The sequence below is a fragment of the Tasmannia lanceolata genome, unplaced genomic scaffold (assembly GCF_043159265.1).
Source record: "Tasmannia lanceolata isolate RefF3 unplaced genomic scaffold, GAP_Taslan_0.1 ptg000015l, whole genome shotgun sequence".
Lineage (NCBI taxonomy): Eukaryota > Viridiplantae > Streptophyta > Magnoliopsida > Canellales > Winteraceae > Tasmannia > Tasmannia lanceolata.
In genome coordinates this window covers 22,471,765-22,523,450 of record NW_027518692.1, presented here as the reverse complement: position 1 = coordinate 22,523,450, position 51,686 = coordinate 22,471,765, and the positions used below count along the sequence as shown (strand labels likewise).

The 51,686-nt window shown below is 41.4% G+C and overlaps 2 protein-coding genes across 3 annotated transcripts; one reads left to right on the top strand and one right to left on the bottom strand.

Annotated features, from left to right (window-relative positions):
- Positions 1-12,193: 12,193 nt before the first annotated feature.
- Positions 12,194-21,850, top strand: LOC143845425 (NADP-dependent malic enzyme). 2 transcript variants are annotated; one of them, XM_077353757.1, is made up of 20 exons: positions 12,194-12,410; positions 12,721-12,992; positions 15,635-15,755; positions 15,845-15,919; positions 16,012-16,163; positions 16,277-16,382; positions 16,506-16,571; positions 16,759-16,854; positions 16,954-17,025; positions 17,209-17,292; positions 17,444-17,542; positions 18,641-18,688; positions 18,789-18,842; positions 18,963-19,061; positions 19,557-19,646; positions 19,730-19,807; positions 19,976-20,050; positions 20,168-20,258; positions 21,181-21,309; positions 21,481-21,850. In XM_077353757.1, the coding sequence occupies exons 1-20, from the start codon at positions 12,381-12,383 to the stop codon at positions 21,567-21,569; spliced, it is 1,926 nt and encodes a 641-aa protein (XP_077209872.1). In that variant the 5' UTR covers positions 12,194-12,380; the 3' UTR covers positions 21,570-21,850. The 2 variants fall into 2 exon arrangements, with proteins under 2 accessions (XP_077209872.1, XP_077209873.1); XM_077353758.1 differs by having other exon boundaries at positions 12,195-12,410; positions 12,724-12,992.
- An 8,371-nt stretch (positions 21,851-30,221) lies between these two features.
- Positions 30,222-34,134, bottom strand: LOC143846635 (uncharacterized). The gene is made up of 3 exons (XM_077355128.1): positions 31,649-34,134; positions 31,021-31,562; positions 30,222-30,944 (listed from the first exon to the last, which is right to left on the bottom strand). The coding sequence occupies exons 2-3, from the start codon at positions 31,558-31,560 to the stop codon at positions 30,783-30,785; spliced, it is 702 nt and encodes a 233-aa protein (XP_077211243.1). The 5' UTR covers positions 31,561-31,562; positions 31,649-34,134; the 3' UTR covers positions 30,222-30,782.
- Between the last annotated feature and the right edge of the window lie 17,552 nt (positions 34,135-51,686).

The window sequence follows — 51,686 nt, the reverse complement described above, 5'->3', positions numbered from 1 at the left end:
CTTCAAAACTATGTATGTTTTATTTTTGTTTTTTTATGGAAACAAATCATTGAAACAAATCATTGCTGTCTCTGTGGACAGAACTTCAAAATTTGAAAAAAAAAATCCCTTATTTATTCTTTCAAAAAACTTTCGAAAAATAAACTTCAAAACATATGGGTATCTCTTCTCTCAGGATTTGATTTCTTCCTCTTTCGTTTGGTTGCAAGTAAAAAAAAATCCATTGAATTTTTGTGGAAAAAAGGAGGAGACAAGGGAGGGGACAAGCATTTATTAGACAATAGTGTCATTATGAGTGGAGAGAGAGAAGTGAGAGAAAGAGAGAGCATCATTCCCTAGAAAATTACATAGGAGACTACCAAGGTAATGCTAATGTCACCTCCATTTTTATCAACCAAACGACGTGCTCGAATGGGTGATAAAGTTGCCACTTTTTTCCACAATAAAGAAAATACATCGCAAAATTTGAAGAAAGATCACCCTTTCGATCTGTATTATCACAAATATATCCTTTTCTTTTGGCGATATATGTGATATGAGATATTGAAGTACATCTTCACTGGGAAACATTATCATTCCCCATACATAGGACTGTCAATCGGACCGAGCTTGGGTGGGCCTGAGGTGCTCAAGCTCAGCCCATGTCTATACAACGGGCTTCGGGCTGAGTTCGGGCCTGACTAAATTAGAAAATTTGCTTGCTCAAACTCAGCCCAAACTCTACAACGAGCTTCGGGCCGAGTTCGAGCTTGCCCATCACCTCTTATTTTCTGCACGAGAAAAGCCATTAAACTTGTTAGCTTTGGCATGTGAGAAAAGCCGCACCGATTGATTTTTTGCCAGATTTTGTCTTATTCATTTAATAAATCTAAAGTCGAACTATAGCCTATAGGACATGATGATCCAAACCGTTCATATGGAGTGGGCTGGAGAGAGGCCCAATTTGTATACTTCAACGGTTTGGATCATCGTATTAAGTGGGCTGAAGAGGGGCAAAATAAAGAAGAAAAAAAACCTATTTAATGTCGAACTATAGCCTGTAGAATATTAATGTTTAAGTAACCTATTTAATTAATATCTACTGATTTTTAAGGGCATAAAAATCTTGAAAAATTATATAGTAAATATATTATCGGGTCCGGGCCTATAACAGGTTGGACAACCCCTGATCAAGCTCAGCCCAAATTAGAGATCGGGCTTCAACTTTTGACCAAGCTTGGTTTAGCTTATTCTCATTTTAATTATGGGCGGGCTTTTAGCAAGCCGAACGGGCGGGCTTCGAGCTTGCCCATCCCGATCGACAGTCCTACCCATACATTCTCATCTCCAACTGAGAAATAGGGAAGTGGGAAATAAAATATCCGATTGTCATCCCCAAAAGTTGTCCCCCATATCCAAAGCATACCCCTTAGGTGATATCTAAAATGTGTTAAACATTTTATTAGCTATAATAGAGTGGTGAATATTTTACTAACTATAATAAAGTGTTGATTATATGGACCACTTATGCTCATATACAGAGATAATATCGAAGGCCCATCACGTCCACCAACATGGACTCAAAAAAGTGAGTCTCAAGAAGTTATAGCTGGGGAAGAACCTAAAGCCATGTGTCTGCATTGGATTTTGAGAATCAATTGGGTCTAAAACTGATTATTGGACTCAAAATCAAGACTCTAGATTTTGACAACTGACTCTCAGTCCAAATCCGATAATTGGACTCTCGGACTCAATCGCCTGTCTAAATCTGAAACCAAACTGATTATTGGACCTAAATTTACGCTTAATTTTAAGTTCAATAACCAGTTTTGGACTCAAATCGAAAGTCCATTTCAAAAGCGTTACACGTGTGTCGGTTCTTTAATGGCAACCGATCAGATAGTGACATCCGGTAAAATAACCGGCACGTCAGCAACAGCTCAGAATGCCAGCTTGGGCCCCACAAAACAGGCTGCAGTGGTGAAGGTGATATGCGGAACATTCAGAGCCACGCATCCGTACCAGATGACGTCATTTACAGTATAATTGTTAAGAAGTCACGTGCCGTATACCTTTTACCAAACCTTCTAGGCACGTGTTTATAAAAAAAGAAAAAAGAAAGGAATCTCCTCTTTCTTTTTTTTTTAAAATTAAATGTCACTTTTTTTTATTTTTGGGAGGTGATATTTTCACCCCCTCTGGAGCACGCATTCACCCCACTGATATCATGAACAGTAGTGCAACTTTAACGCTTTCTGACGTCAAATCACAATAACAGGGGGGCGAATGCATACTGCATTGGGGGTGATATGATATTTTAATTTTTATGCTTCCCACTTTTCCCTGTTTTCTCCTATTTTTTATACTGTTTCGAGTCTCCGCAGGGTTGGCGGTCGTGCTTATGATTTATGACACGACCGATGTGAAAACAGGACTCTTTGTTTTTTAGTCTACTTCTCGCCATAACCTATGTGCTAGGGACCATCACAGAAGGCATTTCGCAGACCACCTCAGATGAATTAATAAGTGAATAAGACAAAATATGTTGAAAAGTGACCTATGTGGCTGCTCTCTAATGCAACAGCTGGTATGTGAAATGCCTTCTGTGATGGTCCCTAGAAAATCCCTTATAAAAAATTATTAACTAAATAATTAGGGTTGAACCTCTTGCTCAATTAGTTAAGACTTTGCTTTGCAAACCTTGAGCTCAGAGGTTCAATCCCAACTTACCTACCAAAAGATATATGAGAAAACGGTTCCTACACATATGTGTAGAGAGTTCTCTACACGCTAGCTTAAAATACAGTGGGGGCCCACATTGTTTGGGTGATCCAAGCCATCCATTTTAAAGGCCCTAATATAGATAGGGTGTTTACAAAAAATCAGATCCATAGGATCATCCCAACCCTACGATTTGTAGAGGTAAAATGGATGTCTTTAAACCTTCACAAATTAGTTCATTTTTTGTCTCCAAAGTTCGAATGGTTAGGATGATCCTATGGATCTGATTTTTTGTGGACACCCTATCTATGAGAGGGCCTTAAAATGAATGGTTTGGATCACCCAAATAATGTGGCCCCCACTGTATTTTAAGCTAGTGTGTAGATAACTTATCTACACGTGTGTAGGAACCGTTTTCTCAAGATATATATGTTAGTAAAGAATAACTAATAAATTAACAAGCAATTTTGTCTAAACTATCGAGTTGGTAAACTTTGAAAAAATTACCTATACACACAGTTTTGATGGTAAAAGTCTAAGATTACCCATTTTTTTGAGGAAAATGATATGACAACTTAGAGTAAGACCGATGGGAGAAACAAACAATTAGAGTATGTCATGTGTACAAATAATTAACCAGTTTTTGTGAGTTTCCTAAACCAAAGGAACATTTTACGTCACTTGTAATGTGGTGGCGATCATGGATTTGTTCCCTTTTTTTCTGCCATACAACCATTTTTTTTTCTAACATTGCTCTTTTTCTAATAAACCTACATATAACTCGGTTCCTCATCCTCCTAGGTATCTTTCTTTCATATGTCCATCTCCCCCACCTGTTCTCTTCTTTGTCTTTCATGTCTGCATCTCTCCCCTCGTTCCTCTCCCTCTCTTTTTTTAAATTTGGTGGTTTATGTTCCTAGGTCAGAACGAAGGAAGCACAACGACCGTTGGGTGTACTAATTTTTTTCTTGAATGGCCACACAGTATTCCTTATGGTTTTCTTTGTTGGACAAGCATTACACTAGCTCTATTTGGTTGCAGGTAACTGCCTTGTAGATTAGTGGTATAGGTAGTGAATAGGGAGGAGACAAACATTTGATTTACCTAGAATTTACCTCGTAGAATAGTGATAAGTAGTGATTGGTCGCCAACCTCATAGACTAGTGGGAGGGGGTATCATTACAAATATAGAAAAAGAAGAGAGAAAGATAGAGAGATAGAGAGAAAGCATCATTGCCCGGGCCAAATTCTACCGTTGTTTCTGAGAAATTTGGCTCGGAAGGTATAAAAAGGAGGCATGGATGCCACGTTACCAGACATGCCATAATTACTTATGAAACTTGTCAGGTTGATTCCAAGGATTTCGATACTATATTTGCAACCAAACAAGAAATTATGCCGAGGTGGCTCCTAAATGCAAAGTAAAACCTCTTAACTTTCCTGGCTTTTGAGCAGCAAACAGACCTATGTTCGGCAACCATGAAAACAAATCATGGAGTATTTGTTTACCAGGTATGAGTCAAATATAAGGGAGAGAATGAGAGATTTAACGGGTTGGGAGCTAGGAGAGCAAAGGCTAGGGTTGAAAAATCGAGAAAACGAAAGTCCTATTATAAAAAATAGGGAAGTTTTTCTTTTTTGTTTACCAACCCCAGTGCATCCTCTCCTCAGTCACGTTATTTGTTTTTTCATAGTTGCCAAACAAGGCCAAACACCCACTGCCCAATACCAAATCTTAAACTTACAATGATTCTCAAGAATATGTCACACTGAAAGAACATAACTTTTGTCGTCGGATGAAAAACATCATCATAAGGCTTTTTGAGACTCAATACCTTATTAATTGACAACAAGTAACCTAATATTTTAAAGAAAGGAAAACACTCTGGAAACAGGGTACCGTTTTGGGGAAAAAAACGAGCTTATGTGACCGTTGATTTGACTTTTACAAGATGCGTTTATTGCTTTATGGGGATTTGAGCTCCTTCCATTGTCACTTAGTGGACGTGGCCCTAATAAATGATGCCCGTTTATTTTCCCCAAAACGGGATCCCGTTTTCCTAGCAGTGCTATTAAAGAAAATACCTTATAAATTTGTAGAAGATACTTTAATATTTCAAAAAATTTCGTCCCGCTCTGTTTACTTGCATTCCCGGAGAAGCAAATCCTTGGAAAACAGCCTCTTTTTTACTTGACGAGATAGAATTCTTATGTTCACTTACTTTCCTGAGAGAGTAACAAGCCTAGGTGGAAAATGTCAAATAATGACATGGAAATTGCCAAAAATGATGTGGAAATGTCTCTGTGGGAAGCCAAATCCCACTATTTTGGTCGGATTTGCTTTTCCGGGAAAACTAACGAAAAAGGTGGGCAAGCAGTTTCTCGGGAAACCTTTTCCTCCACAGTTCCTACGCACATGAACAGGCACGTGAAACCTTTTCCTACACAGTTTCCCTGGATTTCTTTTCCTAATGCCATGTTAGATTCCCGGGAAACCTTTTCTTTTCCTTTCCTGGAAAAACAAGTGAACAGAACCTCTCGGAAATTTGATAATACTATAATGTCCCAAAGATAAACTCACACCGGATGGGGAAAGGTTCCAGGGCATTAAGATATTCTGTGTAGATAATACCCTCTTAATCTTATGTCAATGCCCTATGTAACAAAAGTGGTACAAAAAGACAAACAAAATACTTTAAGGGCATGTCTAGCAAACAAGAAAAAAAATTCAAGGAATTCCTATTTATCGAGTATTTACCCAATGCGAGAGAGAGGTGGCATGTCTGGCAACCCTGTAAAAACCTTCTAAGGAATTCCTATTTATCTAGTATTTAACTAGTGTGTGTGTGTGTGTGAGAGAGAGAGATGGCCTGGAACGCTAGGGGGGGAAAATCCCTCTTTATAATGCGTTTTTCCTTTTCCCTTTTTTTTCATTCCCATCTCACGCTCTCCTAACCATGAACGGATTTCGGTGGAGACCGACACCGAAATCACTAATACCCGAAATCATATTTTATTTTGTTCGAAATTTTGTTTTTCCCTGAAATTTCACCAAAAAATGTGTTTTTTTAATTAATTTAATATTTTACCAAAATTTCGACCGAAATTTGGTATCAAATAAATAGTGCTTTTATTGTTTCGTCGGATTTTGGCCGAAATTTCGACTGAAATTTCGATTTCGGTGGGTTCCGAAACCGGTACCGAAACCGAAATTTTAAACCATGCTCCTAACTCACTACCAAGGTTTACAATTTCAGTTTCGGTACCTATTTCGCACCCCACCGAAATCCGAAATTTGGTATTAAGCTTCCAAATTTGGGTTCAAAATTTCGGACCGTAATTTCGAACCCAAATTTTGTAACAATTTTTTTTTAATAAAAAAAACGCCATTAAAACCAAATTTCGGCAGAAATTTGGTAATTGGCAAAATTTAGAATTTCGGCGAATTTTAGTTTCGGTCCCCACCGAAATCCAAAATTTCAAAATTTCGGATTTCGGTCGAAATTTAAAACCATGCTCACTACCCCTTCAAATCTCTCTTTCTCTTGCCTGCCCTTTTCCTCACTAGGTCATCAGGGGATTTCATGAATTTTTTTCATAGCTGCCAAGCAAGCCCTAAAAAATTAAACTTTCCATCTGAAAATCCTTTTAAGTCCTAAGATTATTAAAAAATTATCACACTGTATGAAATAATATTGCTGTTGAATGGTAGATTTCACCCTAAGACAACTTGTTAGAACCTACTCATATGCAATAGCCAATGTAAAACAACCAATTACTCCAAAAGCTTAAGCCATTAGAGTTGGTGTTATTTAATCATTTGTACTTCATCACTTCCCCTCAGTTGTAGCCTTTTTTTTTGGGTTGGCATTACACATGGATTTTGAATATCAAGATTTTGTTGGGTTTTGAACCAGAATCTCCCGGCAATAGCTTTGATACCATGTGAAACAACCAAGTACTCCAAAAATTTATCATGTTACTTGAGAGTTAATGTTATTTCATCATTAAGGGTTGCTAGCAAAGGGAACCCCGTTTGGAGAAAAAGGCCATACCGTAAGTCGTGACAGGTGCACAAGAAACAGAAAAGAAAGCCCACATCCCCAAAAATGAGAAAAAATCATTTGAAGATGACCAAATCAGTGGTCATTTTCACTCCAGTCTTTATCTCCAGCACGAGATCCTGTTTTAGAATTGTTTTCCTTAATCAATTGTACTGCAACAGCCTATACTCTATTATTAAAAACATTATAATATGTAATGGGATTCGCTAGCCATTTTGCACCTTACATTTGCAGGAGAGAACAAGAACACAGGTCCACTTTCTAGCAGACTTTATTCATTCATTCAATCAATTCAACTAAGGTGGCTGTTCTCTCTAGCAAATTGAGACAGGGGAATGGCTTTCCACGAAATTGCCTAGCAAATCCCACATGTAATTTTCGAAATAGTCTCCTACATTCGTTTTTAAAGTAAATAAAGAAGGGATTTTAGGTGTACTTATTAAAAAAATGCTATTTTAATCCTTCAACGTGCAAAGCTGATTGCATTAGGGAAGTAATATATTCTCCCCTCGGCCACCCCCTCTAGTGTATTTATGAATCTCTTTCTGGGGAAGAAAATGGGGCGGATACATAATTTCCATGCTTGGCGACTTATATTGTAAGGTCCAAAGAAGGTTGGAACCGAGCTTTGGAAGCTCCAACGGTAGGTTGGAAAATGAGATTAGTTTTTTGGTTTTTTTATCCTTCATGCTGGCTTAAGCTTCTCTTGTTTTGGCTGAGCGAGCCGAGTAAAAAGCAGGAAAAGGCCATTAAGGCATTAACCTTTCTAGACCCCGAAATACCCTTTACAAATTTTAAATATCCAAAACAAGATATTCGGATTCATTTCAGCGGGTCCCATGTGGTCCTAACTCCCTGCTATCCGAATGGATAGGTATTAATAAATGTTTATCGGGCCACATTGAGGACTCTGATTGAATGAATGGCTAGGATTTAAGAATGTCCAATGAGAGCGACTGTCACCAATATTGTGGACCCTTAGATGAAGGATCGATATCATATTGGTGCACCAAATGGTAAATAAAAATTTCAGCATTTGGTTATCTGATTTTCAATGGAAATTTGTTTCCCAAAGGCCATGTTTCGCAACCATGGAAAATGAATTTATCAAGCGATGAGAAATGGATAGGGAGAGTGGGTAGAGGGACTTGTGTCACAAGACGTTTGGTGGGCACTTTTGCATAAGCGGGATGTCTCCACTCCTTTAAGGGATTGGCTTCCTATGACGTACTAACCCTCTAGTCCCAGTACGTTGTGGGCTGGAACCTTGGTGTTTTGTTGAAGAGTTGTGCGAGGACTTGCTTGTGTGTGTGAAGCACAATGAGAAATCGTGTTGTAACTTGTACACGTGCCTTAAGAGAGCTTTGGCTGCGGACCGTGAGTTTTCTAAGGGGATATTCCAATTTCTTTGGTCGATGATGGGAGCCAAAGACAATGCATATTGGGTTGGGTTCGCATTGTGTATGGATTGGTGTTGAGGTTTAAATATAAGTACACCTCAGCACTGCCGTACATCTTGTGGGCAGGCCAATCTCTAGGCTTAATTTCTATGAGTTTGTGGCCTGGTGGCTTTGACTGCCCTCACGAGAAGTCTTGCAGAAAAGTTCATGGTGCATGCTTGCTCCTTAGATGACCAAGCCTTCAGGTTTGGCAAATCCGAACATGAACTCAATGCCTCGTTCTGCTATTCGAGTGGGAGAGTAGCCTAGTGCCATGTACATGCTTTCCATCAATTGTATAATTCAAAGGATATTTTAGGAACTACGTTAGTGGTAACCCTATTTAAGATGGACATTGCAGTCCTTTAAGGCGTCGCTCCATAGAGATAATAGGAGAGTTGAGTTTCGAAGCATACTCGTCACAATATCACCACGAATTAGAGGATGCTTTGATGTCAACTATTAGATATTTAATCAAACCTTATACGAAAAATATCTTACCTGTATCCACAATTTTCAGATTTACAGTTCTTCACAATCATCGCAATTCGGCCGTTGAAAATGCTCATATTTGCAAATATCATTGATCGTTGGAAGGATCTTCAAATCTAACCAAAGTCCTTATGCTGGAATCAATCGAAACCTAGGCCTTGCATTAGTATATCGGGGACCATCAAGATGAAATCCTGAGATTTGAAATTCTGAGATCTGAATGTCACTTGTGTAGGGAAATTAATCGGGTAGAACTCACCCCTAAAAGCTAGCCGTTAGAGGGAGGGTGCCCATTCCCTTATAAGCAACATGGGACAATCTCGACCATCCATGCGGGTGCAACATGGGAACTACGAGATCTTCCTCGAGGGATTTTTCCCATCCTTGGAGGCATATTGGATTTACCGAGATCTTCTCCGAGGGATATTTCCATCCTCAGAGGCTAAACCGGGGTTACCAAGCCTAGCTTTGATACTATTTGTAGGGAATTTAACCAGGTAGAACTCACCCCTAAAAGCTAGCCATTAGAGGGAGGGTGCCCATTCCCTTATAAGCCCATCCACATCCACTTACCTATCCGATGTGGGATCTTTGCTTTCACACTGAACCCCAACAATCTCCCTCTCCATGTGGAAGCAACTTGGACAATCTAGACCATCCATGCGGGTGCAACGTGGGAACTACGAGATCTTCCCCGAGAATTTTCTCCATCCTCAGAGGCATACTGGATTTACCGAGATCTTCCCCAGGGATATTTCCATCCTCGGAGGCTAAACCGGAGTTACCAAGCCCGGCTTTGATACCATTTGTAGGGAATTTAACCAGGTAGAACTCACCCCATAAAAGCTAGCCGTTAGAGGGAGGGTGCCCATTCCCTTATAAGCCCATCCACATCCACTTTCCTATCCGATGTGGAATCTTTGCTTTCACACGGAACCCCAACAACTTGCTTCTATAAAAGCAAAAAACTAATGGGATATACGTTGTGCGATATTAGGTATACATTTCCCAAAGCAAACACTTTCCTATTTAGTCTTGGATTCCATAATTTAATCCTTAATTATCTAAAACATGGGATTGAGCTTCTAGCAACCTGGAGGTCGGAGGTTCAATCCAAGCATACCAACCATAAAAATTCATTAATTATAAAGTGGCAACGTGAGCCACCATTAATTCTAGAGAGGCTAATCTTTTATTTTCAACATTTTCAATGAAGTTTTCAATACCATCTCTTTTTCTTCCTGTGAGGGATTTCTCGAACAGCTTTTGAGTGTAAAGTTCCTAAGTTCTGTACCAATTTTTTTCATAAAAAATGGCCAAATAGTGTGAAAAGAATATATTTGTTGTCTCATTGGGCTTTCATTGCGATATTCGAAAAAAGCTTGGACAAAATATTCATGTTTTAAGAGGCTACTTGGGATATAGGGAGAAAAGTTTTATGCAAGAAAAAAATCTATGGATTTTTTTTTTCAAATTCCTTTAAACGGGATTTATTTGGAAGAATGGAAAATAAGTTTCTAGTGCTTGGCTTATTTTCTACCATTTTTTTTCACATTTAAAAATGTTACATACATTTTGCTAAAATCTCTACATACTTTAATGGACGAGTTTTTATATGATGTATTCATGTATGCCCTTATTTTCAGAAAGTGCTGTATGACCCACTTCATAGGATGATCCAAACCGTTCATTTGTTGGGCCACAAGGTAAATAGGTTGTGCCCCCAAAAATTATTTCCATACAATGATCCTAACCCTCCGATCTATATATGTTTTTATAATGTAAAGCCTTATCAGAGGGTTAGGAACATCTAGACCTGGCAAAAGCGACCCGCGGTCGCGGGTCGACTCGACCCAACCCACCCGCAAATTTGCGGGCACAGGTCGGAGTTTTAGTGACCCGTTAAAATCGAACCGCGGGTCACCCAACCCGCAAAAACATGGGTCGGGTCGGGTCGGATCAACCTGCGGGTTTTTTGGAATTTTTTTTTTTTAAATTTTAAAAGAGGGCATTAGAATGTCTATTTTTCAAAATGGACCGTACAGCCCATACCACAGGATGATCCAAACTATGCATCTGATGGGCCATGATGTAAATAGGTTGTGCCTAAAAAATCATTACCATAGGATGATTCTAACCCTCCGATCTAAAGAGGGACTCACAATATGGAAACTTCTATAGATCAGACGGTTGGGATCATCCTATGTCAATAATTTTTGGGGCACAATCTATTTACGTTGTGGCCCATCAAATGAGCTGTTTGGATCATCCTATGGTGTAGGTTGTACCGTCCATTTTGAAAATTAGGAGGTGAATTCATACATAGAAGGGGTGAATTTATCACCGCAAAAAAAACATTATTTTGGGAAAAGATGCAGGTTATTACCGTCCATTTTGAAAATTAGGAGGTGAATTCATACATAGAAGGGGTGAATTTATCACCGCCCAAAAAAAAAAACATTGTTTTGGCAAAAAATGTGGGTTACCCGCGGGTCGACCTGACCCAACCAACCACACTGGTATGGGTCACCTGGTTGCTGACCCGTAGGAATGCGGGTCATTTTGACCCGCATGACCCACACCCGTGGGTAACCCAAACCGACCCGACCCGACCCATCCGTTTGCCAGATCTAGGAACATCATATGGAAATAATTTTTTTGGGCACAGCCTATTTGCCTTCTGGCCCAACTAGCTTTTTGGGAACTGTAATAACCTTTTAACAGTTCTTTAAATACTAAAAGACAACATAAGTTAGCCCAAATATCAAAAGAAGGTTGTGCAAATATAATTAGAGGAATGATATATACAAGGGCGCCCTTGTATAAAGAGTCCGAAAAGTTCAACTTATTGGGTCCACGTCATTTTCCCAAAAAAAAAAAACCATGCATGAGAACCTTCGAAGTAACTTCTCATAAGCTTGAAAATCTAACCTCTGATTCTCTTCTTAATTTTTTAACCGCACAAGTGGTGGAAACGGTAGAAAGGGTCTTAAGGATCCAGGTTGTGACAACTCACAATACCTCTTTTAAGTTTCTTCTTTTCTTTTCTCTTTCACTCATTCACTGCACCTGAAAAAGCTGTTGGATAGTAGTTTAATAAATGATGGGTGGCATTATCAAAACAAGAAAGTGCGTATAAAAACCCTCTTACCAGATTTCTCTGTCAATCAAAATCCCGAGTATTTCAGCCGCGTTTCAGACTTTCCGTCCGCATGAAAAACACTGAGAAAAGTGATTCCACGCGGCTCGGCTCACTAAAACCAAAGCCGAATAATAAAAACAAATAGAAAAAAATAGAAAAGCGGTTGGCAATAATTTCTTCACACCACCCTTGTAGGATAATTCGCTCCACTGGTCACATTAAAGAGGAGCGAATTATCCTACAGGGGTGCGAATTTATTAAAGTCCAAAAACCAGAAATCGATGAAAATCGAGTAGATGAAACCAACCCAACTCCTTTCGCATGCGTATAAATGCTTACAACCTAACACCTTCCTATTTTTCCTTATAAATTTCATTTTCTCTTTGCTTTGTAGCTTTCCTGTTTTTTCTCCTCTAAAATTTTGCAGAGGAGGAACTAACGGGAGCTTCCCAAAGAATATCTCTCTCTCTCTCTCTCTCTCTCTTTTAATCGGCGTACAGAGAAAAAAAAGCGAAAGACTCTCTCAAATTCTTCTCTTTCGCCATGATTTCGTTGAATGGAAGCAGCTTTCTGGTAATATATATAAAAAGAAGAGAAACAAAACCCAAAAAAAAAAAAAATCTCTTTTTTTTCTTCGTGAAGTGGGTCGTTGTTTTTGACATTGGAAATCCACAGAATTAGAGAAACAAAACCCCAAAAAAAAATCTCTTTTTTTTTTTCTCATTCGTGAAGTGGGTCGTTGTTTTTGACATTGGAAATCCACAGAATTGAGATTTTTCTTCTGTTAGAATAATTAAGAATGTAATGTGTGAATAGAAATAATAATGTGTATGTATATATTGTTGTGGTATAAAAGAGGGTGTTGGGGTTTTTGTTTTTGAAGCAGAACAAATCAAACATCAGGTTATGTGCTATTACTAGATCCTCTGATTTTCAGAGAAAGAGTGGTTTGGTGGTTTTGAATTGTTTGAGCCGAGGTGGAGAGAGGAAAATTAGGGCTTTGATGGAGAGTACTTTGAAGGAGGTGAGAGATGGGGCTTCTGTTCTTGACGTGGATGGAAAATCTGCTGTTGGTGGAGGTGTACAAGATGTGTACGGTGAAGATCAAGCCACGGAGGATCAGTTTGTCACGCCTTGGGCTGTCACTGTTGCAAGGTGAGCAAAACCCAAATTCCATTTTTGTTTGTTTGTTTGTTTGGTGCTTTTTTTATATTATTATTATTATTATTTTTTTGGAATTTTGGGTTTATTACAATTAAGCTTGTGGGTGGAGGGTTTTTTTTTGTAGGATTTTTTTTAATGTTGGTTTCATGTTTTTATATTTGATGGGGAATAAACCGATTTCTTTTTTTTTTGGTTTGTTTGGTGGTCATTTTCTGTTGTTTTATTTTTATTTTTTATTTCTAATTTTGGGTTTATGACGATTATGCTGGTGGTTGCTTTTTTTATTTATTTATTTTTCTGTTGCTTTTTGATGTTTTTGTAATTGATTAAAATAAACCCTCTTCTTTCCTTTTTGTTCCTTTTCACTTTGTTTGCGTTTGTTTGTGGTTTTGTGTTTATTTAATTGAGTGGATTTTCTTTTCCTGTTCTTTAAGTTATTTTCTTATGGCGATTCAATTGAATGGAAAATAAACCCATTTCTTATATATATATTTTTTATTTTGTTGTCCTTTCTCGTTCAAGATGTGATTTTTATTTTTTAGATTCTGTGTCCCAGATATGCTTTTTATTTCTTTTTTTTTATATAGTTGCAATGATCTGTCAGCTCTTTGATGCCATTGGTCCCTTTTTTCTTTTCTTTTTTAAAATTTATGTTTGATTTTTTTTCCGGATCCTGTGGCGTGTTCTTAGTTTCATTTGGTATCTTTTTGTGGGTTTGAATCCTAAATCATCTAGATTTGAAAATGGTTATAATTTTCTTTAATTTTTATTTATTTTGCCTTTTTTTTTTCAGATGTGTTTTAGTTTCGCTTGATATCTTTTGTGGGTTTGTTTGTCTGTTTATTTTGCTTGAGTTTTTCAGATCCAGTAATGTGTTCTTAGTTTCGATTGATATCTTTTGTGGGCTTGCATTCTTAACTCGTCTGTCTGAAAATGGTGATGAATTTTCTTCAATTTTTTGATATTTTATTTGGTTCTCATGCAATTTATTATCTGCTTGAGTTTGTTTGTCAAGGGAAATGACCAGATGTATAAACTACAGACAATCATCCACCATTATCTCCGGAAGGGGCTGTTTGGATAGATGGATATTACAATTTTGGATTATAAAATCGAGGCTTTAGCTTAAAAGTAGTGTTTGGATAGCTAAAGTCCTGGGTTTGATAATCCAGTAGCTGGATTTAAGTATAGGATCCAAGTTTTGAAATCCTCTCTCCAATCCAAAGATGAAAGGTTTTCAAGATGGGTCGATGACTCGAGATCAATGTACACTGATGTAGGGAGGAATGTTTATCATCTGAGGATCAAATCTTACTGCATAATTATGAAGACAAAAATATAATATGTCTTGATCTTGAACATGCTTGAATTCATGAATAACTGCTGTAAACTTCAATGGAGGATCGAATAAAAACGGATCCATATAAATTGCTGAAAAGTAGATGTAATATTTTTCCATTGCTATCCAATCTCTTGCGCATGTTCTGCATCATGCACTCTCAAGAATCCTTCTATTGATAATCATGTACTGAATTATGGTTTGGTTTTTACATCTATTTATTTGTATTTTCTGGTGGGTAGGTTGGTTTTCTTGTGGTTAGGTTGGAAAAAAAACAGGATGCTAGGGGCTTAACCAAACCATTCGTTTAGATTTCCTTTGCTGCTCACCCACTAAAAAATGCAGATAGTTAAAGTAGGATTACCAGGTGTTGAAACTGTACCACCTGCAGATCCTTTCAAAAATGGGCACTTGATGACTGTATGCCAAATATTGGTTTACAATTTATGCACCTGATTTCTCTCGTGTAAGGTTTATCATGGGTTTTTGATGGATGAAGTAAATACATTGTGAAAACATGTGTCATGTGTTTGACAGTTCTGGATAGTTTATTTATACATTTGTGATTCTCATATTTGTGTTTTTTTATTAACAGAATATCCTTTATGTTCCTTACAACCGAATATATATCTGGGTTTCTACCAAAATGCTGATTTTCCATCTCTACGGGAGTCATGCATCGAAATTCCAATATCTTGGTGGTATTAGACTCTGGCTGATACCAAGCAATTTCCTTTTTTTTATATACATTATTTTGAGAGGAAAATCTGGGCCAATAAATCCAAGAAATCAGTCTATAAATTGGAAATATCAGCTGAGAAACATCATCAATGATCATTTTTATTATCCCCATTGATCATTATTTATTAGTGATTTAAGGGTGATGCCTTTGTAAATTTGAAAAAAAAAAAAATTCTATCAGCCAATATGACCTATCAATTCAACATATATGGGCTGATATCACACGTTTGCAGCATATATCGCCTGAGAAAAGTTTTGGCTGATAAATTGGATTTGTGAGTTGATATAGAGATAAAGCAATATATATCTGGCCAAGATGAAAACTATGATTGGAATACTGCTAACACAGTATTGTCCCTCCAGTTTCCCTTTCCGTTGTATATGTGATGACTATGCTATTTGTCCTTGCTGATCAAGGTTGTGATTTGCGAAGACACTTTTTGTCCACGGCGTACTGGTTGTCCAATCACTGTAATTTGCTCTGTAAGCTATAAGTTTGATTATTGAGTCTTCACTATTAATCTGATTCATTTAATTTTCTTCCATTCTATAGTGGGTATTTACTATTGAGAGATCCACATCACAACAAAGGGCTTGCCTTCTCTGAAAAAGAAAGAGATGCTCACTACTTACGGGGCCTTTTACCTCCATCAGTTGTCTCTCAGGAGCTTCAGGTACCTTAATGTCTTTAATGCTTTATTTTATCTTCTACATTATCCAAACTGGCTAGATAACTGTTCTACACTCTGCTTTTCCTCTTCAGGAAAAGAAACTCATGCACAATCTCCGCCAATATCAAGTTCCATTACAAAAATACACGGCGTTGATGGATCTTCAAGTAATGGGACAAATTCATTTATTCTCTCTGTTCTTTAGTTGTTGGTTATCAAGGGAGGACTTATTTAGTAATATTAAATTATCCCTTTACAGGAGAGGAATGAAAAGCTATTCTACAAGCTTCTCATTGATCATGTGGAGGAGTTGCTTCCAATTGTATACACCCCCACTGTTGGTGAGGCTTGCCAGAAATATGGGAGCATTCTCAGGCGCCCTCAAGGTCTTTACATTAGTCTGAAAGAGAAGTACGCTCGTTACATAATGTTTTTGTCTCTATTTTGAACTTTTTGATTAGCTTTATTTTCTCATGCTTTTTACATATTATTCATGTAGCCTGAGTATTAGTTGGATTTGGCAGGGGAAAGATTCTTGAGGTACTGAAGAACTGGCCTGAAAAGCGTATTCAAGTTATTGTTGTCACCGATGGTGAACGTATTTTGGGGCTTGGAGATCTTGGTTGCCAGGTAAATATTTTTGAAACAACAGATTTATTTTCAAGTGTAAATTTGTATCAATATGTCAGCTGTCAATTCTTCGTGTTATATTTTTATTTGGTTAATGTTTCAATTTTTTTTCAAATGTTGCAGGGCATGGGAATACCAGTTGGCAAACTTGCTCTATATACAGCACTTGGAGGGCTTCGTCCTTCTGCGGTGAGCACTTAACAACCAATTTTAACTGATGCTCTATTCCATCAGATTGATCGTAGGCTGATTCCTATTTTTTTATGTTCCAATAATATGAAGAATTTCTTCAAGATTTTGGAAAGCTGAAATAGATCCCATCAATTTATTTTTTCTTTGAAGTGGTAGAATTTTACATTTGCATTGCTACTTTCAGTGCTTGCCTGTAACGATTGATGTGGGAACGAACAATGAGAAGTTATTGAAGGATGAGTTCTATATTGGGCTTAGGCAAAGGCGGGCGACTGGCAAGGTCCCATAAATCATAGCACACATAGGTCCTTCTTTGATGTTTTATAGATTCTGTTACTCTTTTTACTAAAGAGTGGTTTTATTTTTTTTTCTCATGTAGGAATATGCCGAGCTTCTTCATGAATTCATGTGTGCTGTTAAGCAGAAATATGGGGAGAAAGTCCTCATACAGGTCAGTCATCCTAACCAATGTGCCCTTATCTTTATTCCCTTTGTGTGGGTTGGAAATTACCCGACAAGGAATTTTGCTACGTTAGGACCGTTATATTACGTCCACCATTCACAAGAGTAGTGAGGCTATTTTATTCATCATTACCCTTGTTCTAATGTTTTAGCTTAATTTCACATGTAACAGTTTGAAGATTTTGCAAACCACAATGCCTTTGAGCTGCTTGCGAAATATGGCACAAGTCATCTTGTGTTCAATGATGATATACAGGTAACATGATTGGTGCTCATTGCTTTTCCAAATCACAGAGAGATTCACAGTTTGTCTATTGAAAACAATTACCAACTTAAAATTTCATTTCAAGGAATATTGCTTTCTTTTGAGAACACTTGTGTAGTTGACGGGTTATTCTGGCTTGCAGGGGACAGCATCTGTGGTCCTTGCAGGGGTTGTTGCTGCCTTGAAGTTAGTTGGCGGAACATTAGCTGAGCACACTTTCCTATTCCTTGGTGCTGGCGAGGTGAATCCCTCACCTGCATCTCTAATGTATTCTCTTTCTTCGCAGTTATTATTTTAATCGCTGTTCTCTAAGTAAAAAATTCACGCTGAAGGGGCTCGTCAAGAGCACAAAAAATGAGGGGAAGTATTGAAGGAGATCATTGCCACTTGATGCGTGTGTATTTCAGGATCTTGTACCAAGCTGCCTTCCTGATCTGAAACTCCTTCCCACCTTAAGCCTTATTGCACACACCACTAACTAACACGCCATGCGTCTATTGAGTCCTTTATTTCTGCAGAGCAAATTGTATTATTTTGGCTGACCATCTTTATATATATATACACGGGCAAAGTGTATCTGGTTGATCGACCAGATAACTTATCTGGTCTGTAGAAAGTGGGTCCCACTTTGTTTGGATGATCCAAACCATTCATTTGATGGGCCCTGACATAGATAGGGTGTGCCCATAGGATCATCCTAACCCTCCACAAATCGAAGGGTTTGGATCACCCAAACAACGTGGGACCCGCTCTGTTCTGGTCTACAGACCAGATAAGTTATCTGGTCGATCGACCAGAAACACAACCCCCCATGCGCCCCCCCCCGCGCTCACGCACACGCACACACTCACACTTATATATTTACCTAGATGCATTTTCCTTTATCTTTTTCTAAATATCAAATAATAGTGTATCCTTCTAGCACAACCAATGCTAGCACAGGTGTTATGAATTATGATCTGTAAAATTGGAAGAGAGACCCGAGTTTGAAACACATGGGTTTATTGATCCACTTAAAGAAAGACCAAACCAGTGGTTCCGGCTGACATCTGTCTTCAAATATTGAGACTTTGTTTAAGTGATGACGACATTAAGTTTAGAGTTTTGTTGTTCAAACTTAAGCTTAATCTGTCAAAAGAGCATTTATCATTCTATTTTATTTATTGCTTGATCGATGGAAAAGAGTATATCTCTATTTATCTAACTGTATTGATGTATCAGAATTTTGGGTTTTCCGAGGAAGTGTCTGACATAGATTCATCTGTGTGTTGATTCTATCATGTTACTTTCTCATTGCATTTTCTATTTAAGCAAAATGCATTTTTTTGCATGCTTTCAGGCCGGGACTGGTATAGCGGAACTCATAGCTCTTGAGATGTCAAGACAGGTATTAAGTCTATTAGCAACTTGGTATATGTTTCTTCATTTTTGGCTCTCCCGTCTTGTATAAGCCATATTGAAGTAAACCATGTTTATTCTTTTTGCAGACGGGAGCTCCATTAGAGGAGACTCGGAAGAAGATTTGGCTTGTGGACTCTAAGGTTGTAGAAAAAATGGGCAGTGAATTCCTTGCTTCTCAGAGCTGACAACCCCCTTTTGCATCGTTTACGTTTTCTTCCAATTTCTATATCAACAATTAACAAGCTATTTTTCTTCTCTAGGGATTGATTGTTAGCTCCCGCAAGGAGTCACTTCAACACTTTAAAAAGCCATGGGCTCATGATCACGAACCCATTAAGAACCTCTTAGATGCTGTCAGGGTATGAACTACACAAACTCTTAAACATGCCATTTGTACATAATTCCTGCATGGATCTGTGTTTGTCTGTTGTGCTCTATGTAGCTTTTCCATTATAAGTGGGACACCCTTTGATCAATTAAATGACCTACACACCACCTTTTTTCAAGCCCATATCGTCCTATACCCATGTCTTAAGGTATTCTGTTCACAATGTTGAGGTCACGACTTTAGGGAATCTTGACCATTGGAGAAGTATCTGTCTTTGATAAATTTGTTGTGATTAGGATGCAGTAAAATGTCAATTTTCAAAAAAAAAAAAAAAGATGCAGAATTTTGATAATGGCAGTGGTGAACTCATCTGTTATGAAACTTTAAGTAATATTATAGTGAGTGAAATATGCTGGTTTGATGGAGAATGTCTGCTATTGTAGTTTATTATGCATGCATGGGTCCAATTTTTCAACGAAATTTACAGTACTGCTGTTTCTTACTTATCATTTGCTTTCATTTCTAGTCGATCAAGCCGACAGTATTGATTGGATCATCAGGAGCAGGAAAAACTTTCACAAAGGAGGTGGTTGAGGCCATGGCCTCCTTTAATGAGGTGTGTTTGCATTTTGCCCTTTCCGACACTCTTAATGTTAGATCTTAGAAGTAGCTAATGGCCTTTTTTACAATGACACACAGAAACCCCTAATTCTTGCACTTTCGAACCCAACTTCGCAATCCGAGTGCACTGCTGAAGAAGCTTACACATGGACTAAGGTAAATATATACACCTTCCAGTGTTCCTGTCTTTCTGTAGAGATATAATAGCAGATATTTGATTATGCAAAGTAAATAATTTCATTAATTTGTTACGTATTTTTTTTCTTCCTCTTCATTTGGAATAAATAGATATATTAACATTTATTTTGTTCCTGCATCCTTCAGGGTCGTGCAATTTTTGCTAGTGGAAGCCCATTCGGTCCTGTCGAATATGATGGCAAGATTTTTGTCTCAGGCCAGGTTTGTAATTCAGTTGTTTTCTTGGGTATTTAGAAAAAGTACGTATGCAAATGAGCAGATATTTTTGTTATTAAGTCATATCTTTATGTATAATATATTTTTCTCATCTGAATTCAGGCAAATAATGCATATATTTTCCCGGGACTCGGTTTGGGTTTGGTGATGTCAGGGGCGATCCGTGTTCATGATGACATGCTTCTGGCGGCCTGTAAGTATACAGATCAAAACGAAGGGAATTCTTAGGATACTTCTAAAAATATATAATCAATCAAAAAATGAAACACAAATTGTCAACCAATGATGCCAATTTTGCAAGTTGGACACCCATTTGCAAGTCTTTGACCGGTCGTTGGCATTTCAATCTGGTGTTTCTCTTGTTGTTTGTTAAGGTTCTAGCATTGCCAATTATAATCCCAAATACTGGGGAGCATAAAAAGTGTTCTACTAGTTTTACAGTGTCGCTGTCTATGGTTGTTGCACAACCTTGTACAAGTTTGAAACATTACTACAGCTTCCTTGCTTGTTTAGAAAATAATCAACATAACCATGTAGTTCTGAAATAGTCATTGAAGGAACTCAAAGATGCACTTAAACTGGGGATGGGTTTTTGTTACTATTTTACTTGCCCAGTTTATTGGATTTGGGCCGTTCTCCCTGGCTAATTGTAGTAGAGAGGATTTTGTAGTTTGAAGGTGGGACCAATTGTGGTTTTGTGCTAAATGTCACAAAAATGAGAATCTGAATATGGTACTCACTGCCCTATGTTAACAGTGGCTATTTTACTAGATATCATACCCTTGATTGAAATGGCATGAATGAGGTTAATTTGTAATTTAATGGGTGGGGCCATTTCTGAAATACACTGTAAAAATATTCAAGTACAAATTTTGTATTTGATGAGATGGGGTGTTTTTACAAAATAAATAGGGTTGCAAACCTTAAGGCCACAGATTGTAGTAGAATGTGCACTAGGATTCAGATATACCAGACTTGTTAAATTTAAGTAACAGTTTAGATATTTATTTGGATGGCAAAGCAAGGAAACTTTTGGCAGTATAAACTATTGTTACACTTTAGATTATACAAAACAATTTCTTAATATTTTCTCTTTGTTTCTTTTCTGGAAATAGCGGAGGCATTGGCCGAACAGGTGACACAGGAGAACTATGATAAAGGGTTGATTTTTCCGCCCTTCACAAATATCAGAAAAATATCAGCCCACATTGCTGCTAAGGTGGCTGCTAAAGCATATGAACTTGGTGAGTTCTTCCTAAAGATTCAAAATAAAAATAAAAATGAAGAATTCTTTCTCAAAAAGGGATTTTGATCTCTCTTTCACATATGCACACACTCAATGCAGTCTTGCTTGAATGGGATAATTGTTCATGACTTTGTTTATTTTTACTTAATTTGCTTTGGGTGAAATATAGGTTTGGCTTCACATCTCCCTCAACCAGAGAATTTGGTGAAATATGCCGAGAGTTGCATGTACAGCCCGCTCTACCGTAGCTACCGATAAGTATACTCAGAAACGTCCTGCAATTTTGTAGCTTTGCAGGTCGTTGTGTTGCAGTTCTTAGTTTTGTGTTCCATTGTTCAAGGATTCATAGGTATATTTGGTTTAAGAAATTGGGATGCTTTTGTCTTAAGATGCATGGAGGGTTAGTGGTGGCTCAAGGTTCATGGGAAAATTATGTTAAATTCTATGTACGTTTCATAGTCATTGGTGGCTCCAGGTTTAGGAGAAATTGTGTCAACTTCTATATATTTTTCATATTCAATAAAGTCTCATTCAATAAAGTCTCTCAAGTGCTTTGATTGTTTGATTTGCCACCAAATCAAATCTGTATCTCACACCATTTGTTCTCTTTCTACCATCAATGTGAGTTGTATGATTCATGTACAAGTGGGGGCCTCTTGTCTATGATTTATGACATTTTTTCTGAGGCCTTGCTCTGGATGGCACACACAAAAGTTATGTTCATTAGCCATTCTCGGCCGAACCTTTGTGCCTTTTTATGTGGAAGGTGAAAAAATGGAAAATAAAAATAAAAATTTGGAGTAAGGCATTCGGCAAACCTAACTCATATCCTCGCAGTTCTTCCAATCCCAAATTTCCTGTGCTACTAAAATGCTGAAACATTATATGATTCTAAGCATACAATTTGTGGACATTGTATGAATTGTTATAGAATAAGAAATAGCTGTCTACATTCATGAAGAAAATCTCCACAATTCAATGCATGTTAGGATAAATTGATGGGTAGCATTTTGGTACACTAGCCATCCTTGGCTAGGCCTAGCACATTGCTCATATTTTCGAGGGAAAATATTGAAAATGCCGCCATGCATCATATATGAACACCTATTGAAGGCGTTTGGATATAGATTTCTATAGCTCTCTGTCCCATCAGGTTGTGAAATGTTTTGCTAGGGACAATTGAGGAAGACATTTCACGGCTGGGCAGTTGCATGCGAGAGCAGCCATCTCAATAAGAAAAAAATCTGAGCCTGTGTGGCTGCTCTCAAATGCAACACCCCAGCCACAAAATGCCTTCTGCGATTGTCCCTATTCCCTAGCAAATCCCTTAGCTTAAAACATATGCCTCGGAGAACAGTAAAACGTCTAGTAATGGAGATTTCTTTGGCGATAATCCAGACCATACATCTATGATCGTCCATCTACAATCACTGAAGAAATCAACTTCTTAAGGGTCACAACTCCCCTTCCAATTAAGGTGCGAATGTACCAATAATCAAGCCGATCATAAGGCGGTCTAGAAATGAAAACGAAGCGGCAAACAAAATACCCAAATCACTTCTGGTATAAGAATGGCCGAAGGAATTACTAACATGACCATTATAGTCCAAAAAAGAGCATTATACATAGGTTGGTTGGGCGACAAATTGGATGCCCAGTGGACTTATTGTAAGGAATTTAACCGGGTAGAACTCACTCCTAAAAGCTAGCCATTAGAGGGAGGGTACCCATTCCCTTATAACCTATCCCCATCTATTTCACTTATCCAATGTGGGAATACTAGTTTTTTTTTGCGTGGAACCCCAACATTTATGACTTCTGACACTGAGTGAGTATCCTGAATAGCATTGCTCAATTATCTAAATTTTTCATTGTTAGTAGACGAGTTGTTCAAAATAAGCCATTAACGGCTTACTGCTTAGACAGCCTCAGCAGATTATAAGCCAAGAAGGCCATGACCAAAGCACTTTAAGGTATACGTGGATGGCCATCGTATTGACATCAAAAGGATGAGCAATGGATTTGATTGTTAAGGTCAATCCTGTATATTCCATGTTACATGGGTACGTAATCCAAGTCCACGGAGGTGCAAGGCAAATCCAACAATTGGCGGAATATGCAGAGCAATACTGAATGATCAAATCTCATAATCAAAACTAGATAAACAATCAAATTTAAAGGTCTGCTGCTAAATCAATTGACCAACCCAGACTACAATGAATAGTGAAATAAATTACACTGAATAAAGTCTAATTATGTCCCTAACAAGTAACTCCAAACATAAAGCCTAGTGTTCAATCTTCTCACTCCCTGTTCCCGTAAGACAAGGATCACCTACTGCTCGGCATGCTCGGGATCTGTAAACAAGTGTTATAATAAAATGAGCTAACAACACTGAGTAAATAGACATGTTTTATAACAGGTAATTCAACATGTATAATCATCAATATAAACTTTTGAGAGTCATCACATGTATCAAAGAAAATTAATCTCATTGGTATTTGTTAGGGGTAAAATCGGTACATCCGGCACCGAACCTCAAACCCCTTCTCCATTACTCAACTTGGTCGACACAATCCCTACAACAACGCTCGGTAATGAACTTTGATTAGACCTCCTTGATACTTCTTCCTTGGACGGTACTGAGCTAGACAGGGAGCTAAACGCAATCGCGGAGATCTCGCCCCCTAAACGGGAAATCCGAACGGCCGATACGCCTAAGGCGCGACTTTCGAATTTGAAACATCCCGCCTAAATCTCCATCCTTTATATTCGCCCGTAACCATCGGAAACCGTATCTCCACGTGTTTATTTGCTAGCTATCAAGCCCCACGTGGATTGAATCAAGGATATGATTGATGTTTTCATATGTCTCCACGATCTGATTCTCCCACCATCACGCCCCACGTAGGAGAAATCAAAGGCACGATTGATATCTCCAAGATCATGGATCTCCACCCCTATAAAAAGAGGACTTCGCACTCAAGCAAAGGGATCGAAAAAAAGAAACCTCTCTTCTTCTCGGGTCTGGTAACCTGATTAAGGTCTCTCCCATTCGCCGTCCATTGTCTGTGATTGCCCATTTCTGACTTGAGTGTCGAAGTGGCCGTCCGGAGCCACAACTCCGGGCCCGCTGACGCTTTTTCTGTGATCGCAGGATTATAATTTCTGCGAAGCTAGTTCGTGCAATCAGATTTTGGGCGTCATCAGATTGGCGCCATCCGTGGGACACGACATGCCTAAGTCGAAAGCTACCTCCCAACTCAACGGTGGAATGGTTACGAGAAGCCAAGCTAGCCAATGAGACCATGAACCGCTAGAAGAGATGGAGGAGATGGTCACCTCCGGCGACACTCCAGTGACAATGACCGCCTTCAATCAACTCACGCATCAAATTGGAAGTGTTGCGATCACCCTACAACAAGTACTCCAAAGGATCCCTCTCCAACCGGCGGCACCATCTCCATCTGTGAATGCGCCGAGCGAAAGGCTTCGCCCCCTCGAGATTCCAGATGGGCAAGGATCCTCGGAAGGATGAAACCCTCGGAGTCAGAGACCCCTTCATCGTCAACAAAGGTCTGCTTTCATCACCAGCCCACCACTCGACCATCGCCTTGATGTTCGGTATCGAAGGGGTGACAACTCAAGAATGGAACCAACAAACCTTACCCAGCAAAATGAGGGCCAGGTACCTCAGCAAATAAGGAGCCCAGCGAAAAATGTCCAAGTAGGAGAAAACCCAGCCGTTATGGCTGAACTCCAGCGCCAAATAAAAGAACTTCAACAGCAAATGAAGGCATCGTGTGATCCGAACCTCCTAGCAGAATGGGATAGCGAGATTGCTTCTCCGTTCACTCCAAGAGTCGCCAACGCCGTCGTTACCACAAACTCGGACATGCCTCGGTTGGATCTCTACGATAGGTCATCGGACCCTCTTGAGATTCTCCATCAGAAATGCTTCTGACACGACGATGTGCAAAGCTTTTTCCACCTACCTGAAGAAAGATGCTAGCAACTGGTTCAGTTGATTGCGGCCCAACTCCATCGATTCGTTCCACGAACTTGGAAAGGAGTTCATCGCTTACTTCATCAACAGTCAGCCCCGAAAGAAACCAGCCGATGCTCTCCTAACTCTGCGACAGGGAAATGACGAAACTCTGCGGAGATTTATCGGTCGGTTCCGAATGGAACTCCACCAAATTAGCAAGCCGAACTTCGATATGGTTTACGTAGCGCTCCGCCATGCCATCCGAGATAGAGACATGAAAGTCGCGTTAAACGTGAATCCTCCCCACGATATCCAAGACCTCATGGCTACGGCAGACAGGTACATCAATAATGAAGAATCATTTGCCATGGAAAGGGACAAATCCAAGACCTCATGGCTACGCCGTGGTAGTTCGACTTAACATCGCCAACTGTAGCATGGGACGAATCTTGGTAGACACAGGGATCTCAGTCAATGTCCTCCATCAGAACGCCTTTGCTGAAATGGGCATCAGCAACGATAGGCTGGAGCCTGTTAACTGGTCCATCTTTGGATTCTCCGGAGGGGAAGTCAAGGTACGCGGCAAAATCAAACCCCCCGTAACATTCGGCACCCATCCAAACCCGCGAACCATAATGCAAACCTTCGTGATAGTTCATGTCCCTTCCTCCTACAACGGGATCATTGGGAGGCTAGCTTTAAATGAATTGGGGGCAGTGGTCTCCACTGCCCATTTGAAAATAAAGTTTCCTACCAAACTCGGCGTCGGAGAGGTTATTGGAGATCAAGAGAAAGCCTGCGAATGCTACGCCGCCCTGTTGAAAAAGAAAAAGGCTGCCAAAGAAACCTTCTCCATTAGCGGTACTGACCCACAGGTTGAAATAAAGCAAGGAGAACCGGTCGAAGAACTCACAAAAGTTCCTCTGTTCACCGGTACCGAAGATCAAACCGTCCAAATAGGTTCTCTCCTGTCAGGTAAGCTTAGAACCGAACTTGTCAATTTCTTAAAAGCTAACTCGGATGTCTTCGCCTGGTCCGCCTCCAACATGCAGGGGATCCCCTCAGACGTTGCGGTCCATAAACTAAATGTGGACCCAAGCTCCAAACCAGTCAAACAGAAAAAAAGAAGCTTCGCCACCGAAAGACAAAAGTACATCAGAGAAGAAATAGATAAGCTTCTAGACGCCAAGTTCGTTAGAGAAATTCGTTATCCGGAATGGCTCGCCAACGTAGTAATGGTTAAAAAATCCAATGGCAAGTGGCAAATTTGCATTAATTTCACAGACCTCAACAAAGCATGCCCCAAAGATTGTTACTCGCTACCGAGGATCGATCACCTCATCGACTCCACCGTTGGACATGAGATGTTGAGTTTCATGGATGCCTTTTCCGGATACAACCAGATTCAGATGTACGGTCCTGATATTCCGAATACCTCATTCGTCACCGACCAAGGATTGTTTTGTTACGAAGTCATGCCATTCGGCCTCAAGAACGCAGGCGCCACATATCAGCGTCTGGTCAACAAAATATTTGCCGAGCAAATCGGGAGGAACATGGAAGTATACGTTGATGACATGCTCATCAAAAGCCTCAAAGCGCCGGACCACATTGCCGATCTTGAAGAAGCATTCACTGTACTCCGACGAAACCGAATGAAGCTGAACCTCGCCAAATGCGCTTTCGGGGTTACCTCCGGAAAGTTCCTAGGCTTCATGGTTAGTCAGCGAGGAATTGAGGCCAATCCCGAAAAAATCAAGGCGCTTTTAGAAATGACGGCACCCAAAGAAGTCAGAGATGTGCAGAGGCTCACTGGCAGAATTGCAGCCCTCAGTAGATTTATGTCTAAATCTGCTGAGAGATGTCTACCCTTCTTCAAGATCCTCCGAGCTGTGAAAGATTTCCAATGGACATAAGAGTGTCAAGCTGCCTTTGATCAGCTAAAAGCATACCTCCAAGAGCTCCCTCTGCTCTCCAAGCCAGTACCGGGGGAGAGCTTGTATTTGTACCTAGCAGTTGGACCTTCCGCAGTAAGTTCGGTACTTGTTCGGCAGGAAGGAAAAACGGAGCAACCTATTTACTATGTTAGTATAGTGCTCCATGACACAGAAGTTTGATATCAAGAAATTGAAAAATTCGCCTTCGCTGTCGTTATATCAGCAAGAAAACTCCGTCCGTATTTCAAGGCCCATCCTGTCACCATACTCACCGACCAACCTCTCCGGAAGATATTGCAAAAGCCCGACACCTCCGGACGGCTGATTAATTGGGCGGTCGAATTGGGTGAATTCGACATCCAAATAAAACCCCGTCCAGCAATCAAATCTCAGTCGCTGGTAGATTTTATCGTAGAGTGCACGGGGCCAAAAGAGGAGTCAGAAGAATCGAACCTCACAGCCGAAGAGTCGACCCCGAACCAGCAAAATCAGAATCCACTATGGATGTTATATGTGGACGGCTCCTCTAATGCTGGGGGCAACGGTGCCGGCCTAGTCATCACGGGGCCGGACAATTTTATTGCTGAGTACGCTCTGCGCTTGAATTTCAAAGCATCTAACAACGAGGCGGAGTATGAAGCCCTAATCGTGGGAATAGCTCTCGCTGTCGAATTACAAGTCAACCGAATCAGAGTCCACAGTGATTCTCAGTTGGTAGTCAACCAAGTGAACGACTTTAGATAGGCTAAAGAGGAGCGGATGATCAAATACCTAGAAAAGGTAAGAAGAGAAATCTCCGTCTTCGAAGAATTTCAAATAGTACAAATCCCCCGAACCTTGAATGCCCGCGCCGATGCTCTTTCCAAGATGGCCTCCTCCGGGATGTTCGAACAGGGAAACATCTACGCCGAGATCCTCCCTCAGCCTAGCATTGAAAGAGAAGAAGTCTTACAACTCATCGAGCAACCTAGCTGGATGGACCCCATAATACAATATTTAAAAGACGGTATCTTGCCCCCGAACAGAAAAGAAGTGTGACGCCTAGCAGCAAAGGCCGCCCATTATATTCTCGACGGACAAAAACTATATAAATGCTCATTTTCTTGGCCCTTGTTGAAATGCCTCCAACCTTCCGCCGCGGAGCTCGCCATGAGAGAAGTCCATGAAGGAATCTGTGGCGACCACTCGGGCGGGAAGGTATTGGCTCACAAGATCCTCCGCTGAGGCTTTTTCTGGCTTACCCTCCAGCAAGACGCTTCTGATTTTGTCAGAAAGTGTGAACAATGCCAGAAGTTCGCTACCGTGCCCCGTCTCCCCACAGTTCCCTACAAGCCCATTTCCAATCCAGTCCCGTTTGCAATGTGGGGAATGGATTTGTTAGGACCTTTTCCTAACTCAACCAGGGGACACCGAATGATGTATGTCGCCATCGACTATTTCACCAAATGGGTCGAGTTCAAGGCAATAAAGAAGACTACTTCTAAAGAAACAGAAAACTTCTTTTATCACGACATCATATGCAGGTTCGGCATTCCACGGATCCTCGTGACCGACAATGGAACCCAATTTGCATGCCGAAGGTTCAAAGACTTTTGTGGAAAACTCGCTATCGATCAACGATTCGCCTCAGTGGGTCATCCGCAAGCTAATGGACAGGTAGAAGTAACTAATCGAACTCTTCTGCAAGGATTAAAGAAACGCGCTGAGAGCGCTCGAGGCTCGTGGGCAGAAGAGCTACCAAATCTCCTTTGGGCCTATCGAACCACTCCTAGAACCGCGATGGGAGAGTCGCCATTCAGCCTCGCCTTTGGAGTAGATGCGGTGATACCTGTTGAGATTGGAGCCCATTCCCCGAGGCTCAAAGCATACAATGAAAGGACCAATCCTAACCACCTAAGGAGCAGCCTCGACCTCATTGAAGAAGCTAGAGAAAAGGCTCGAGTCAGGATAGCAGCGTACCAACACAGGGTCGCCCGATACTACGATTCCAAAATAAAGGAAAGAGCGGTGAGGATGGGCGACTTGGTACTACGATGGTCCGAAATCTCCGACCCTCGCAGTTCCGGAAAGTTGGCTCCCACTTGGGAAGGGCCCTACCGTGTTTCATGAACCCTCCAGCCAGGGTCATACCAATTGGAAGACTTGGGGGGCAACCCCATCCCCCGTACTTGGCACCTTTCGAACTTGAAGAAATTCTACCCATAGGTAAAAATGTAACTCAATTCTATCTTTTCATTTACTTTCAATAAATCTGCGTGTTTGTTCTTTGTCTTTGTGATATTATAGACATATAAACAAATCCCACAAAGTAATGAAGTCTCCTTTGCGGTTATTCATCTCCGAAAATGGTTGCTCCCTAAGCATTTAACAAATCTCCACGTCGAGCGAGCTACGAACGAAGGATAAAAGGTGTGACCCATAAACCGACGCCCCACGAGGCCTGGTAGAGCGTCCATCTACTTAAAAGGTGTGACCCATAAACTGACGCCCCAAGAGGCTCGGTAGAGCGTCCATCTACTTGAAAAGTGTGACCCATAAACCGATGCCCCAAGAGGCTCGGTGGAGCGTCCATCTACTTGAAAGGTGTGACCCATAACCGATGCCCCAAGAGGCTCGGTAGAGCGTCCATTTACTTGAAAGGTGTGACCCATAACCGATGCCCCAAGAGGCTCGGTAGAGCGTCCATCTACTTGAAATGTGTGACCCATAAGCCGATGCCCCAAGAGGCTCGGTAGAGCGTCCATCTACTTGAAAGGTGTGACCCATAACCGATGCCCCAAGAGGCTCGGTAGAGCGTCCATCTACTTAAAAGGTGTGACCCCTAAACCGACGCCCCAAGAGGCTCGGTAGAGCGTCCATCTACTCAAAAGGTACGCCCTACAAAACAACGCCCTAGGAGGCTCGGTAAAGAGTCTATCCACTTCAAGAGAAAGTTAAGCATTCTACGAGGATCGATAAAAAATCGTCACCGCCAATGAAAGGTAAAAGTGTTCTAACTGCATCTCCAAGAAAAGTGTGAGTATCTTAAAATACATCGCCAAAGTCATTTCGAAGGACAAACCCCTTCTATCCACAACAAAATAAAGTTAAGTTTTCTACAGAACCAGATCATAAGAGGCAAAGATAAAATTTCAAGGGACCTGTCCCTGGGTTTCCTTCTCCAAACCTTCCTCGGTAGAAGGCACCACAATACTAGGAACCGATGATTCTATTCCAAGAGACGTAACCGCCAGGTTTGCCTCATTGACTTCGGTCGCCTCAGAATCCTCTCCCTCGGAAAGCTCAGTCCCCGGTGGTCCCTCCAGTCTTTCGATGAGAAAAGTAGAATCTATGGCCTTGATTTGGTTTCGACAGTCCATGAAACCTTTCGCCTCAAACTCTAGAACGTGAAGCGCCATATCTGTTTGATACTCCTGAGATTGGCGGAAGTCGGAGATCGCCTGGGACCGAACTTCTTCCTCTCGCTCAACGACCTTGTCCCTCACCTTCTCCAGTTCAGCACGAACCTCCTTTTCACGAACAAGTTCGTCTTTGATCTTTTGGAGCTCAGCCTCGGCATTTGCCCGAACGTTCGCCAAGGAATCCCCCAAACACCTTCTTGTCATTTGCACGAGCCTCCACTTGATTCTTCACCTCCTTGGATGCGTGAGCATAAAGAGAGTGATACCTTTCCATGCGCCGTGAGGCATGAGAGCAAATATCTGACAGCTACAGGCGGAGAGAGAAAAAGTGAATGTTTGCAGGAACCGAAGGATATTCGAAAAAGTAAAGTTAAAATACGCACCTTCTTTGCCACATCGACCATGTCCGGGCCTATGGCGGAGTGCGAACTTCTCTCCAATTCTGCCAAGTCTTTCGGTAGAACACTCGTCATCGCCATTTCCACGGCCACCCTCGGGTTGCGAAAGGTGGAATTTTCAATACCCACTTTCCAGCCAGGGTTAAAATAAGATCCTTGTTGGGTCGACTGATCTTTCGGAAGAGTCCCCGGCTTGAAATAAGCCTGAGTTCCCTCGCAACCTTCGACGAGCAAAAACTCCTTGCCCACAACTTGGTCTTTACCCTTACCCTCCCCTTCGATCGACTTACCTTTTTTCATGGGGCTCTTCTCCAGTATTTCTGTCTGCCGCTTGCTAAGCACGGATTTCTCCGGAGATGCGGCACCAGTGGTCCCCGCAGCCAGGACCGACCCTTTGCCGGCCTTGGCTGCCTGGCGCTTCACGGCTCTGTCTTGTTTTTGCCGAGCCACTTCCTCGGCCTTCAATCTCCTCGCCTCCTCCAATGCCGAGGCGAAAATATTAGCGCCCGAACCTTGTGCCTCCATTTCTGCGATAAAATCAGAAAATCAGTCACAACATAATGGAAGGAAAACGAGCAGAAATACGAAAAGGAAGATCGGAGAAGGGAATCACCAGACTGACTCTTGTTAGCACTTGTTTCATATTCTTCCCCTTCGCTCTGAGCTTCGTCCTCCAGTCTATCACGACGTTGCTCAAACCAAACTTCACCAGTACATGTTCGGATTTGAAATTCCGAACATTGAACCTCTCCTTCCCTACATCTACACCCCTACCCATGACATCGTTGACAATTAACTGACTCAAAGTCCCTAGAGAAAACTTCAACCCCATTCTATCCCCGTTAGGCTCTCTCCAATCAAAGGGGAATCGCCACCCGGCTGTTTGAGGCGGCTTTACAAAAAAGAACTCGTTCTTCCACCGTTTAATGGAAGAGGGAGCTCCACCCATAATCATCAGCGTCCGCTGCTGAGACGTTGATGAGACACGTCTACCCAATCCCCTTTCATCTTTATGAGGAAATAATTCCTGATAACATCCAATGATAGAGGGGCCCTCACCATTTTACTTTTCACTATGTACGCCAGGAGACCCCTCCACCCATTTGGAAAAATCTGGGACGGTGCCAAACCAGAAAAATAAAAAAATTCTATCAGAATCGGGTGGAGAGGGAAGTGGACACCCGCTTCGATAACCTCCTTATAGAAGGCTGTCTCTCCCTTCACATTACTACTACACGCCCGTTCATCAAGGCTGGGAAGCCGGATCTCATAATCGCCCGGAATGTGATACTTCTCCCGCAGATGATCAAGGTCCGAAGGTTGAACGATACCTATCGAACTCATGGCAACTTCAGGACGATATGCTGCACCATGAGACAACCGAGGCTTACGAAATTCCACAGATTCCTGAGCCACAACTCTAGTCTGGACGTCCATCGGTGCCGACAGCGAATTGCTCCTATCCTCTCTTAAAGCGGCAATTACCGGTGCGTCACTCGGTGTCAGCTCCGCCACACATACAGGTTTAACTGGAAGAATCGGATCCACCTCTTTTCTTGGTCGTGGCGCTATCCTCTTCATTGATCCTCCGCTCCGCACAACCGTCGTGCCACCACCAACCTTTCTGATCTTAGTTATCAGCCTTACCTTCGACGGCCGCCCCAAATCACTCATCGCTTCTATCTCCGATGGTCGCCCCGACATGCTCTCCACTTCCATCTCCGACGAGACTTGAGGAGAAGGGGATGTTTCCTCCATTCCCACAAGCTCAATCGACTGATTTTGTGAATCCGTGTTCTCCGACATTACTACTTTAAAGAAACGAAAGGAAAAGTCTGGGTTGAGAAACGCACCGGTGAGATTGGAGGAAGAAAACCGTGAAATTCGCCGGAGAAGACGAGTCAGCGCCTCGAAAGAAAGAAAAAATCAAGCCAAGAAGGAACTCAACGCCCTCCAAATCTCCGGTTAACGCGAAAGAACGAAGCTATATGAGAGATTCTAATGGAAAAGGGAAGTGAACCGCTGGAGAAAGGAACTCGCCGGAGCAGAGAATGAAAAGAGAGAAAAAGATAAAAGGGTAGAAAAAAGAAAAATGGGCGGGCTTTTATAGGTCCACGCGCAAGAAAACTCAAAAGTCACGTCGCTCTGACGTTATGCGACACGTGGCGCCCCATAACACTCGCACAGTTACTAAAGTCATTAATGTGCCGTTTCGTCATTATTATTCAAAGTGCCGAACCACCGTTTCCCGAAAAGCCACGGCTATTACACGTGTCTCCTCGGAGTGCCCCTCAGAAGGAATACTCCGGTACCGAGTATCTCTAAATAAAGGTTATGACACGTGTCTGCAACAAGGTTATTGTGGTACCCAGATCCCGCGAGAGGGGTGTGGGGCGCGAGCCGCCGCTCTCTCTCTCTTGGTCTCTCGTATCCACGCGATTGGCGTGTGCATTTAATTATTGATTTGAATTAATCTTTCCTGTGAACTTGGGATCACTAAGGCAATCCGAATTCCACACGAAAGAGACTGACAGAGTCGCCACCTAGATGTGGGATCTAGGACCCGTAATTAACCAGAAATCTAGACTCGCTACCTGGTTACGAGAATGGAAGGTATGGGGAGTTATCCGCCACATGCACCATTCCTGCCCGATAATCGGTCTTCGATTCCAAAAGCTAATTCTTTTAAATTTATTTTAAATGGCTCATTCAACTCTATGTTAATGTGCGAACTAAGTGACATGCATCCTATGATCTAATTTCAATGTGAATCCTAAATGTGTATCTTGATTTATTAATTTGTCTGGATTCAATCTATGTGAAAGTTCTCCTAAAATTCTAATTTCATGGAAAGTCCTAAGTGATTTGATTAAGCATTTACAAGAAAATTAATATACAAAACACCACAATTTGTTTGTGGTGCCGACTCGCGGGTGGTATGCCATCAGACATCCAAGCTGCCTACGTACCCAAGCCTCACTGGGATCAGAGTCGACGTAGTTCGGTGCACCTAAGCTAAGTTACATATGCCTAACTCAACTAAGACACCGACCTAGACGGGATTGACTGTTTCAACAGTTTTAGGAGAAGTTATTTAATTCAAGTTGAAGATTTTATTATCTTAGGATTTCATCTAAGATGCTATATGATTCTCATCTAAATGCAAATGGTCCCTTAGACTAATGCAGGTTTGCCTTACATCCTAGTTTACTAGGCTTGTCCTAGGGAAAGATTGGGTGACTAGTGTAACTAGACCTATGGCACGGTTGCTATACATAGCAAGCGTCCGTGATGAGGCCGGACTCCTAACTCTAGGACTCCCTAAAACTTAGGACACGACACGACACCGGTGTTCCTAAATTGGGCTCTAAGGGTCCTTACGACGGAAACCGTGATCCAACGGTTCTGAAAGACACAAGACAAATCGATTTAAATTCTCGAGGTTAGTGAAAAAAGGGATGGAAGAGATGATGAAATAGTGTGAGGGAATGAGAAAGATAGAGAAAGGTGCGACTGAACTTGGGAGTGCCAAATTGCCTACGTACCCCGCGATGGGGATCAAGCCACACGTAGTTCCGCTGGGGAGGTTGCTTGGATTTTGGAAAACAGGATTGGTATTTGGATCAGGAATCGGGTTTGTATTTGAGCATTGGACTTGAGATTCAGAAACATTGATTTAGCAATGGGATTTTGGAATTGGGAATTTGCATCAAAGAATTGAGCATACAGGAATCATCAAGGGTTTGAATTTTGGGAATTCAAAATGGGCGGGCTTATGAGATTCGGCCAAATGGATTCAAACATGCGACTCAGATTGTGTTGGGATATGACTTGGTTAGGCAAAAGGGAGGAAGTTCTATTAGGTGTAAAAGGGCATTAGTAGAATAGGGGAATGACTCGGTTGTGACATGGAAGGCCGCAACTTGGTCGAATGCGACTCGGTTGCATTGGGATGGGTTGATTAAGGAATTGGATTGAGTCAACTAAGGGGAGAGTCCAATTAGTTAAAGAGGTTGAGCATACTCGACTAGAGAGTTGGGTCAACTCGACTAGGGAGGTTGGCTAGAGTTGACTCAGTTGAGCTGGGTTGGGATCCCACTTGGTTGGATTGTATTGGGGCGATTTGACTTAAGCTGCAGGTGGCCTGGCTGGGTTAGATTTAATGTAACCAAATTTATGGATAAATGGTGTGCCTCAGTGAGTGGACAAAGGTATGGCTTGGGTTGATGTGTGGCTATGGTTATAGGGTTTAAGGCTTATGGGTATGGGGTTTAGTGAGTCGGGTCTAAGTTAGGAGCAAACCCGAGACTAGCCATGGTCTAACCAGGAGGAAGCAGGGTACAAACCAGGGTGCGGACCAGGGTGCGAATCAGTAGGGAACCAGGGTGCAACCAGCATCGAACCTGGGTGCAACCAGCAGCGAACCTGGGTGCAACCAGGGTCTAACCAGAGGCTAACCAGGGGGAAAACAGACCCTACATGCTTCCTAACATGGTTTTTCTTTTAAAGTAAAAGATATGCATGAAAACAGACCCTACATAGAATTGAAATAAATGCCTACCTCTTTGGAAACCCACTTTGTGTTTGATTTTTCTTTGATGGTAATTCCTTGAAGATGATTCCTTGCTTGATAATGACTGCTTTTGATATATATCACCCAACGTATAAAATCACCCGATCCGGCAAGGATGGCCGAACCCTTGAAGAGATGAGGGAGAGGGATGAATTTTCTAAGAGAGGGGTTCTTTTTCTTCTTTTCTCTTGGATGGTGGGATGAGAGGGTATTTATAGGAGAATGGGATAGGAGGTTAGGTGAGGTTAGGTGAGGTTAGGTAAGGTTAGGTGAGGTTAGGTGGTTAGGTGAGGTTAGGTGAGGTTAGGTGAGGTTTGGATGGTTAGGATGAGAGGAGAGGTTAGGTGAGGTTAGGTGAGGTTTGGATGGTTAGGATGAGAGGAGAGGTTAGGTGGTTTTGGATGGTTAGACCCAGGTCAAGATCTGCCATTGATCTAACGATTTACGGAAATCGGGTCTCGGAATGGAATCAGGGTTCGGGCTATGAAGTGACCCTATCTTATTTTGTCCCGATTGATGATCCGTAAAGTCAGATCAAGATATTAATGACCTAAAACATATATTAGGTTATTGTTGGTTAAAGTAAAGCAAAATGTGGGTGTCTACAGATGCCCCTCTTTGGTAGAGACGACGTAGTCATCGAATACCAAAGTTAAAATGACAGAACCATTTTGCGTAACTTTAATCGACAAAGGAACCCCCTAAACACAATGCAACCTAATATAATGCAAGACCTTAGATGAAATCCTAGAATTGGAATGCAATAAAACAAACCCGCTGCGGTGCCGCTGGCAACGAGAGAAATGGGATACCATTTTCAAATGGATTTTCGGAGGGAAAGGAATATCGCTTTTGAACAGCTTCAGAGGAAATGAGACGTCATTTTCAAATGGTCTCAGAGAGAATAATGGATGACTTTTGAAAGATTCTTAATGAAAATGCAGCATCATTTTTGAATGGGCTTGGGCAAGATAAAATACCGTATTTATACGGATTCCAAGGAAATGAGACATCATAGTTGTATGATGTTCAAAGGGTATAAGAGATCATTGTTATATGGACTTGAAGAGAATGAAATACCGTATTTGTACGGATTCCAAGGAAATGAGACATCATAGTTGTATGATGTTCAAAGGGGATAAGAGACCATAGTTGTATGGACTCGAAGAGAATGAAATACCGTATTTGTACGGATTCCAAGGAAATGAGACATCATAGTTGTATGATGTTCAAAGGGTATAAGAGACCATAGTTGTATGGACTCGAAGAGAATGAAATACCGTATTTGTACGGATTCCAAGGAAATGAGACATCATAGTTGTATGATGTTCAAAGGGTATAAGAGACCATAGTTGTATGGACTCGAAGAGAATGAAATACCGTATTTGTACGGATTCCAAGGAAATGAGACATCATAGTTGTATGATGTTCAAAGGGTATAAGAGACCATAGTTGTATGGACTCGAAGAGAATGAAATACCGTATTTGTAAGGATTCCAAGGAAATGAGACATCATAGTTGTATGATGTTCAAAGGGGATAAGAGACCATAGTTGTATGGACTTGAAGAGAATGAAATACCGTATTTGTACGGATTCCAAGGAAATGAGACATCATAGTTGTATGATGTTCAAAGGGGATAAGAGACCATAGTTGTATGGACTCGAAGAGAATGAAATACCGTATTTGTACGGATTCCAAGGAAATGAGACATCATAGTTGTATGATGTTCAAAGGGTATAAGAGACCATAGTTGTATGGACTCGAAGAGAATGAAATACCGTATTTGTAAGGATTCCAAGGAAATGAGACATCATAGTTGTATGATGTTCAAAGGGGATAAGAGACCATAGTTGTATGGACTCGAAGAGAATGAAATACCGTATTTGTACGGATTCCAAGGAAATGAGACATCATAGATGTATGATGTTCAAAGAGGATAAGAGACCATAGTTGTATGGACTCGAAGAAAAGAGGCACCGTTCACAAACGGGCTCAAGGAGAAGACAAGACCATTCACAAATGGACTCGAGAAATGAGGCACCATTCACAAACGGGCTCAAGGAGGACGATACCATTCACAAATGGATTCGAGAAAAGAGGCGCCATTCACAAATGGGCTCAAGGATAAGACAAGACCATTCACAAATGGACTCGAGAAATGAGGCACCATTCACAAACGGGCTCAAGGAGAAGACGAGACCATTCACAAATGGATTCGAGAAATGAGGCACCGTTCACAAACGGGCTCAAGGAGAAGACAAGACCATTCACAAATGGACTCGAGAAATGAGGCACCGTTCACAAACGGGCTCAAAGAGGACACGAGACCATTCACAAATGGACTCAGAAAATGAGGCACCGTTCACAAACGGGCTCAAGGAGAAGATGAGACCATTCACAAATGGACTCAGAGAATGAGACACCGTTCACAAACGGGTTCAAGGAGAAGACGAGACCATTCACAAATGGACTTGAGAAATGAGGCCCCGTTCACAAACGGGCTCGAAGAATTTAGAGATTTTTTATGAACTTGAATTTGACGTAGGATTGGATTTTTTTTAATTTTTTTTTTTAATTAAGGATTTGGATTTGATAAATTTTTTTATTTTTGGAAAATGAGGTACCGTCCGCAAACGGGCTCAAGGAGAAGATGAGACCATTCACAAATGGCCTCGAGAACAGAGGCACCGTTCACAAACGGGCTCAAAGAGGACATTAGAGCATTCACAAATGGACTCAGAGAATGAGAAACCTGTTCACAAACGGGTTCAAGGAGAAGACGAGACCATTCACAAATGGACTCGAGAAATGAGGCACCTTTCACAAAAGGGCTCAAAGAGGACATGAGATTTTTCATGAACTTGAATTTGACGTAAGATTGGATTTGTTTGAATCGGGGATTGGATTTGATGAATTTTGGATTTTTTTTTTTTTTTTTTTGAACTCAATGAAATCGGGGACATTATAGATCGTGCCCAGTAAAGATATTGGAAACCAAGACTTTGACGAATGATGAGACGACCAACCTTATGAACGAAGAACCATTAGTAACAAGAATGGATTAGGAACACTTTTATGAAACTTCAACAAGATTTTTCTCAATGAGACTGTTGGTCTTGTCTTCTGGGGATTTTGATAACTGAAACCTTGAACAAGACATTTGAGATTGGTAATTTAGAACAACGGCTCTCTAACATGGAAAAGCGGGATCTGTTTTTTGACAGGTGCTTAGATGAACATTTCTTGACCAGGATAGTATTTAACTAACCGGAAGGAAATTCTGAATTTTAATGGTTCATCTTTCTGAGAAATTGGCTCAACCACCATTGCATCTGGGGCTCTTCCAAGCTTAAGGTGCCTTCCTGGGGTATGATCTTTTTACGGAAGCTGGGCTTTCTGATGTTTCTACTTCTGAACTCTTCTGAGTTGATCTTCTTTGAAATGTAGCTGTTTGACTAGATTCTCGAACCCTTTCAGGTATAATTGCAGGGAGCTGCCTAGGCCGGGCCTCCTTCACCAAGACAGTTACATCATTTGGACATAGGAACGACAATTGACTCTTTCTAAAGAGAAAACTTAGATGAAAGGCACTACTCAAAGGATTGAGCAGCCCTGAAGGAGTGAACTTAGAATAATAAAGATTGACTGACTATACTGACAAACATAGTGATGCTTCTGACTTAGTTAATGTTTTGTTTGGTAAGTCTATCCTTTCAAGGAATAGTTTTTCAATTGGTAAACACCGGACTTCTTCCTCGAAACAGTAATGCCTCAAGAATTTAATTACGACCCCTAAGATTGCTTAGCTTCAATGCCCCCAGTTTTGAGGATATCACTTGAATTTGCTTGAACTTCAGTTGATCTTCAGTCTTGATACCGGCTGTTGCCTTCTTATACTGATTCTCTTACCGTGACCAAGTCACCTCTTCAGGGTTTTTAACTTGGCGGACCGCGCTAGCCTTAACTTTTGCCTGAACCACCTTTCTAGGTTTTCGATCCAGCAGGCTATCCCCTTAGCTTTTGCCTAAGCCGCCCTTTCGGGTTTTCAACTTAGCAGGGGAATGATCTTAAATTTTGCCTAGACCGCCCTTTCAGGTTTTCAGTCTAGCAGATCTTCAAACTCCGTTATTTTTCTTATTCATCATCATTTCATTTTTTTATTGTATCTCAGGACCTAGCTCATTAGTTCTGAACACCAGAAGGACTTTTATAGGTAGGATAGGGCTTTTCAAAGAATGGCTTAAGGCTCAACAAAGATTTCGACCGAACCTGTGAACAGGTCGCCTACATATCCCAAGGTAGGAATCAGGTCGTGTGTAGTTCAGGGCGAATGCCCCTAGTTTTGAAGATAAATTGTTTGATTTTTTTTCCTTTTTTCTTTTCTTTCTGGAACAATTAACTTCTCTTCTTTTGGAACTTGTCCCTCTCTTTTTTTTTTTGAAAGGATTGAATTTCTTTTCCTTTTTGAATCGACCGAACTCGGTTCAACCGAGTTGCCTACGTACCCCAGTATAGGGATCAGGTCTCGCGTAGTTCGGGGAAATGCCCCAAGTTTGATGGGTTTTCAAGAAAATTTGATTTAGGCTCGAAGGGTTTGCAAATCGGTATTCTTTTGACATTGGGTTTTGATTTTGGGATTTAATCGGCCAAAGGAGGCCTTTCGATGTTCAGATTGGGAATCGATCTAGGTTACTAGAGTCCCTCTGGTACTGATTATTTTTTTATTTTTTCTTTTCTTTTTTTTCACAGAATTTGACGGCATTTCCAGGTAAGAGATAATGGATCTTCTTCTTCCAAGATTCTAATACGTGCTTTTGATTTTCATAGAGTGAAACTTGTTCTTTGACATCCTCCATCTATGGATTCGTACTCTCGATATCTGATGATCACTTTTCATTGTTTGCTCTTGAACTTTTCATCTTGAATTTGTTGGCTTTATGTTATGAATTTGAGAACCAAGGTCATTGATTAGAAATATGAAAGTTGTTTCCACTCTATGCCCCTTGTATAGCATATATCTTCTCACTTTCTTCATTTTCTTTGAGCTTTCCATCTATGTCTTGCCCCTGGTATCGGTTGTAGCTTTTCTAGACAATCTTCTTATTCTTGAAATAATTTTATCAATTCTTCACACTCTTTAGAGGGTAATGTATTTTCAATCGGCATTCACTGAATCAAAGTTTCAGTGCCAGTGTTTATCATTTCAATTTCATCTTTGAAAGGTTGGGATTGGCGCTCATCCTCTCGTTCAAGTAATTGCTGTGACTCAAGTGGAGTTTCGTCAATTTTGTCCTCATTTGAGGAGGGAGTCTTATTTTAAGATCAGAAGCACACTTAAGAAACAGACACAAGTGAACTTTTTGGAACTGACTGAAATTTTATTTAAAGAAAAGCTATTACATCAGACGACCTATCCTGAACATGCTCAGGATTCACAACTCTAAATAAGAAAGGGAAACAGAAGATAACTTGCCTGGACTAGGCATTGACCTTTAACTGTAAGACCGGACTCAACAATTATACTGACCATGATGACTGACTCAACATAAAATAGTAAGTGACTAAAACTTTAACTGCTGCAACTGTTTGGCGTTGAAGGCTCGGCGAAGGCTGGTTCGTTCTGAACATCATCATGGCTGATACTTTCAATTTTGGACAATGATGACTGATTCGCATAGGGGAATGCCCCTAGCTCAAGGATTCTGAGAGTGAACTCTGAAGGACTTAGCAAAATAATCTTGAAAAGGTAGCCCCTAGAGGAGGAAGAGACCAGGGGTACAGGCAAGATTGGATCATCAAGATTGCACGATCAAATGATTGAGACACAATTTCCGCCAATGAAGACACAATCGAATCCCACAAAAGACGAATGATAGACACATGATCAAAAGATGAGATTGCATAGGATTACTTTCAACGGATAGATCATGAATGACTAATCCTATGAGATCTTTGGAAATGATGGGATTTATATCCTAACCCCAAAGGGAAATTTTTTTTTTTTTTTTTTTTTTTTTTTCACATTTTATCAGTGTTACCTGAAGGCATCAACCTTAATCCTAATCTATCGGAGTGGAGAGAGAATCTCGACTCATGACTTTGTTCGTGTATATAAGGACCGATCGTGACCATTGGAAGATGGACCACGGCCTAATCTAGACACCAATGGGTAGGATATCCTAAACTAGGCTCACACACGTGATGCACATGTGTTCGTATACTACATGCATGTGTGGGTTAATCTAGGGGTAAGGCCAAGAGTTCCCTTAGCGCGAATCCCTGCTCGATATACTGTACCAGTGTCCGGCGTATCAGTACGTGAACAAGAGATCCGTTTACGTACCATAAAGGTACCAGGCTAAGGGTGGAATGCTTCTCTAGCACAGAGGCACCAGGTGATGAAATCCCAGTCAACCATGCTAGATAACACTCCGGGTTCCTAAAATAGGACGTGTGTGCACGTGAGATGCAAGGGTTTAGATGCAAGTGATGTAAGTGTGTGCAATAAGTTCGCGCGATCTATGATGCCTTCAGGTTTTGTTAGATTAAGTTTGAGTAAAATGTGATGAGAAAATAAAACAAGACAAACTAATCTGACAAGTATACAAGAGATAGAGTTCTTATGAGCCAGTTAAATTAAATTCAAATGAATTATCTTTTGGAATTTTAATGAAGTTAGGTGATCCCCAGCAGAGTCGCCAGACTGTGGTACCCTGATCCCGCGAGAGGGGTGTGGGGCGCGAGCCGCCGCGCTCTCTCTCTTGGTCTCTCGTATCCACGCGATTGGCGTGTGCATTTAATTATTGATTTGAATTAATCTTTCCTGTGAACTTGGGATCACTAAGGCAATCCGAATTCCACACGAAAGAGACTGACAGAGTCGCCACCTAGATGTGGGATCTAGGACCCGTAATTAACCAGAAATCTAGACTCGCTACCTGGTTACGAGAATGGAAGGTATGGGGAGTTATCCGCCACATGCACCATTCCTGCCCGATAATCGGTCTTCGATTCCAAAAGCTAATTCTTTTAAATTTATTTTAAATGGCTCATTCAACTCTATGTTAATGTGCGAACTAAGTGACATGCATCCTATGATCTAATTTCAATGTGAATCCTAAATGTGTATCTTGATTTATTAATTTGTCTGGATTCAATCTATGTGAAAGTTCTCCTAAAATTCTAATTTCATGGAAAGTCCTAAGTGATTTGATTAAGCATTTACAAGAAAATTAATATACAAAACACCACAATTTGTTTGTGGTGCCGACTCGCGGGTGGTATGCCATCAGACATCCAAGCTGCCTACGTACCCAAGCCTCACTGGGATCAGAGTCGACGTAGTTCGGTGCACCTAAGCTAAGTTACATATGCCTAACTCAACTAAGACACCGACCTAGACGGGATTGACTGTTTCAACAGTTTTAGGAGAAGTTATTTAATTCAAGTTGAAGATTTTATTATCTTAGGATTTCATCTAAGATGCTATATGATTCTCATCTAAATGCAAATGGTCCCTTAGACTAATGCAGGTTTGCCTTACATCCTAGTTTACTAGGCTTGTCCTAGGGAAAGATTGGGTGACTAGTGTAACTAGACCTATGGCACGGTTGCTATACATAGCAAGCGTCCGTGATGAGGCCGGACTCCTAACTCTAGGACTCCCTAAAACTTAGGACACGACACGACACCGGTGTTCCTAAATTGGGCTCTAAGGGTCCTTACGACGGAAACCGTGATCCAACGGTTCTGAAAGACACAAGACAAATCGATTTAAATTCTCGAGGTTAGTGAAAAAAGGGATGGAAGAGATGATGAAATAGTGTGAGGGAATGAGAAAGATAGAGAAAGGTGCGACTGAACTTGGGAGTGCCAAATTGCCTACGTACCCCGCGATGGGGATCAAGCCACACGTAGTTCCGCTGGGGAGGTTGCTTGGATTTTGGAAAACAGGATTGGTATTTGGATCAGGAATCGGGTTTGTATTTGAGCATTGGACTTGAGATTCAGAAACATTGATTTAGCAATGGGATTTTGGAATTGGGAATTTGCATCAAAGAATTGAGCATACAGGAATCATCAAGGGTTTGAATTTTGGGAATTCAAAATGGGCGGGCTTATGAGATTCGGCCAAATGGATTCAAACATGCGACTCAGATTGTGTTGGGATATGACTTGGTTAGGCAAAAGGGAGGAAGTTCTATTAGGTGTAAAAGGGCATTAGTAGAATAGGGGAATGACTCGGTTGTGACATGGAAGGCCGCAACTTGGTCGAATGCGACTCGGTTGCATTGGGATGGGTTGATTAAGGAATTGGATTGAGTCAACTAAGGGGAGAGTCCAATTAGTTAAAGAGGTTGAGCATACTCGACTAGAGAGTTGGGTCAACTCGACTAGGGAGGTTGGCTAGAGTTGACTCAGTTGAGCTGGGTTGGGATCCCACTTGGTTGGATTGTATTGGGGCGATTTGACTTAAGCTGCAGGTGGCCTGGCTGGGTTAGATTTAATGTAACCAAATTTATGGATAAATGGTGTGCCTCAGTGAGTGGACAAAGGTATGGCTTGGGTTGATGTGTGGCTATGGTTATAGGGTTTAAGGCTTATGGGTATGGGGTTTAGTGAGTCGGGTCTAAGTTAGGAGCAAACCCGAGACTAGCCATGGTCTAACCAGGAGGAAGCAGGGTACAAACCAGGGTGCGGACCAGGGTGCGAATCAGTAGGGAACCAGGGTGCAACCAGCATCGAACCTGGGTGCAACCAGCAGCGAACCTGGGTGCAACCAGGGTCTAACCAGAGGCTAACCTGGGGGAAAACAGACCCTACATGCTTCCTAACATGGTTTTTCTTTTAAAGTAAAAGATATGCATGAAAACAGACCCTACATAGAATTGAAATAAATGCCTACCTCTTTGGAAACCCACTTTGTGTTTGATTTTTCTTTGATGGTAATTCCTTGAAGATGATTCCTTGCTTGATAATGACTGCTTTTGATATATATCACCCAACGTATAAAATCACCCGATCCGGCAAGGATGGCCGAACCCTTGAAGAGATGAGGGAGAGGGATGAATTTTCTAAGAGAGGGGTTCTTTTTCTTCTTTTCTCTTGGATGGTGGGATGAGAGGGTATTTATAGGAGAATGGGATAGGAGGTTAGGTGAGGTTAGGTGAGGTTAGGTAAGGTTAGGTGAGGTTAGGTGGTTAGGTGAGGTTAGGTGAGGTTAGGTGAGGTTTGGATGGTTAGGATGAGAGGAGAGGTTAGGTGAGGTTAGGTGAGGTTTGGATGGTTAGGATGAGAGGAGAGGTTAGGTGGTTTTGGATGGTTAGACCCAGGTCAAGATCTGCCATTGATCTAACGATTTACGGAAATCGGGTCTCGGAATGGAATCAGGGTTCGGGCTATGAAGTGACCCTATCTTATTTTGTCCCGATTGATGATCCGTAAAGTCAGATCAAGATATTAATGACCTAAAACATATATTAGGTTATTGTTGGTTAAAGTAAAGCAAAATGTGGGTGTCTACAGTTATGAACGTGAGTCTTGCCAAAATGACGTTCCTTCTCATAATGATGCGTAAGTCGCGATGCTCAATTCCGACTTTCATTGCTGCTAGGATTGCAATTTATCTACACGCTACTCGCAACATTGAATGTAAACAATGCAAAAAGACATGGAAAATAACAAAAATCCTTTCATTCACAAATGAAGAAACCTTTACAAAAGGTGGGCTTCTAGGCCAGATGCAAGGAAAAGAAAATACATTCGGAACCGTGCTAAACTACGACTAGCGGAACATGACAAGGAGGAAGTGAGAAGAATCGACGCCCGGAGCTTCAGTATCATATGTCTGGTGAACTGCCAAGTGCTACAGGACATTGGACCTCAGCATCGCCACGGCACCCACTTGGCACGATCTTCTTTGCCCAGAAGGAGGCTTCAAAATCGACCGTTCCACTATTCGCCCGGGTCTTCTTCCGGATCTTCCTCCGGATCTTCTTTGGAATCCTTCCCCTGTGAATTCGCCTCCAGATGAGGCTCGAGATCGGGCGACGCGGAGCCGGCCCTCGTGCTACCTTCGATCGCTCCTTGCAACATCACCCTTAGGGCCTCGTTCTTCATCTCCAACTTTTCGATTTCGACCCTCAGCTGAAGAACCTCCAAGCTTTGCTGGAGAAGTTGATCCGCCACCCCCTGTCCCCTCTCCATAGTATGCTTCAGGGACCGCCTATAATAGGCGACGAAGTGGGGTACGTCGCCAGGAGCAAGGAAATCCCTAGGAGCAAGGGAACCCGAGTGTTCTAGGATCTCCGCCTTTCGCTTCTTCTGGCTTTGGGGGACGTGACTCACCCCCTTCGCTCTGGCCGATGAGGAAGCCACCGCCACCGGAGCTACCGTTTCAGGCGGATTAGGCTCCGCCGCTGGCAACCCCTTCAACCTCTGTGACCTCCTAGTTCTGCAGGCCACCGGTTCCCCAACGACGGGAAGATTTTCTCCATCTCCATCCGAAAGCGACTCCACTTCCACTACCGGGACTATCGCCCCTGGTTGATCATCGCCGGCGGCCTCTTGAAACATTTTTTAACAGAAAAATGTCAAAAGGGGATAAAGAAAAGGAAAAAGATGACAGATATCTCTCTCCCTCACCCCCCTTTTATAAGTGCCATCGGGCGAACAATTCGAGCGGGATGCAATGTCCCGCCGAATTTCGAAAACCCCCATAAAGCGGAAAATAATGGCCCAACCCGTTTTTCGAAAAAAGCATGTGGAAAATAGGCGGGAATTGAATGTTCTCACCGTTTCCCAAGAAACCTTAAGGATAGATAATGCGCCCATTGAATGACGCGACATTAAATCCGCCCGCCGATTCCCTAGAAAGAAGCTTCGACTCCATCACCTCCAGAGGGTCGGCACCGGGCCACCCTTTGAAAAATTTAACTACTTCCTTGACCCTTACAAAGGGACAAGAAAGTAGGGGGGCAGTATGTTAGGGGTAAAATCGGTACATCCGGCACCGAACCTCAAACCCCTTCTCCATTACTCAACTTGGTTGACACAATCCCTACAACAACGCTCGGTAATGAACTTTGATTAGACCTCCTTGATACTTCTCCCTTGGACGGTACTGAGCTACACAGGGAGCTAAACGCAATCGCAGAGATCTCGCCCCCTAAACAGGAAATCCGGACAACCGATACGCGTAAGGCGCGACTATGGACCCCGATCTGAGAGGATCGGTGCCGAGGGACGCTAGATCCCCCTGCATTCCTCTGAGATCTCCACAACGTGAAGGAGAGCTCTACCAAGGAACTCTCGAAACGGTTGCCACCCTCACAACATAGCACGAGTGGCGATACAAAATGAAAGAGATACCTCTTGATCCAAGGATAGATCCCCAAACCAAGATGTACCTAAAAATAACTCAGAGTCCCAAAACCAAGGCAACGTAGTTCTTTGTACATATTCTAAGCTATGATGCTTAAGACATCTAGACATCTATCTTGGACTCGACCTAAAAGACCGGACTAGTTATTAAAACTTCTTGTACGATTATTTAAATTCTAGTGGAATGTGGATTTTAGGACACCCTATATGCCCTAACTAAATGCGCGTTAGCCCTAAGCTAATGCAGGTGGTTTCTACAACCTATGTGTAACTAGGCTGCGTGTCCTAAGGAAAACAATGGGATTACTAACGCATCCTAGACCTAGTCATCAGTCAGCGATGTGAATCGCCAACTGACCGGACGGAGGCGCTCCTATAACTCTAGGACAAACCCCTAACTCTAAAACAAACACAAACAAGCACACAACAAATCAAAGACAAACCCCCTAACTCTAAAACAAACTCTCTATCTATGAGAAACTCCTAACTCTAAAGGAAGAACTTTTTGAAAACACGGTTTTAAAGAAAAAGGGTTAAAGTATATTTATTTACAAAGTTTGGCTGGACTTTGGATGAAGATCTCAAGCTGCACTACGTACCTCGTGGAAGAGGATCAAGCCAACGTAGTTCGAAATGAACTCTCCTAATACGCTACAAAACTCAACACTTTAGCTGATTTAAGGTTTTTTAATGTTTTTCAAATGTTTTTGATATTTTTAAAGTTTTCAAATATTTTTGAGTTTCAAATTTCTAATGTTTTTGGATTTTCAAATATTCTAATGTTTTTGGATTTTAAAGCTTTCCCAATACTTTTGGACCTTTAAATGTTTTCACTCTTAAAGGGAACACGCAAGCACAACTACAAACTAGGGCAAAGCCCTAAATCTAAAAGGGAAAACCCCGAATAAGCAACCAGCGTCTCAAAGAGACAATCCACAACAAGAAAGTTAGTGTCCCAAGAACAGAGAAAACGAATCTAAGATCTCAAACGAGCAAAGCTCTAATAAGACTGAGTTAGTCTCTAACCAAAATAAAAAACTCCTAACTAATAACACTAGGGAGGGAGTACAAATGAGTCAGAGACTCTCTATAACACTACCAAGTCAAAGACTCGCTCTAAAAGAGGAGGCCACTCTAAGATGAGGCTAGGTAAGCCTCCTAAAGGGAAAACTCTCTATATGAGACAAGGCTTGTCTCTGAGACACAAATGACGTAAATAAGGGTTCTGATGAGACTGGGCAAGTCTCCTATATACAAAGGAGGGCTCAAAGTATCCATATCATCACCCCTGCAATGAATAGGCAGGGCAACTAATAGACCGAGTTGGTCTTCAACTAGCAGGGGTACACGCAGGGGAGGTTCTAAGCAACGAGGCTTGTCCCCAGAGGAGAGCTGTATAGCGAGACAAATCATGTCTCCTAAAATGGAGGGCTCTAGATAACTCTTTCATTGCCCTTGCAATGATAAGGGTTATAAAACTTAAGGGTGTCTAAAAGGACTAAATCCTCTACTAGAGGGGGTTCTACTTAAGGCTAGGTAAGCCTCCTATGGGTGCTCTTCTAATGAGACCAAGGTGATCTCCAAAAGGGGAGACTATCTAATGATACACAACACGCCTCTTAAAAGAGAGGCCCCGGCTAGCGCCGCCATAGCTCTTGCAATGAAGAAGGGCTACAAATGAACAGCCTCCTAGGCCAATAATTCTAAAAGATAAAAAGAATAACCTCTAAAGAAAGAGAAACCCCTATAGAATCCTTAGACAAGAAGGAAAACGGTCGCGAAACGGTTCCATTTCTAGAACATGGAGATCCATTTGCTAAAGAAAGAACAGATCCTAAAAAGGAACAGACCAAGCATGTAATATATATATATATATATATATATATATATATATATATATAATTTCAAAAGGTATCAGCATTTGTAACACTATAATGATTATTCCCAACCCAACTTGCCCTTTAATCCTAAGCGAGCTTATAAGAATACCCCACTTCTTGGATTAGTACAACTTTTAAAATGGTTTGCTCTCCCCCCATGCTATTTATAACCGAAGTTGGAATGCAGAGTAGTAATATCATTATCATGTCTCAACATCAGCATTCCCATATTTCACCACCAGTATATAAAAGAAAAGAGACCAAAGCATGACTGAACCAGTGTTATCTCCTCATGAGTGAACAAAACATATTAACACAATGTCTATGATAAAGCATTCTCATATTCATACCAATGAAACATTCAAAGCATGATGCCCACAGCAAAAAACCAATAACACTTTGTAGTACTATGCTCTGAGAATAGGACAAACCAGATAGTAATATGAAAGGAGGTATATAGCTTGTCTACTATTTTTGGACCAAACAATTTCTAGACAAAATTCAAATTTCGTTTGCTGTCTATTAAGGTGAACCCATGAAAAGACTTCAGTACACATAAGATTCAAAGATTCACAAATAATTCCATGAACATCAATTGGTTCAAATAATTCCAGAATATTACGCAGGGTAGCTGTCTGAATGTCAACAACTACATGCTAAATGTATAGAAATGAACAAAGTTTAAGAAAATTATGAGCTCAAACCTCATGAAATCATACCCACACAGTTCAGAGGGTAACCTTAGTAACAGGGAGGCAAAGATTAAAATTAGTTTCATTATACCCTAAGCTCATACCGAAAATTATTTAGCAACAACTAAAACATCCGAAGTCTAATTATGCTCTAAACACCACTTTTATCCAAAAGATCATGAGGAAAAGAAAACCTTCAAAGAAGAATCAAATATTACATGCGTGCTGAATTGATTTAGGTCCTCCTTGCTTTCTTTTCTTAAAATTTCATTTGACTGCCATTGCTGCACAAAGAGACTCCAAATCCACAAAGACTTCGAGTAATATGATTGAAATTCCGCTGATTTGCAAAAATATATCAAATCCGCAAATGGAAGAGAATCCAGACGGGGTTGATAGAGATGGTATTTGAAATGGAGAGTAGAGAGGGCTGATGGTGGGACTGGAATGGTGGCTGAGAAATGGGGTTTGTGAAAAAGGAAACAGAAGTGGGTTTGGGTTTATGGAAAAGGTGAAAATGGTGGATTTGGGTCTTGGGAGGTGGAGAGTGAGGTTGATGTGGGTTTGTAGAGAAGAAAATAAAATGGGTTTCGGGGAGTTTGAGAAGTGGAAATGACGGTGGGATTCGTGGCTGGCCGGATTTGATGGTGTCCGGTGGTGGGAGATTGCAGAAAAATGGAAGATGTTTGATATGGGAGATGAAATGGGTTTTGGGGTTAATAATGGCTGAAATAAGTGGAAAAGGGGGTGAAAATGGAAGGAATGGTGGTATGGTAGCTCAAGGTGCGGCCGGATTTGCAGAGATGGGTTTGATGGAATGGGCTTAAATCTGAGTGGAGTTGAAGATGGTAGGCTTATAAAAAAAAATGAAAAGGGGCTGTGAAGATGGTGGGTGGTTTTTTGAAGAGGAAGAGATGGATGTGATGGTGGTGGTGGAAGATGGAAGTGGGTTTGGGGTAGCTTTGATGGAGGTGCGGTGGCTGGCTGGAGTTAGGGTTTTAATAATGATTGGTTCGGGTAGAGATGGGAGGTGGATCTGGGTAGGAGTGGTGGTAGAGAAGGTGGTTTAATGGAGGTGGTGGCTGTGATGGATGGCGGGGATGATGGTGGTCGGAGGTGGCCGGACGGAGATGGTTGGTGTGGGTGTGGAGGTAAGATGAAGAAGAGGAAGAAGAAGAAGGAGAAGATGGTGGCACGGATTTGGTCGGAGCTCCGTTGGGGTTGCCGGAGAAGAAGCACTCTCCCTTTCTTTGCAATCTCTCTCTCTCTCTCTCTCTGTAAAAAAATGAGATCTCCCCTCAAAACCCTAATCGGTTGGGATTTTATAAAATGAGGAAAAAAAACACTCGACTCCCCCTTTATCTTTACTGGACATCCCATTCTAGTGTATTTTTAAAACTTTTTTATACCAGCAGGGGGAGTGCCTCGGGTAAGACATGGTTTTGAGAAAAATGATATATTCTACCTCTTTCTTGTCCTTTGGACAGCCCCTATCTATGCATTTTTTTTACCTATCAGGGGGGGGGGGGGGCAAGTAGAAAACAGGGGAAAATATTTTTGAGAAAATATCTTCTCCTCCTTTTTTATCCTAGCCCTTCAAATCAGTTTTTTGTTTAAGGGCTGAGATCAAAGGAAGCCTAACCACCTAGGAAGCTTCCAAAGATTCTCCCCTAACTAATTTTGCTACACACTAATCCGTATACCCCCCTGTATCTCCCTAGACAACCCTTTACAGAAAATTTGAATTGGTTTTCCAGGTTCCAGCGCACCCCTATTTCTGGCTAAATCGTTACCCTTATAAACTTGTACTACGACACATACCTCGGCTCGTTTACTAGGCAAACGAGCACGGATCTTGACGAAATTTGACAGGCACCTTGGTGGGACCCTAAGCCAGCCTAGGGTATAATTTGGGGTCCTAACACACTGATTTGAAAAAGTTAAGCACAAAACATGGAGGTGCAGGGCACGGTCAAAATGGGGTGTCTACAACGACTTTCGAATTTGAAACATCCCGCCTAAATCTCCATCCTTGATATTCGCCCGTAACCATCGGAAACCGTATCTCCACGTGTTTATTCGCCAGCTATCAAGCCCTACGTGGATTGAATCAAGGATATGA

Excerpts from the sequence above, each read along its gene's own strand:
- LOC143845425 (XM_077353757.1), top strand. The coding sequence starts at position 12,381 with ATGATTTCGTTGAATGGAAGCAGCTTTCTG. Across the intron at positions 12,411-12,720 it reads TGAATGGAAGCAGCTTTCTG|CAGAACAAATCAAACATCAG; the intron begins GTAATATATATA and ends TTGTTTTTGAAG. Across the intron at positions 16,572-16,758 it reads GAGGGCTTCGTCCTTCTGCG|TGCTTGCCTGTAACGATTGA; the intron begins GTGAGCACTTAA and ends TGCTACTTTCAG.
- LOC143846635 (XM_077355128.1), bottom strand. The coding sequence starts at position 31,560 with ATGGAGGCACAAGGTTCGGGCGCTAATATTTTCGCCTCGGCATTGGAG. Across the intron at positions 30,945-31,020 it reads TGGTCGATGTGGCAAAGAAG|CTGTCAGATATTTGCTCTCA; the intron begins GTGCGTATTTTA and ends CTCCGCCTGTAG.